Consider the following 68623-nt stretch of genomic DNA (forward strand, 5'->3'; position numbering starts at 1 on the left):
ATTAAAACCTACACCCCGGAGGCGGGACTGCGCGCAGAGCAGCAGGGCCCCCGGGGGAGGCGTGCACAGCCCTGCGGCCCCCGCCGTGGCTAAGGACCAGGCGGGTTGGGCGGAAGCTGGAGATAGCGAGAAGCAGGGAGGCCAGCTCGGCGGTGGTGACAGTGGGCTTGCAGCTCGCCCTCGCCGTGTCCAGGGACCCCTGCAGGCGGACGCCGGACACTGCCAACTCTTTGCAGTCCAGTGGTGGTCGTCTGTGTGGGGTTTTGCTTTCTTCTTCTTTTTTTTTTAATCTTTTGTCATTTTAGTAAAAAAAAAAAAAGAGCAAGCCCTAGTACCCTTGCCTTCCTGTGGGGGTCCCCTGCCCCACCCTCACTCTTGGGGTTGAGCGCCAGAATGGGGGAGCCATGTTGTGTAAATATAGACCTGTGTCTGTCGTAGAAACCGCCAGGGCGGGCACCCTGCCTGGCACCCCACCCCAGCCCCTTTCCAAAAACAACTGAGAAAAAAAAGTTTATAAAAATATCTTGCAGGAATTCTTTAAAGTGTACAGTGGCTCGCCCCCCTCCCGCCCCGCGAGCCCTCGCCCCCCTCGGCGGCTCTGTCCTCCCGGGGCACCTCGGCTCCGGACCCCCTGCCCGGGACACACACACGCACACACAGACCGACAGACGGCAGGCGGGCACCGCCGCCGCCCCTTCCCTGAACAGAGAAGTCGAGAAGCTCAATAAATTAAAATAGCAAATAAATAATACTGGTGTCCTCCGGCCCTGGGCACCGCGGGCGGCGCCGAGGAGAGGCTGCGGGCCGGACTGTTGCTTCCAAGGGTCGGGAGCCGGCGCGGGCGGGCGGGCGGCTGGGTCGTGACGCTGCCTTCGGTCCGCCAGCGTCCACGCACGGCACGGGGGTGGCCTCGCGGAGGTGACATGTTAACTTTTCGGGAGAATTCCTGGTATCAGAGCGGAAACAAGCGACGTCATGAGTGACGGGCAGGGGCGGGGGCGCGCGCGGGAGGAGTGGGCCAGGCCGCCCGGCCGCTCCTTCCTCCCCGGCTCCGGCCGGTCCTGGGGCGGCGTGGGGGGCTAGTGGCTAAGGCTGCTGGCGGCGGGCCGTGTCCTCGCCCGTCGGGTGCTCGGCGTGCCCTCCAGGGCCGGGGGCCGCGGAGTCCCCAAGGGGGCCGGGGGCACTCCGCTTGGCGGGCGTGCTGGGGGCCTGGGCCGCCTGCCCATTCTTCTCGTCTGAAAAAAGTTGTTTAATTACGTCAAAGAAGTTACTCAATGGGCTGCCTGGGTATACAGAACAGAAGACAAAAAGAGAAAAGAAACGAAAATGGGGGAGGGGGAAGGAGAGAGAGAACAAACAAACAGATGAACGAAGGGGCCTGGAGAGAGAAACCCGGGGCGGGGCGCAGCGGCAAGCGGGGCGGGGGTGCCCAGCCCCCCGCCCTCCCAGGGCAGGGTGCCCTGCTCAGGAGGCCTGAGCCCAGCCCCCAGCCAGCACACACAGCAGCAGACACACAGATGATGGATGGTGAGGTGCTGGAGGGCAGGCCCTGGCAGGGGCGCCCCTCTAAACCCGGCCTGGCCCCCTGAACCCACAGGCCCTGGCCCCCAGTCACGCCCGTGGCTCAGTACTCCCTAACTCCGAGGAGCGGGGGCCCGACCAAGGACTGCCAGGGTAGCTGAGTGAGGCTGCTCCTAGCGACTGGGCAGGGACAGCAGGCCAGGGGGTGGCTGTGCACACGCAGGGCCCAGGGCGCACGGGGGCAGGCAGCACTGGCCAGGCGGGCTCTGGGTGGGGGTGGGTGGCAGGCCACGGTGCCAGGTGGGTGAGGGGTTCTTACCACATTTGGAAAGCCGCCCCGTCATCATTTCCATACAGTTAGTGGTGTCTGCGGTGCGGAATGGAGAGAGGAGGGAGGGAGACAGTGAAAACGAGGCCGCTGTGCTGGGGCCTCCCCAGCCTCTGGGGAGAGCTGGCCCCAAAGAGGACAAGGCCTGTGCGGGTGTGTCCCAGGGCAGGGCCATGTGGGTGTGTCCCAGGGAGGGCCTGTGTGGGTGTGTGTCCTGAGGGAGGGGCTGTGCAGGTGTGTCCCAGGGCAGGGCTGTGTGTCCCAGGGCGGGGCTGTGTGGGTGTGTGTCCTGAGGGAGGGGCTGTGCGGGTGTGTCCTGAGGGAGGGGCTGTGCGGGTGTGTCCCAGGGTGGGGCTGTGTGGGTGTGTCCCAGGGCGGGGTTGTGTGTGTGTCCTGAGGGAGGGGCTGTGCGGGTATGTCCTGAGGGAGGGGCTGTGTGGGTGTCCCAGGGTGGGGCTGTGTGGGTGTGTCCTTAGGGCTGGCCTGTGTGTGGGTGTGTCCCGGGGCAGGGCTGTGTGTGTGTGTCCTGAGGGAGGGACTGTGTGGGTGTGTCCCAGGGCGGGGTTGTGTGTGTGTGTGTCCTGAGGGAGGGGCTGTGCGGGTGTGTCCCAGGGCAGGGCTGTGTGTGTGTCCTGAGGGGCTGTGTGCGCCTGAGGGAGGGGCTGTGCGGGTGTGTCCCAGGGCGGGGTTGTGTGTGTGTGTGTCCTGAGGGAGGGGCTGTGCGGGTGTGTCCCAGGGCAGGGCTGTGTGCGTGTCCTGAGGGGCTGTGTGCGTGTGTGTACTGAGGCAGGGGCTGTGCGGGTGCGTCCCAGGTTGGGGCTGTGTACCTGTATCCTCAGGGAGGGCTGTGTGCGTGTGTCCTGAGGGAGGAGACAGGAATGGGGCAGGGCTGAGGGGCAAAGGACAAAGCTGGCCATGCAGTGTTGGAGCAGGGTCAGGCATAGGGGTGGAGCCAGGAGTGAGGGAAGGCCTTAAACAGGTTGTGGAGAGAAAGAGGCCTGGAGGGCTGTGCCTCTGTGTACATGGGAAGGCTCAGAAGGGAGGGAAAGCAGGAGGTAGGGACCTCAATGTGCAGGAGAGTGGGGGAGCTCAGGAATGAAGGGTCTACGTGTATATTGGGGTCTCGGGAGGGGCCTACGTGTGTCTAAGGGTCTCAGAGGAAGGGGCCTATGTGTGTATGAGGTTTTCAGAGAAGGTTAGGGCTTAAGTGAAGACACAGCAGGGGCCGCGCCTGAGAGGCGGAGGGCCTTGGAGGGTCCTGGGGTCTCCCATTGGGCTGGTCTGCTCGGTCCCCTCCATATCTTCATCTATACCCTCAGCTTCTCTTTGCTCCTCCCACCCTCTGGGGGCCCTGCAGTGTGGGGGCCGGGCTGGGATGCTGCAGCAGGCCCGCAGAGTGCTACCCTCTCACGGTCTGTCCTGTGATGGCTCAGAGCTGGTTGCACAGGAGCACACAGCAAGCCCCACAGAGGAGCAAGGAGGGGACAGGTCGGGCCCACGGTAGGCATGTCCTGGGACAGGGCTCAAGTGAGGCTCAGGGCATGGGCAGGGGCAGGGATCATGGCATGGTGGCATCTCAGAGCAGGGCTTGGGCAGTAGCAGGTGGAGGGGCCACCTGGGTGGTGGCTCAGAGAACAGCAACCCCCACAGAGGCACAGGGGGCCCCACACAGCCCTGGCCTAGCCTAGCCTGGGTGCTGCTGGCATGCTCTAAGTCAGGACCATGTGGGCTCAGGATGCGGCCGGCGTGCCCCCAAGGTCACGCCCACAGGTGCCTCCCTGCCCCTGCCCTCCAGGCGGGCCTGGCTCCTGGGCCAGGAGACTGGGGGCCGTGCCTCACCCCCAGAGCTGGGGAGGGCTGGGACCCAAGCGGCTCGGAGCTCCTCCCACAGCTGAGGCTGTGGCCAGTGATGGGATGACGATGCAATGGCCCTGGACCCCACACAGGCACAGCTATAGGACGGCAGGCCCATAGAGGGCCCGGCCAGCTGCGGGGGACATGGGAGGCCAAGGTGGGCCTCGCCCCCCCATTCCCAGCCCCACCGCTCGGCCGCATGCCCGTGCATAGGCCCACACCCCTGGCACAGGCACGTGGGCCTTCTGCCGCCCCCAGCCCCTCCCACAGGGCCCGACACCCCACAAGGCTCCCGCCTCACTGGCCCCAGGCCTGGACAGTCTTCCTTGAGCACCACCCCCTGCCTGCTCTGCCAGGGGCCTCAGGGACCCGTGTCCTGCTTCAGGCGGACACTGGGTGCTATGGACTCAGGGCCTGCCCTGGCTGCTGCTGGCAGCCCCTGGGTGGCTGGGGGTTGGGTGCCCCAGCTGCAGGCCCTGCCCATGGCCCTCCCTCCCCGGCAGCAGGCTGGACACCTTACCTGCCAGCATCAGAGGCTACTCTCGTAGCTGGTGGCCACCTTCTGGCCTTTAAGCCCAGCGCCCCAGCTTAGTCCTGGCGCTGGCGGGGGGGGCTCTACAGTGGACAAGAGGCGCCCTCAGTGTGCTGCAGCAGGCCTGGTCCCTGGGGCGCGGGGCCCGCTCCCTGGGGGTGCAGCACAGGGGGCCAGGATGCCTCGCCGCCTGCTCACCTGGCAAGTGCGGGGCGCAGGGCTGCTCATGGGCACTCAGCAGCTGGGCCTGGATGGTCTCCACCACCCTCTTGAAGCGGCGGCTCGGGCCTGTGGGGTCCGGGACAGGCAGGTGAGGGTGGGGCTTGGGGCGGGGCCGACAGGTGAGGGTGGGGCTTGGGGCGGGGCCAGTGCAGGCACCTGAGAGCAGAGTGAAGGTGACAGAGTAGATGCCATTGTCCTTGTGGGCCTCACCGCCCTCCGTGTAGGTGATGTCCACCTGGAACTTGACTGGCTTCTGGAACACGGCCGGGCCACCAGCCGCCTTGTACTCGGCCCGGAAGCTTGTCTGGGAGATGACACTGTGGCCAAGGCTGGGGATCTGCGGGTGGCACAGGGGTAGGCTGAGAGGATGTGGCCCCAGGTTCCCCAACCCTCATGTTGTGGGAAATGGGGCCAGCCCAGCCTGGCTGTCCAGGGGGACCAGGGCGGTGTGGCCAGTACAGGAGGCCTTCCCTGAGCTGGGGCCCTGGAGGGCTGTGTGACCAGCTGGCTGGTGCAGAGCCCCGTGGGCTCAGGCCAGGTGGATGGTGGCGGAACCCGTTGAGGCAGGCCCCAGGGCAAGCAGGGCTCCTGGCAGGGCCCCTGAAACCCCTTCCCTTTCCTAATTTTGAGAGTCTCCTCACAGATCCCTCTCCATGCCACAGGGGGCAGGGCCAGGATCCCCTGGCCCCAAGGCTGGCCAGGCGGGTGTGGGCACGGGAGCAGCCTCACCGACAGGAAGGCGTGTACCACGTCGGCCTTAATGGAGCTCAGCGGCTTGTCTCTGATCACCACAAAGATCTGCTCCTCCTTCTCCAGGCTGATGAAGTTCCCGAACCAGGACTTCTTGGCCAGCCTGGGGAGGTGGGCGCTGTGAGCGGACGGCCCCAGTGAAGGATGGGGCCTTGGCCCTGGGTGCAGGCTGGCTCCGGGGGCACACATACCTACAGGTGCTGGGGGAGTGGGAGCCATGGGCGGGGATTATGAACACACAACACACACACACGCAGGATGCCACGGGGCACCCCTGCCTCACCGCTTCCGTTTGGCCCACTGTCCAGGGCAGACCCTCAGCAGCCCCCTCCCCACAGGCCTCCGGCCTGCTCCTGTGCGAAGGAAGCCAGGGCCACCTCCCTCCAAGCAGAGTCCTCACAACAACCCCCAGCAGCCACAAGCCCCAAGGGGTGGGTGAAGGCAGGTGTCGTCAGTGCATCCAGTGTGGGGGTGCGGGGAGTCAGGGGCCCCGGGGACCTGGGGTACACAGGCACACGAGGTGGCCCTGAGCCAGTCTGTGGCCACCACTGCCCTCTGTGCTTCTGTCATAGGGGTCAACCCATACCAGGCTCTTTGCGCACCCGTTGCCGAGAGCCCTGGCTGGGGGAAGGTGGGTTAACGTGTGGGTCAGCCCACGCAGGGGATCCCTTGTAACCCATGACTGTCGGTTGCCAAGCACCCCAGACCCCCCCGAGGCTTGCTGCAGCAGGAAATGGTGCCCCCAGACCCCAAGTGGTGCCCCCAGGCTCCCAAGGCTTCCCACAGCAGGAAATGGTGCCCCCAGACCCCAAGTGGTGCCTCCAGGCTCCCAAGGCTTCCCACAGCAGGAAATGGCACCCCCAGACCCTCAGGGAACTCTGGCCTGTCCTAGCCCCTCCAGCAGAGGGAGATCACCTGTCATGTGATCTTGAGGAGGCAGAGCAGACCTGGGACCCCTGGGTTGGGACTCCTGACCCTCAGGCCAGCTTGGGTGAACACGGGCCCCAGCTGGACACGAGACGTGTGCTCAGGCGGAGCCAGTCGGGGCAGTGATACCCACAGCGTGAGCAAGCAGGTGGGGCACAGCACAGCCCTTCCCGAGCCTGGGCCCTACCCAGCTCCGCATCCCACCCGGCCCATCTTCAGCTCTCCCCACGTCTCCCTGGACATCGCGCCCATCACCAACAAGCTGACCGGCTACAGAGGCCACCGAGGAGGGCCACCAGGGCCTGTGCTCAGGTCTGTGCGGGACTCAGAGCCCACAGCACAATGTGGCTTTGCCTCAATGCTGTCTGCAGCGCCTGGCCACCCGACCCCCACCAGGCTCCCCCAGTGTCCGGGCCACCCAGCCTGCCCTCCCTACACAGCTGGACTTGGCCACAGAGGACCTCAGCCAGGGGACACTCACTCTGGGGATGACTCCGGGGTCAGGTTAGACATCTCCTCTGGGGTGGGAACTGCAGACACAGGGGTGGGCAGGACAGGGACTTGGCAACTGCCCTGCCCAGGGCTGGGCTGCCCGTCTACCCACCAGGCTCCCGGTCCAAGGTGGCAGGAGCTGTCTGGTGCCCCACAGGCTCACCCTGCAGTTTCCGGCGGTGGAAGCGGGGTGAGCCGAGGAAGCTGTTCTTGATGGAGTTGAGCCGCGTCCTCCAGGGCACACCCCCAACGCTGGGGCTGGACGGCGGTGTGGGGTTAGGCGTGCCAGCCGGACTCTCCTTGGGCGTGTGCACGGGTGTGCCCTTAGGAGTGGGGAGGGGGCTGCCCCGCGGTGAAGGGTGGGGGGTGACCTGTATGGTGGGGACAGACGCGGCATTGGCTTCCGTCTTGGTGGTGGGGCGCGGGGTGGGGCCCGGCCGTAAGGGCAGCCTGGGGCCGCCGGCCTGGAGCGGGTCTGACTTGGCACCCTGCAGTGGCTTGCCGGTCAGCTTGGCCCCGCATGGCAAGGTTTGGGTCTTGGGGTCGGGCAGCGCAGCAGCTGGTGGAGGGAGCAGGTGTCCGGGCCGTGGGGTGCTGCGGCCGGCTTCGGGCTCCAGGAAGGTGACCAGGGTGCAGGCAGCACAGGGTGGGTCGGGGGGCAGGACCAGCTTCCGAACCGGCTACCAGGAGTGCAGGGAACAGGCGCACATGCGACCCCACATCCCCCATGCACACGACAAAGAAAGCGGGAGTGGGGGGGGGTAGGCAGGCAGGCAGGCAGGGGCAGGGCAGCCACCAAAGACAGACAAACACAAAACAACAACAAAAAATAAAACATGCAGTTAGCAAGAGCAGCAGCCACGCAACAGCCCAGGACCGGCGCGGGCGAGCCTCAGGGAGGACTGGCTCTCCCCTCCCCTCCACGCAGCAGCGGCACTCACCCGGGGGCTGCTGAGGGGGCTTGTGGAGAGTCCAGAGGAGGCGCCGCTGATGGACCGCGACCTGGAAGGAACAGAGACACAGACAGAACGGGGCTCAGTGGGCGAGGACAGCCCAGGCCAGTGGCCCCACCCTGGGCCAGAAGCCCCACAGCCCCAACACGTCCGGCAGCACCAGGCCTTCCTGCGCATTGCCTCCCGCCAGCGGCCCCAGGCAGACGCAGGACGTGAGGGGGAGCTCAGTCCTGTGGTTGGAGGTCCACAGCCCTCCCCAACTCACACCACCAGAGTCTGGGGTCAGGGCCAGGCTGCGGGCAACAGAACAGCTGGCCTTGCGGCAATGCCCCGCACCGTGCTGGGGACGGCCACCGTGGTGCGCCAGGCGTAGCTTTGGGAAGTGGCAGCCTGCAGGGCAGGCTAACGCTGCACACCCGGGGGCAGCAGCACCTGCCCACCTCGGGCCTTTGAGCGGGTAGGGGCTGGGACAGGAGAGGAGCCAGCAAAGACTGCCCACAGTGCCCTTAGCCAGCCAGCCAGCCCACACCACAACCCACAACCCAGCCCCTGGGCCTCTCATAGGCAATATCCTCCAACTCCCCAAACCTGACACAGCCGAGGGGTTCGCGAGGCAGGGGGCTGGGTGAGTGAGGGTGGGGTTGGGGGCTGAGGGTGGGGCTGGGTGAGTGAGGGTCGGGTTGGGGGGCAGAGGGCGGCACTGGGTGAGAGGGAAGGCTGGGGTGAGTGAGGGCAGGGCTGAGGTGAGTGAGGGTAGGGCTGGGTGAGTGAGGGCGGGGCTGAGGTGAGTGAGGGCGTGGCTGGGTGAGTGAGGGTGTGGCTGGGTGAGTGAGGGCGTGGCTGGGTGAGTGAGGGCGGGGCTGGGTGAGTAAGGGCAGGGCTGGGGTTAGTGAGGGCAGGGCTGGGGTGAGTGAGGGTAGGGCTGGGTGAGTGAGGGCGGGGCTGAGGTGAGTGAGGGCGTGGCTGGGTGAGTGAGGGCTGGGCTGGGGTGAGTGAGGGCTGGGCTGAGGTGAGTGAGGGTAGGGCTGGGTGAGTGAGGGCGGGGCTGAGGTGAGTGAGGGCGTGGCTGGGTGAGTGAGGGCGTGGCTGGGTGAGTGAGGGCGTGGCTGGGTGAGTGAGGGCGTGGCTGAGGTGAGTGAGGGCAGGGCTGAGGTGAGTGAGGGTGTGGCTGGGTGAGTGAGGGCTGGGCTGAGGTGAGTGAGGGCAGGGCTGGGTGAGTGAGGGCGGGGCTGAGGTGAGTGAGGGCGGGGCTGGGTGAGTGAGGGCGGGGCTGGGTGAGTGAGGGCTGGGCTGGGGTGAGTGAGGGCAGGGCTGGGGTGAGTGAGGGCTGGGCTGAGGTGAGTGAGGGCAGGGCTGGGGTGAGTGGGAGTGGGGTGAGTGAGGGCAGGGCTGGGGTGAGTGGGAGTGGGGTGAGTGAGGGCAGGGCTGAGATGAGGGAGGTCTTGGCTGAGATGAGTAAGGGCGGGGCTGAGGTGAGTTAGGGCGGGGCTGGGTGAGTGACGGCTTGGCTGGGGTTAGGGCTGGGCTGAGGTGAGTGAGGTTAGGGCTGGGTGAGTGAGGGTAGGCTCCAGGAGCAGGGGCAGCCAGCAGCTGGGTCATGTGTCCAGGACACTCACCACGCCAGGCAGGAGCTTACTACAGGTTACTAGCGCGTGAGGGCGGGCAGCTTTGTCCACCACCTCCTATCTGGTCTGCCAGCAGCATGGGCAGGGGAGGCCACAGATTGCAGGCCTGGCCAGCCAGGAGCCCAGAGAGACCCTCTGACCTCCTGCCAACTCCTCAGGTGCCCTTAGGTGGGCGCAGGAACCGCTATGTCGACTGGCCAGCCCTGTGGGCAGGCAGCCGCCCCAGCCCGCTGGACGGGCCACACAGGCCCCAGGACTAGGAGGGCAGTCCAGGGTCTCCCAGCCCTGGGGCTGCCCCCCAAGCTGGCCCACCCCGCCTCCTTGGCCCTCGTGTGGCTGACTGGCAGGGGGCGCTGGGGCTGGAGGCGGGGGTGGGCAGGGTGGGTACCTGTCGTCTTTGCTGAATTGGGGTTGGGCTTCAGCGATATCCAGGCTTTTACTGAACACTGCCTTACTACAGCAGGAACAAAGCAAGAGAAGACGGTTACTGCCGGGCCCTGCTGCGACTCCAGGCCGGGGCAGCAAGCCAGGGAGTCGGGCAGCAGCCTGGCTCACCTGCTAGCCCCACTGCCAGCCCCCAGCACCCTTCCAGCCGCAGCCAGGGGCAGCGCCCAGTGGCCAAGCCAAGAGTGGAAGTGGCTGGGTAAGCCAGGGCAAATGGCGTTCTAGGGACACCAGGGCAGTTCCTGTCCTCGGGGTAGCTAGGCCTGGCCGCTGTGGTGGGAGCCAAGGACTCCTGTGATGGGGTTCAGGCCAGGAGGGGCTCGCAGAGTGCCTGGCCTGCAGGGACAGGCGCCTGGGCCATGGGCAGGGCACTACAGAGCGGTAAGCATGAGACAGTGTGGCGGCCAGCAGGGGTGTCTCCGTGCCAGCTGGAGAAAGACCCCATGTTAGAGGCAGAAGCAGCCCTGAGCCCACCCAGGGTGGGAGGACTAGACGTGGCAGGTGGGTCAAGGCGTGGAGGTTCACCCTGCAGGGCTTACATGGCCAGTGACATGGAAACATTCCACTAGCCCGGCAAAGCCCAGGTGGACCCCAAGGATCCGTCAAGGACCTCATCCTGCCCCTCCCCCTCCTGTCCCCAGGCCCTGCTCTCAGCCTCGGAGCCCACAATGCCATGTCCACCCAGACACCAATCCACTCCAGGGTGGGAGTGGGGTAGAAGAAGCAGCTAGCTGACCAGAAGCTCAGAATACACTTTGAGCAATCAGAGCCTGGTGCGGCCCAGCCCAGCCCAGCTCAGCCCAGCCCAGCTCAGCTCAGTCCAGCTTAGCCCAACCTTGCCCAGCCCAGCCCAGCCCAGCCCAGCCCAGCCCTGCCCAGCCCAGCCCTGCCCAGCCCAGCCCAGCTCAGCCCAGCTCAGCTCAGCCCAGCCCAGTTTAGCCCAACCTTGCCCAGCCCAGCCCAGCCCAGCCCAGCCCAGCCCAGCCCAGTTTAGCCCAACCTTGCCCAGCCCAGCCCAGCTCAGCCCAGCCCAGCCCAGTTTAGCCCAACCTTGCCCAGCCCAGCCCAGCCCAGCTCAGCTCAGCCCAGTTTAGCCCAACCTTGCCCAGCCCAGCCCAGCTCAGCCCAGCCCAGCCCAGTTTAGCCCAACCTTGCCCAGCCCAGCCCAGCCCAGCTCAGCTCAGCCCAGTTTAGCCCAACCTTGCCCAGCCCAGCCCAGCCCAGCCCAGCTCAGCTCAGCCCAGCCCAGTTTAGCCCAACCTTGCCCAGCCCAGCCCAGCTCAGGCCAGTCCTGCCAGGCTCAGGCCAGTCTCCAGCCCAGCTCAGCTCACCTTAGCCAAGCTCAGTCCAACACAGCCCAGCCTAGCCCAGCGCAGCCCAGCCAGCCCAGTTCAGCTCAGCCCTGTTCCCCCAGCACCATTGAGCAGACAGGAGTCAGACAGCCCAGGCCAACCTGGGAGGCAACCCAGGGAGCTCGCCTGGGGCAGCGGGCGGGCAGGGGAGGGTCCCCAGGCCAGCACCCACCTCTGGCCATGTTGGGCCATCTCAATGGCTCGTCGCGCAGGCACTGGGGAGCCGCCGTCTGTCCCACTGAGCACCTCCATGGATTTGCGCTCAGGGCGCCGCTTCCCATGTCGGTTCAGCATTGGGGAGTCTACCCGCTTCCGGGGAGGGTCTGCGGACAGACGGATGGGCATCAGGGCCAGGAGGGACTGAGGAGGGCAGGGGCCCAGGACTGGGAGTTCCTACCTATCTCGTTCCTGGGGGGCAGGTCCTCATCCTCGTGGCTGGGGTACCGCTCCTTCCGGTCCAGAAGCAGAAAGTAGATCATCTTCTCCTGGTTCTCCCTGCGGAGAAGAGGGACCCCCGTGAGGGCACTGGCTGCTGGGGCTCGGGGGGAGAGGGACCCCCGTGAGGGCACCGGCGGCTGGGGCTCGGGGGGAGAGGGACCCTCGTGAGGGCACCGGCTGCTGGGGCTCGGGGGGAGAGGGACCCCCGTGAGGGCACTGGTGGCTGGGGTTCAGGCTGCCTGGGGGCCCGCCCGCCCACACCCGCACGCACTCCTCGGACAGCAGGTCCTGCAGCAGCTTGTTGCGGTCGCGGAAGCAGCCCAGCGAGTGCATGCTGTCCAGCACGTCGGGGTCGATGTCCTCCAGGCTGGGCAGGGAACGGATCTGCACCTTGCGGGGGATGGGCTGCTCCGGCTCCGGCTCATTCTTGCCCCCTCTGTGGGCCTCTGTGGGCGACAGGGGCGGCTGGTCACTCACCTCCCGCCAGCTAGGGCTCTCCAGCCCTCCCGTCCTCATGGCGGCAGGGGCTTGGGAGCTGCCAGGCCTGCCTCTCCCCTGCTCCTGTCCCCACGTCCAGCCGGGAGGCCTCCTGTGTCCTGCTCACGCCCAGAGGGCCCTCCCGGCTGGCCCTCCAGTCTGTGCCGGCGGCAAAGCTACTTACATGTACCACGTGTGCTTCTGAATGTGTTCGAGCTGTAAGGGAAGAGAAAGAAAGAGTCAGTGTGCCCCAGGAACGCCCACATTAGCAGGTGAGGTCTGGGGGGGGAGCGGAAGACAGGGGGAGGGGCGGGGGCATGCTGGGGGGGAGGGAGAGAACCTGGGGGAGGGGGCTCCAGCAGGGGGAGGCAAGCAAGTGAGTGGGAGTGCAAGGGGGGAGTAGGCACCCTGAAGCCCCCTGCTGGGCACCTGTGCTGCCCGGGCCAAGCCCTGTGTCACCCCCTTCGGAGGAGACAGGCAGTGGAGGGGACAGGAGGGCTGGGAAGGCCGGGGGACCCCCCGTGGTCGTCAGCTGTCCTGCACCTTCCCTTTCCTGGCCCTGAGGCTGGCAGCGGGGAGCTATGCGCTGCCCTGAGTGTCCAAGGCAGGACAGCAGCCAAGGGGCCGCCCTGGGGCACACACCCTCGCACCCACGCCCCTGGGCACGCCCCTGGGCACACGTGGCCACACCTCTCTCCCACCCGCACACCCGGCCTCCCAGGGCATCTCAGGCAGCAGGGCAGGGCAGGAAGCGCTGCTCAGGGCGGGTTCACGCAGCCTCGTGGGGAAGCGGGCACTGTCTGGCCAAGGGCAGCCCAGAGCACGGCGCCCCAGACGCACCGTGAGGCGCCGCGCCGCGTCCACCTCGATCATGCCGCGCAGCAGGCTCTGGCAGTCCGGCGGGATGAAGTGGGGCATGTGGAACACGCCACGCTTGACCTTCTCCAGCAGCTGCCGCAGGTTGTCGTCGTCAAAGGGCAGCGCCCCCTGCGGGCGGACAGCCGTCACGGCGGGCCGAGGGGCGGTGGGGGTGAGGGTGGGGGTGAGTGTGAGGGTGAGGGTGAGGTGAGGGTGAGGGTGAGTGTGAGGGTGAGGGTGAGGTGAGGGTGAGGTGAGGGTGAGTGTGAGGGTGAGGTGAGGGTGAGGTGAGGGTGAGGTGAGGGTGAGGGTGAGGTGAGGGTGAGGTGAGGGTGAGTGTGAGGGTGAGGTGAGGGTGATTGTGAGGGTGAGGGTGAGGTGAGGGTGAGGTGAGGGTGAGGTGAGGGTGGGGGTGAGGGTGAGTGTGAGGGTGAGGTGAGGGTGAGGGTGAGTGTGAGGGTGAGGTGAGGGTGAGGTGAGGGTGAGGTGAGGGTGAGGTGAGGGTGATTGTGAGGGTGAGTGTGAGGGTGAGAGTGAGGGTGAGGTGAGGGTGATTGTGAGGGTGAGGGTGAGGTGAGGGTGAGGTGAGGGTGAGGGTGAGGTGAGGGTGAGGTGAGGGTGAGGTGAGGGTGAGTGTGAGGGTGAGGTGAGGGTGAGGTGAGGGTGAGGGTGAGTGTGAGGGTGAGGTGAGGGTGAGTGTGAGGGTGAGGTGAGGGTGAGGTGAGGGTGAGGTGAGGGTGAGGGTGAGGTGAGGGTGAGGGTGAGGTGAGGGTGAGGTGAGGGTGATTGTGAGGGTGAGGGTGAGGGTGAGTGTGAGGGTGAGGTGAGGGTGAGTGTGAGGGTGAGGTGAGGGTGAGGTGAGGGTGAGGGTGAGGTGAGGGTGAGGTGAGGGTGAGGGTGAGGTGAGGGTGAGGTGAGGGTGATTGTGAGGGTGAGGGTGAGTGTGAGGGTGAGGGTGAGGGTGAGGTGAGGGTGAGGGTGAGTGTGAGGGTGAGGTGAGGGTGAGTGTGAGGGTGAGGTGAGGGTGAGGTGAGGGTGAGGGTGAGGTGAGGGTGAGGTGAGGGTGATTGTGAGGGTGAGGGTGAGGTGAGGGTGAGGTGAGGGTGATTGTGAGGGTGAGTGTGAGGGTGAGAGTGGGGGTGAGGTGAGGGTGATTGTGAGGGTGAGGGTGAGGTGAGGGTGAGGTGAGGGTGAGGTGAGGGTGAGGTGAGGGTGATTGTGAGGGTGAGTGTGAGGGTGAGAGTGGGGGTGAGGTGAGGGTGATTGTGAGGGTGAGGGTGAGGTGAGGGTGAGGTGAGGGTGAGGTGAGGGTGAGTGTGAGGGTGAGGTGAGGGTGAGGTGAGGGTGAGGGTGAGGGTGAGTGTGAGGGTGAGGTGAGGGTGAGGTGAGGGTGAGGTGAGGGTGAGTGTGAGGGTGAGGTGAGGGTGAGGTGAGGGTGAGGGTGAGGTGAGGGTGAGGTGAGGGTGAGGGTGAGTGTGAGGGTGAGTGTGAGGGTGAGGTGAGGGTGAGGTGAGGGTGAGGGTGAGGTGAGGGTGAGGTGAGGGTGAGGGTGAGGTGAGGGTGAGGTGAGGGTGAGGTGAGGGTGAGGTGAGGGTGAGTGTGAGGGTGAGGTGAGGGTGAGGTGAGGGTGAGTGTGAGGGTGAGGTGAGGGTGAGGGTGAGGTGAGGGTGAGGGTGAGGTGAGGGTGAGGTGAGGGTGAGGTGAGGGTGAGGTGAGGGTGAGTGTGAGGGTGAGGTGAGGGTGAGGGTGAGTGAGGTGAGTGTGGGGTGAGGTGAGGGTGAGTGTGAGGGTGAGGTGAGGGTGTGGGTGAGGTGAGGGTGGTGAGGGTGAGGTGAGGGTGAGGTGAGGGTGAGTGTGAGGGTTGAGTGTGAGGGTGGGTGAGGTGAGGGTGAGGGTGAGGTGAGGGTGAGGGTGAGGTGAGGGGGGTGAGGGTGGGTGGGTGAGGGTGAGGTGAGGGTGAGGTGTGGGTGAGGTGAGGGTGATTGTGAGGGTGAGGTGGGGTGAGGGTGAGGTGAGGGGTGAGTGTGTGGGTGAGGGTGAGGTGTGGGGGTGAGTGGTGAGGGTGAGGTGAGGGTGGGGTGAGGTGAGGGTGAGTGTGTGGGTGAGTGTGGGGGTGAGGTGAGGGTGGGTGGTGTGGGTGAGGGTGAGGTGAGGGTGAGGTGGGGGTGAGGTGAGGGTGAGGTGAGGGTGATTGTGAGGGTGAGAGTGGGGGTGAGGTGAGGGTGAGGTGAGGGTGAGGGTGAGTGTGAGGGTGAGAGTGGGGGGTGAGGTGAGGGTGAGGTGAGGGTGAGGTGAGGGTGAGGGTGAGGTGAGGGGTGAGGTGAGGGTGAGGTGAGTGTGAGGGTGAGGGTGAGTGTGAGGGTGAGGTGAGGGTGAGGGTGAGGGTGAGGGTGGGGGTCACGCCCCGGGGCAGGGTGGGGCCACTGTGGGAGCCAAGTGGACAGCACTGGGAGCTTGGCTGGCTGGCCGGGGCGGGGCTCACCACCAGCAGGGCGAAGAGGATGACGCCGCAGCTCCACACGTCGGCCTTGCGGCCATCATACTTCTCACCCTGCGGAAAGACCGCGGCTGGCTGAGACCGGGCAGCAGCATGGCTGGGAGGTCCCTTTCCCCCTCGGGGAGCAAACTTACCCGGATCACCTCCGGGCAGGCATAGTGTGGCGACCTAAGGTCAGAGAGAGCGGTCAGCGGGCAAGGGGCCCGGGTCTAGGGCAGTGGCCCAGCCCTCCCCGCCCCCCGCGGCGCGCTGGGCACCCACCCGCAGCTGGTCTCCAACAGGCTGTCCCCCACCTGCAGGGAAGCCATGCCGAAGTCGGCGATGCGAATGTTGTTCTTCTCGTCCAAGAGAAGGTTTTCTGGTTTCAAGTCCCTGTGGCTGGGGGGTGGGGGGAAGCACCAGGCTGACCTGGGGGTCCCTGGCCCTCTGCCCTGCCAATGGCAGCCCAGCCGATCGGAGGTCGCCTCTGGGGCGTGGGGGTCAGGCCCTGTCCTGCACCTGGCCCTATAGAGGTGCCCCCACCTGTCTGCCCTCTCCTCCCGGCACCCGACCTGTTATAGACCTCAGCCAGCCTGGGGCCCAGGTACCGGAGGTGCAAGCCAAGGGGGCCTCCCACCCACCCACCGGGGTGCCCCCGGGGACCAGCACACACCATATGGAGTGGCTGTGGCAGAAGTCCAGGGCCGAGATAATCTGCCGGAAGAATTTACGGGCCTCCTTGGGGGTCAGCCGCCCCTTCTTCACCAGGTAGTCGAAGAGCTCCCCTCCGGACACGTGTTCTAGCACCAGGTATCTGGGGGAGGACAAGTGGGCATCAGCGCCCCCCACCCAATGCAGCATGATGCCAGTGCCTCCCATGCCGCCTCCCCCAGTCCAACGTGCAGGCACAGGAACCCCCGGGACTGGGCTGGGCCAGGGTCAGCGGAGGTCCCTGGCTGAGAGGGCACACGGTGAGGGGGTCTCGGTCCTCTGGCTCCCTGCACCCCCTGCCAGCTGGGCTCCCGGGGAGGCCTGACAGCAGGCAGAGCTCACAGGGTGCACTGCTCCAGCTCACCCTGGGCTCTGAGAGGGCCGCCCGGGGCTGAGGGTCAGCTAAGCCCACGGCTCTGTGGGCTACAAGAGGGAGCAGAGGTGTGGGACTGGGTGCCATCCAGGATTGGGCCAAGGTGACTGCATTGGTGCTGCCTCCCACCAGGACTGTGCCCCTGGGCAGGGGACAGGCAGGAGCAGTGGGGGGTCAGCGTGGGGTCAGGGGCTAAAGTCCCTGGGGTCAGGGTGTGTGTGTGCACATGCCTGAGAGAAGGGGATGATGATGGGGCCCGGCAGGAAGGGTCAAGCAGTGCCTACTGGATGTGGCATCCCCTCTGGGTTCCAACATTGCATCAGAGACCACCCAGACTTTCCCACACCCCCACAACCCTGCTGGCAGCTGTGCCCCTCCCCAGAGCCACTGCCTGTCCACAGGGGCCAGTCCCCACACTATGTGAGCCAAGAACCACATCAGGTCAGCTCTGGGGACAGCTCTACCTGTCGCAGCCCTGGGCCAACAGGGATGCAGGGAGAGCGAGGCCCAGGTGTCCCTCAACCGTGTCACAGTGCCAGGGTCAGGACCCACCACCCCGGCCTGCTCAGCTGACCCCTGCCTCTTGCCTCCCTCCCCAAACACCTCTGTGCCCCTGCAGGACTCAGTGTGGGCAAGGGGGGGCTTCAGAGTGGGTATATCCAAGTCCCCTTGAGCAGCAGCCTTGCTGGGAACAGCACCGGACTGTGAGCCCCGGGGACATGCCCCTGGGCACAGGCAGAGTCCCCGAGGGGCCCGCAATGTCCAGCTGCCCTGCTGTCCGGTGGCACAGGGAGCCAGAATGCCAGGAAGCCCACTGGGCTGCCCAGGGTCAGCATGGGTCTGGGAGCAGAGCTGTGAGATCACCCGCGGAGGCCCCATCAGGCTTGGCAGTTGGAGCGAAGAGGGGACAGTTGGTTTCGCCATGAGCCCAGGTTCCTTCCCCAGGGACATCCTGTTCCCTAAGTCCAGCTGGTGGCCCTGCAGGCCTCCCGCCCGCAGCCCATGGGTCTGGTCAGGAGCAGCGGCGACCCTCCCAGGGGGAACGGGTGCGTCGCTGCCCCGGCGGCCCCGGCCAGCCCAGCCCTCCAGGCCCAGCAATACCTACAAATATTTTTTGTTCTCGTAGACGTCGTGGAGCTTCAGCACGTGCGGGTGCTCAATGAGCTTCAGGATGGCGATCTCTCGCTCCACCTGCACACACAGAGCAGCTCGCGCCCCGTCCCGCCCTGCAGCCCCCGGAGCCCCTCCACTCCGCACGACGCTCTGGGGCAGACACCCCAGCCCCGTCCCGCCCTGCAGCCCCCGGAGCCCCTCCACTCCGCACCACGCTCTGGGGGAGACACCCCAGCCCCGTCCTGCCCTGCAGCCCCCGGAGCCCCTCCACTCCGCACCACGCTCTGGGGCAGACACCCCAGCCCCGTCCCGCCCTGCAGCCCCCGGAGCCCCTCCACTCCGCACCACGCTCTGGGGCAGACACCCCAGCCCCGTCCCGCCCTGCAGCCCCCGGAGCCCCTCCACTCCGCACCACGCTCTGGGGCAGACACCCCAGCCCCGTCCTGCCCTGCAGCCCCCGGAGCCCCTCCACTCCGCACGACGCTCTGAGGGAGACACCCCAGCCCCGTCCTGCCCTGCAGCCCCCGGAGCCCCTCCACTCCGCACGACGCTCTGGGGGAGACACCCCAGCCCCGTCCTGCCCTGCAGCCCCCGGAGCCCCTCCACTCCGCACGATGCTCTGAGGGAGACACCCCAGCCCCATCCCGCCCTGCAGCCCCCGGAGCCCCTCCACTCCACACCATGCTCTGGGGCAGACACCCCAGCCCCGTCCTGCCCCAGTGGAGGAAGAAGGCAGGGTGGTTGGGGCTGCCTCAGAGAGTCTCAATGGGAGAGAATGAGCCCTGCCCACCCAGGCTCGGTGAGCCCTGCCAGGCGCCCGTCCCACCCAGGTTCGATTCCCCCAGGCCCTGACACCTCACCTTCATCAGCACGGACTCGCTGAGCTTCTCTCGGTTGACAATCTTGACAGCCACCTTGTGGCAGGTGACACAGTGGATGCCCAGCTTCACAAGGCCTGTGGGGAGGGAGAGGCCACGTTCACCTTGAGCGAGGTGAGCAGGCCCCCTGCCCTTGGCCTGCCGCCCAGGTGGGCATGGTGGCAGCAGGCCCACGCTCCTGGCACACTTGTGTGTGTTTCTGTCTCGGTTTGTGGGTGCCTGCAGGTCTGTGCAGAGACCTACCTGATGCCCAGTCTGTCATGAGCCTGACAACATGGTGCCCCCACTAACCTCCTCCACCAACCCGCCATATCCCACCGAGCGTGGCTGCACCTGCACCAGGCTCAGAGCCACCTGAGCCAGGTGTTCAGGCCCTGCGCAGTCCCCAGCTGAAAGCCCCTGCTGAACCCTGGAGTGGGGAAGCTGGGCTCCCGCAGGCTGGGCCTCAGTCCCACAGGCTGTGCTCCCTCAGGGCTCCCAGGGCCTCTCACTAGCTGCTGATGATCCTCACTGGGTGTGGTCAGAGCCCCCCTGGACGCTGCCCAGCCTGCACCTGCCGCCAGGGGCCTGGGACAACAGCTGACACTCAGGCAGCAGCACAGGTCGTGACAGGGGTCCCCAGGCGAGACAGGGCCACGGAGGGGCGGAGGGAGGGCCACCCACAGCCCCTCTGCCCCACTCCCTGAGCCGGGCAGCCAGGACACTGGAAGGCGGCAGGCCCAGGAGCCAGGCCAGGGCATCACGTGCAGCCTGCCTCCCTCAGGCAGGGGCCCAGCACTGTCAGCACTGCATCTTGGGAGAGAAACGGAGGAAGACTTGGCGCTCCACAGAGCAGGGAGCTGGGACATTCCAACTGCTGTCCCGGCACAGACCGGCTGACCACACAGGGAGGGGACAGGGACAGAAGCTCTAGGCAACACAGCACTGCCTCCAGACCTGGGAAGGAAGGAGGCGCCATGGCCAGCAAGAGACACCCCGCAGGCCAGCCCCATCCCACTGCAGCTGGAGCCCAGCTGCCTGCTCACAGCTGCCAGGGAGGTGTCCAGCACACGTGTCCTGCCACCCCTGGGGTGGCCAGACTGGAGTTCCTGGCTGCAGGCTTCTGCCCGGCCCGTCCTGGCCGCTGCGGCCATGTGAGGAATGATCAGAGCATGGAGACCTCTCTCCATCTCCGGTGTGAGCCTCATGGCCACCCCGGGCCCAGCTTCCTGAAATGAAACTGGAACAGTACCACCACCAGCACCACCGACAACCTGCCCTTCCCCCGAGCAGAGAGTACTCCTGGCAACGCACTCTCCCCACTCGTGCCCACAGGTTAGCAGCCCTGCACCCAGAAAGCCAGCTCCCCGGCAAGGGAGGCATGCCCCAGCCACATGCCGGCGCCCTCAGCAGCTCTCCCAGCTCCCTCGGGGGGCGGGAGACCCCATGTGCGTGTGCCCCTAATCGCCAGCCAGCCCTCAGAGGCACCGACGGGGCCTATTTTCTAATTGTGACTTCCTCTCTAATTACCGTCTCTGCATACACACAGCACACGCAGGGGAAGCAGACACTCACCCTTAATTGCAGGGGCCGTGCAGGAACTTGGGTGGGCTTTGCAGGGCGGCGGGGGGGATGGTGGGTGTCCAAGGGTGCTATGGGGGAATTAGAAATGAGCCTGTGGGGGAGCAGGGCTGGGGCACACAGCTGAGCCCGTGAGTGTGTGTGTGTGTGTGTGTGTGTGAGAGAGAGAGAGAGAGAGAGAGAGAGAGAGAGAGAGAGAGACAGAGACAGAGACAGAGACAGAGTGCGTGTGGGGCACACAGTACCTGGGAGAAGGCATGAAAAAGCTCGGGGTAAGATCTTGCCAAGTCTTGTCCACACTCCAATCTCCCTGTCTCCCCCAGTAAATGCTCCCGTGGGAATCCCCTCATGTCACTGGGGGACACAGCCTGAGGGGTGCGGTCACCTGCTATCTGGGGAAAGGGGAAGGACAGGATCCGTTCCCCTGGAGGCCTTGGTCTGAGTGCTGACTGCCGGCCCCGCCCCAACCCTGGGACCACCACACTCCAGGATCGCTCCCCCCGACCCCCGTGAGCTCCTCCTGCCCCGTGAGCTCCTCCTGCCCCCATGAGCTCCTCCCGCAGAGGCTAGGCGGGGACCTGGACAGCATAAGACACGGGGATGGTGCTGTCCTTGGTGCTGAATAGGGCCGCAGGGCTGGCCCAGGGAGAGCCCTGCCCACAGCACCACTGCCGCCTCCCTGGGGGTCGGGCACTAGACACCTGCAGTCAGCTGGCACAGCCACCCCCCACCGCACTGCTCTCGGGTCCCTGGCTACCAGGGCCACAGCCCATGGTGACCCTCTGGGCTGCAGGCACTGTGCTCGGCTTTGCTGTCCCTGCCGCCCAAGTACCTGTCTCCCTGACGACAGAAGGGAGTCACTTCCCAGGGAATCCAAGGAGAGAGAGCACACAGAACCCCTGGAAAAGGGGGCCAGCATGGCTAGATGCCACCTACTAGAGGGTAGTCAGAAATGACCAAAGTCGGGCTCCCCGAGAAGGACATGGGCTTCTATCTAGGGACAGTCAGGTCCCCACCTCTGCAGACTCTGCCCAGAGGCTGGTAAGCCAATGGCAGTGGGTGGAGGGTGGGGCAGTTCAGGGCAGGGGCCCCTGACCGGCATAGCCATGGGCTGGATCCACAAGTAGAGTGTCCTCTGGGGCCACCCTGGCCATGCCCTTTATGTCCTCAGGATTCAATCCATCCTGTCTGACCACCAGCAGGCACCTTGACACAGGCTGTGCCAGTGTGGGGAGGGGGTTCCCCCACTTGCCCCAGCTTGCAGGGCAGCCTCTGCAGCCAGGAGACTTCCCAGCTCGGGCCCCAAAACACAGCAAGGTGCCCGCAGGAGCCTGTTCTGGAGGTAGAGCCCAGGGGCAGGAGGGGGGACTGTGGTCAGGGGTTCAAAGCCCACCCACTCAGGATGCCCTGCTCTCCGCTTTGCCCAGGGCACACACACATTCACTTTCTGATAAGAGAGGGGCAGGCTCCAGGCTTCAGCAGACACAGCCTTGCCCAGTCCCGTGGGCGCCCCACCCCGTGTCCCCTCACTGCGGGTCAGGGACCTGTGCCCACCCCAGAGCAGGGGTGGGGTAGGGTGGGGGTGTCTCTGGGAGAGGAGGACCCAGCACCAAGCAAAGGGTCCCAGGAGTGGCTCCCCTGCTCCTGCCCCAGGGCTGCTGCACCCTCTGCAGGGGTCCGCAGGGTGCGGGGACACCAAAGTGGAAACCCCTGACCCAGCGTGGGCAACCTGAGTGCCGAGGTTTCCTTCCGACTGCCAGCTGTCCCCCCCTTACTTCCTGAGAACTGGGGCCTCCCCACACCCACAGCCCTGGCTTCAGCCGTACCAGGGATCCCCAAAGTGGGCCCAGGAGACTTCATTGCTACAGGGCCCCCAAAGCCCAGATCTGTTTGTACCCGGTTAGGTGCTGCTTGTCAGGCCTGGGGGTGGACAGACCCTCCCCACACCTCCAGTTCCCAGGCTCCTGGGAAGCCAGAGAAGGCAGCTACAGGTGTCACAGGCTGGCATGACTCAGCTCAGCTTAGGACGGGAGCCTGGATACTGGGCACCAAGCAGGTGAAGGTGGAGGGAAGGGTACTGGGCCAGAACCTCAAGGTCCAGGGGCCGGAGGATCGGCAGAGTGAGCAGGCTTCTGGAGACATCCTCCAGGGCCCTGGGGTGGGGGTGAGGGCTGGGGGCCTGGCACAGCGGCTGACGGCGACGCAATGCGCGGTTGACCCACAGTGACGGTAATGGGAAACTCTCAGAACATCCCAGAAACCTGAAGAAAGGGGACGGAGAGGGCAGGGCTGGTCCTGTGGTCTCTGGGGACCCAAGGGTGCAGGTAGGGACTCCCTGGGACAGCAAGGACAGCCAGGAGGCACACCTGAGCCAGGCCTGATGCCCAACATACATATCTATACTGCATGCACACAGCAGAAGCAAGCAGACTCCCACCTCCTTGGTCAGGGCACCCCAGCACGCAGGCAGAGGTCCACCGAGAGAGGAGCCCAGCAGCCTGGGACAGCAGGAACCTGCCCTCGCCAAGCAGACGGACAGCAATCCCTCCCAGCACAGCCACCAGCCCCTTGGGGAGCAGTGAGCTGCTGTGCCTGTCCAACAGGAAGTGAGAATTCAGGAAAGCGCGCCAGGGTATTCAAGAAACGATGACGGCCGGGATGAGAAACTGCTGAAATAGTGGAAAAAGGCTAGAAGACAGGTCAGGAAGAAGAGATGTGATGAGGCAGCGAGCCCCGGGAGCCCAACCTCGGCATAACGAGAGCGTGGAATGGGCAGGACTGGGCACACTGCCCTGGCAGCGCCGGGCTCCTCGGGGGCAAAGCCCCACCCCCACGCGAGGGCCCTGTCCAGGGGACGCTTGCAGCTACACGCCAGGCGCAGGCCACGGCAAGTGAGCCCACTCACTCATTCATCCAACAGAGGTAAGAGGCAGGCGGGGGGCAGAAGACGCGCACTGGCTGCATCGGGGCAGCTGTCGAGCTGCCTGGGCCCTGGGTGAGGGTCCCTCTCCAGGAACTTGCCCTGAGCCAGCTTTCCAGCCCCAGGGCTCAGGTCTGATGGCGGTAGGTCCAGCAGAGGTCTTAAGGGAATACCCTACCTGCAGGTTAGCAACTGGGAGGAAACCAAGGGGCCAGGGACCCACCACAACGTGCAGGACTCAGAATGGAGAGGCGCTGGTCGGAGCCACAGTGAGCACACACGGTCAATGGGAACCCACGGCACCTGCAGGCAAGCCGGGAGACTGTACCACACGCAGCCCCCTGCAACCTGTGCGTGTGTGGAGGCAGGCAGCCGGGTGACAGCTTATGCCACACACCGCTGGGGCTAACAGCCTGCCCTCACAGACCCATCCATTTAGAAAGGCAGAGTGAGAGAGAGGAGAGCCATCTGCTGGCTCACTCCCTAAATGACCACAACAGCCAGAGCTGGTCTGAAGCAGGGAGCCAGGAGCTCCTTCTGAGTCCCCACGCAGGTGCAAGGGCCCGCTGCACCTCCCCTGCTGCCTTCCCAGGTGTGCTACAGGGAGCTGGATCAGAAATGGAGCAATCAGGACTCAAACCGGCACCCACACGGGGTGCCAGCTAACCTATTCTACCATGGCGCCAGCCCCTTGCAGCTGGGAAAGCCCCGCAGGGTTGACGCTGAATCCATGCTGTTTAACAACTAGCCTTGGCCTTGACCTAGGCACGAACTCAGGAGAGACGGGGTCTGCGTCCACTGGTTCACCTGCTGCCTAGAGGCCCACAGCAGCCAGGGATGGGCTCGGGGTCAAAGCCAGGTCCAGAACTCAGCCCCAGGGCTCCCAAGTGGGCAGAAGGGACCCAATTCCCTCCACCATAACCGCCATGAGCACTGCATCCTCAGCCTGCACAGGCGAGGGACGTGCCCACACCCGCCCCAGAGCCCCCGGAGCTTGTTCCCCCCCCAATGTTTCACACAAACAGCATCCAGGCTTTCCCACAGCCCCCCAGCCCCTGCCACACACACAGCAGGTGCACCACCAGCTCCCCACATGGAGCTGTCCAGGAAGGCAGGGAGAGGGGCCTCTCCCAGCCAGGACACCCCTGGTGGTGGCCACTACGCTCTCCCACCCCAGGGGCTAATTCAGAACCCAGTCCCCCTGCCCGATCCAGGCCCCAGCTCTGCCATGGAGCAGTGTGGACAAGAGCACCAGCTGCCCAACCGGCCCACCACCATTCCAAGCGAGTAAGACTACAGGACTGGGGGAGGCAGACCCGGGATGCATACAGCCAGGGCCATGAGGCCAAGGATGGCACCTGCCATGGGCATGGACATGGCTCCGTGGTGCTCACAGATGGCAGAGAATGTGTTGCTGCTGCTGTTGCCACGGGGGCAGGGGTAAGGGTGGGGGAGCAGATCGGGGTCTCCAGGGGCTGAGAGGGGGCTGTGGGATTGTGACGGCTGAGTCACACGGCAACCTTACTTAGCACTGTTTTGTTTAAAAGATTTATTTTTATTGGAAAGGCAGACAGGGGAGACACAGAAAGATCTTCCATCTACTGGTTCACTCCCTAAGTGGCCGCAACAGCTGGAGCTGAGCCGATCCAAAGCCAGGAGCTTCTTTCAGGTCTCCCGTGTGGGTGCAGGGTCCTGGTACTTGCAAAGCGAGGATTGAGCCACTGAGCCAACACACTGGGCCCCCTATTGAATAGCCTGAACCTGAACCATCGGTGCCGGCGTCGTGGTGCAGTGGGTGAAGCTGGCACCTGGTACCAGGGTGCCCAGCGGAGCCCTAGCTTCCACTCCAGCTCCCAGGTGATGGCTCCAGTGCGGGGGCCTCTGCCATCCAGGTGGGAGACCCGGACGAAGCTCCTGGTCTCAGCCATAAGGGGAGTGAGCCAGTGACAGGTCTGTGTCTCTGCGAACACTGCTTCTCCGAGTTCCGCAAGCAGAGGAAGCTGTTCTGTCTGTTCAGCCTCATGGGCAGGGAGCACCCTCCGCCAACCGCGTCCGGGCAAGGCTGCTCGTGGCCCCAGCTGGCCAAGTGGCAGACCAGACCCAGGGTCCTCTAAGGAACACTGCTCAGCCCAGCTCGGCTCGCCTGGGCTCGACCCCAGGGGTGGAGCGGGCTACAGGCTTCGTCCGCCTTCCCCAGCCAGCACCTGTGCACATGTCCTGAGTCACCGGGACGGCTCCCCAGCCCCAGGACACGGGGAGGTGTGGCAGCAGAGGCTGGTCCAGCACACTTCTGGCTTTGGTGCTTCACTGAGCCGGGGAGGGACTGCAGCGAAGGCAGCCCAGGAGGGTGTGCCCGCAGCAGCTTGCCATGGAGCTCTGGGCTGATTGTCCTGCCCCACCTAGGCAAGGGCCCCTAGTGGGAGCCATTACGTGCCAGGCTGGACCTGAGCTCAGGGCATCCACTTTGACAGGCGGGCAGGGGGCTCCTGCTCCCTTCTCAGGGCATTCAGACCCCCATCCCTATCCAGACCTTGCCAACCTCACTGTTGGGGTGGGCGGCACGGGGGGCAGCACGAACAGGGGTCCTGGACACCAGCTGGGTCGTGAGTGGTCTGTGACCACAGCAGGAGGTGTTGTACCCCCACCTGGAGGAGGGATGGGACTGCTGCCCAGGCCTCCCACAAGGCCACATCCTCCTCACCTGGGAACTCACCACACAGCGAGGGGCAAGTGTGCATGAGGAGCCGGGGGCCAGCTGGGAGTATGACCAGGTGAGCACCCAGCACTCGCACACCTGGTCCTGCCCCAGGCACAGCTGCGGCTCAGCCTGGGCTCCTTCCAGGAGGAAGGAAGGGGCTGGAGCCAGGGCCTGGCAGCAGCATCGTGGCAATGGTTGGACAGGGGAGGGCCGGTGCCCCGTGGGGCCTGTTCCCCAGCTGGAGGCAGGAGTGGGGCCACACTACTGCCCAGGGTCTCTTGCATCGTGGCTGACCCAGCTCAGGGGCTGTCACAGGGCCTGGCCAGGGACTGGCTGTAACGGTCCACAGCTGTGGCCTCCTGGAAGGTCAGCCAAAGTCCCAGGCCACAGAGCCCACCCCCTCCCCAAAGGCCCCCCAGTGGCTATCCAAGCCCAGCAGCCTCACACAAAGCCTTCTTCCCTCCTCTTGCCTGCCAAACCGCCCTCTGTTGCCATGGTGATGGCAGCAGACAGGCAGGCAGCATCCCACCGGCCCCACCCCCACCCCAGCCATTGGCCCCGAGGTCTGAGACAGGCAGACATCTCCCTCCGCCCACTGGGGCAGCAGGCGCCTCCACTCCCCTGCAGCCACGTGGGCCTGGCTGCTCCTGCAGCATCCCTCTCCCACCAGCCCAAGGAGGGCCTTGCCAGGAGGGGCAGCAGGCCCAGGGCAGTGACCCCTGCAGGGGGCAGCCAGCCCTTGGGAGGAGATGTGCCTAGCTACCCCCAGCACCGGCCGCCCTCAGTGAGTTCTGCTGTCCCTGTGTGTCCGAGGCCCAGGGGCTCCAAGCCAGACCAGCACCCCAACACCAGGGGCCTTGGGGCCCTAAGGAAGCCAGTGCCGGCGGCTTCCCCTTCTTTCTGGCTGTTGAGAAACCTGGGGTGTGCCCTCTCATGCAGTGGTCCATGGCGCTGTCCCCACGGACAGAATACCCGGAATGCTCCCCTCCGCCCTGCAGGCTGGCGGGGGCGGGGCCGGGAAGTGGAGCCTGCCCTAAGACACCAGACCTGAGTTAGCTTCCATATGCAAACAGCCCTGATCACTCAATGAAAAACACCCCCTAGCTTCTCAACGGGTCATCCCTTAATAAAAGAGCTGTACAAAGCCCCCCTCCACCCACCAACAGCCTCCAGAGTGCCCTCCCCAGCTGCCAGTGTCAGCTGCTAAGGCCTCCAAATGGGAGACCAGTGGGAAACTGAGGGAGACAGAACTGGGAGGCCTCAGCCCTTGCACCAAGCTGTAACCTGGTAATACGGCACCCTGGACCTCCCCAGGGAGTGGCACGGACATGCAGCAGGGCTCTGGAGGAGAGGTGGGCCGGCCCCCAGCTGCGGGAGAGGCAGGGAGGTCGTGAGGGGATGGTAAGGGGCCAAGCCATGGTGGACCTGAACCTGCTCCCACTGTGGGGGCTCCCACTGGGGAGGGGGCGCCCCTGGGGAAGGGCCCTCTTCCCTCCTTCGTAGGCAGTGGCTGGCACGGAGACCAGAGGTGGTACAACAGCCACGGGGGTCGGGGGGCAGTGCTGGCCTGAAGGATCCCCCCTCAGGCAGCTCCATGCCCACCGGCTGTCCCTGGGCTTCACGCGTGCTGTGAACTCGTAGCATCAGGGTCACTCTGGGCAGACTGGGGACAGCGGCCTCCCTGTCCCTCCCCAGCTGGCCCACCTGGGAACCACTCTCCTGGAGGGAAGGGTTCAGCTCCAGCCATCACTTGTATTGGCTGGTTCTGGCAATCAGGGCTTTGGACCTGGCCCTGCCGCAGGCTTCTGGCCAGTGCAGTGTCCAGCAGGCATGCTGGCTCAGCTGCAGAAGCCAACTGCAGGGAACCTGGAAGCAAGGGGGCTTCACAGGGCAGGCAGGAGTGCAAGGGGAGAGAAGGGCGACCCTCTCGGGACTCCACAGGGAGTCAGGCCCACACTGTCTGTGGACCCCATAGTAACAGAGGAGACAGCCATTAGCTGCCTGGGTCCTGGGGGTGGACAGAGTGGCAGCCACCCTAGTGAGGGTCCAGTTGGTACCTGCACAGCTGGCCTGCAGCCACACCCCCTGCCTCTCCGTGGCCCCAGGGAGGGACCGTCCTAGGGAAGTCCCAGGGAGCTCCCACCTGTCCCCCCAACACTGACCGCCACAGCCGGAGCACACACACACAGACACACACACTCCTCTCTGAGCCACCTCCTCCTCCTCGGGCACCCCAGGCCCAGTCACACCACCCGGCTCTTCCCAGCTGGTCACCATGCCCAGACCCAGGCAGCACTCAAGGTCCTGCCTGGCAGGGGACAGTCCTGCACTGAGAGGACTATGGTGGGGCTGCCTGCCACAGGAGGCCTCGGGGCTCCTGACAGCCAGCGCAGCCAGCACCCTCTGCTGACCCAGAGGGCCAGGTCCACGGCTGCTCCCATATGCCATGCATCTGACGCCCCTCAGGTCAGCTCAGGACAGAGCCTGTGAGGAGGGCCGGCAGGAAGTGCAGAGCAGGTGGGCAGGGCAGGAGGTCCAGAGGCCACTGTACTCCCATAGGCTCAGCACCCCAATCACCTGCCCCCGGGGCGGCCAGGCCAGCACTGCCTTCCCAGGGGGCAGGAGCAGGAGACCCCTGGCCATTCGCTCCTGGCAAATCCCTCCTGCAGACACAGCTGTGCACGCTCTGTGGCCAGCACGGGGCATCTCCCTAGAGGAAGGGTCAGGGCCCAGCGCAGCTGGAATCCCTGGGTGCCCTCCCTCCCCACCGTCAGGAGTTGTGATGGTAGCCAGGGTGGGGGTGGCACCCACATCCCGAGTCAAGAGCAGTGCTAACACCATGGCCTTCAGATTCCCGGGGGGCTGGCCACGGCTACTCTATCCTGGCCCCCCAAGTCCCTGCAGGAATAGTGACCTCCTCAGGGACCCAGGCCCCTCTGGGAGAGGCACACAGACACCCCGCCTGCAAGGGCATGGAGGCTGTGGCTAGGGGGACACCAGGAGGGCCTGCTGTGGACAGGAGCCAGATAATCCATGTCCTTGCGGGTAATAATAGCACCTGCTTAGCGGGCAGAAGGCAGGTCAGGGAGAGGCAGAGACCCCTGGCCCTGGTCTCACGGCCAGGGGCTAGGGCCACCTCACCCCAACACCCCCCACTGCTGCGGCTGGATGGCGAGATTGCTAGCAACAAGCCCACACATCCATCTCAGAGCCACACCTGAGCCCTTCCTGTCCCTGCTCCCCAAGGAAAAGCGGGCCCCCAGAGACGGGAGGGGTCCTGAGCTGGAAGCCTGTGGGTGGGAGCCAGCTTGCAGTACCCTGGGCCCCACACGTCCTGCAGGCCTGGGGGTGCGGTCTGATGCAGGATGGGGCGGGGCCCAAGGCCGGCTGCCCACTGGACTCACCCCCAGGGCCTGGCTGGAGATGCTGGGACCCCGGGGCACTCCTGTGCGGCAGGGAAGGGGCCTGCCCACACTGTCCTTTGGCCTGGGCTTGAAGCTGTGGGAAGAATGAGGGGACCTCCATCTAGATAGATACTCTAGGGTTGTGTACCAGGCCCATCCCTCCCCCTTGGTCCATGGCCAAGGGCTCTGGGAGCCACGTGGGCCCCGGGTTCTCTCTGGCAGGACTGATACCCAGCATCCGCGCAGGTGAAGGGGGCTGAGCCCTCCTCATCCACCCCTGGGGTCCCACAGACCCTCACCCGCTGTACCCAGCCCAGCTCCAGCTCCAGAAGGGGGTTGCCTAGGTCAGACAGGTTGCCAAGGGCAGGGGTGACCACTTCCACAGCTGCCACACCCTGCATCCCTGGGTCTGGGGACCACAGTGCTCCAAGAGCCCCTCCCATCACCAAGCCAGCCAGACCCCAGGGTTGGGGGGCAGTGCACTGGGAAGGGGCCCTGGCCCCACAGAGCAGGCCCCCTGCAAGACCCTGGGGTCACCATCCACACACTATGCACCTGCTGCCAGCCTGGGGAACCTTCCATCTGTGCGCCGGTGGTGAGCTGCAAATCCCCAGGATTTGGGGTTTAGTGTCCGCCAACCTTGCATCTGACAGAAGCCCTCCCCCTGCAGGGATGACCCGGCAGCTGGGCCTGGCCTGCTGCCCATCAGCAGCCTCCTGGGGCCGCCTTTGGAGCAGCCAAGCCTCTGCGGCCTCCAGCTGCCCTGTCCCAGGCGGCCACCTGCTCCATCCTCTGGTGGGAGATTAACCTGGTGGGGGAGGGCCCTGGAGGAGGCTCTGTCAGGAAGCACTGACCGGCTCCAGGCTCTCTGCTCTCAACACAAGCTCCATCTGTCCACGGCCACCTCTCGACCACCCCAGGGCTGCAGCCCGAATTCCTGCAGTCCTCTGGCAGCAACAGCCCTGGGGTGGGCAAGGGACTCCTCCACCACGTGTGTCTGCCCCCGCCTCAGGGGGCCCTGGACCCACAGGTGGGCAGCAGCACCTCTCCTTGGGGAGGTGAAAGAGGGCTGTGAGGACCAGGCATGTCAGCCCCACATGGGGTCCGCTGACTGCCACAGGCCCAGAGTATGCCAGCCCCAGAGCTCCACTCCCCAGCAGCAGGCCACAGCAGGCTCGCTCCGGGCAGTGGGGCAGGGGGAGGGGGGACAAACTCAGCGAGGCGGGGGCGTGAGGCCAACTGACCCTTCCCTCAGCCACCCCTCCCTGGGGCTGAGCTGGACAGCTCCCAGGCCAGCAGCCTCCTGGCTCGGGGAGGACCCGTGGCGGTGGGCGGCTTTCTCTGCAGATGGTGCAAGGCTCTCCAGGGAATGCAGGAGCCCTGAGCTCACCCCCCACCCCAGCTCACTCAGTCACTCGGCCCCTGCCGTATAAACCCACCACCAGGTGCCCGACATGTTAGTGGCTAACACAGGTGAACAAACACAAATGCAATGCAAACACGTATGAAGTGAACCCCAGAGTACCAAACACACCTGCACACACGAGTCAGGGGAACAGGCTCACTCCCTGCGCCCAACGTGCCTTAACACCACATGGGGGCCCGGCGCCCGGGGCCAGCTGGGCTGCACCGTGCTAGGGCCTGGCCCATGAGTCCCACCTGGCTGAGTCAGGGTGGCCCGGCCAGTTCTCTCCTGGCAAGAAGCACGACGGGCCACAGGAGGGATGGCTGCCAGGCCTGCAGCCCCGACAAAGCCAAAAGCTGGAGGCCACCTGGGCAGGTGCCGTCCTCCATGGCACAGGTGGCCAAGGAGGGCTGGAGGGTGCAGGCCCTGCTCACGGCCATGGCCTGTCCCAGACAGAGGAGGGGAATCTGCCTAGCAGTCCGGAAGGCAGAGCTGACCACCACCACACCCTGACCTGGCAGGGGGCCTGTGTCTCCATGACCAAGTAAGGGGCCAGCGCTGGGGTAAGGTGGGGCAAAGGCATCCCAGATGGGCGGTAGTTCGAGTCCTGGCTGCTCCACTTCCCACCTAGCTCCCTGCTTATGGTCTGGGAAGGCAGTAGAGGACGGGCCAAGTACTTCGGGTGGGTGACCTGGAAGAAGCTTCTGCCTTCGGCCTGGGCCAGCCCCGGACACTGTGGCCATTCAGAGAGCGAAAACCAGCAGACAGAAGATCTTTCTCTCTGTCTCTCCTTCTCTCTGTATATCTGCCTTTCCAATAAAAATAAGTAAATCTAAAAGTAATAATAATAAAAAGGGATCCAGTTCTGGGCTGTCCAGCTAGCACAATGCCCAGGGCGCAGTACCACATCCCCTCCTGCGTGGCCAGGACAAGGGAGACAGTGAGCCAAGGGCCCAGGGAGCCCCCCCAGCCCCCAGCCACCTGGCTTCACTCTCAGCTCATCTCAGACCTGGCCAGCCTGAGCCAGGGTGGTGGCTGACGCCCTCAGCCCCTCCAGCTCCCAGCAGCCAAGGACGCCCTGCCCCCACACAGTCCCACCTCTAAAGGCCCAGGATCGTCACCTGCCACTGACTGGGCCCACAGGAGCCCAGCACAGACAGGGCGAGCCTTAGCCCAAGCACACCACACCTAGTTCCACTAGCCACTGACACACACAGGCCCAGCCTGCAGCCCAGGACTGCTGGCATGAGGCAGGCTCGGGCTCTGCCTGGGCCTCCCTGGGCCCTGGATGAGATGGGGAGCCTCCTGCCGATGGCCAGGCCTTGAGCAACACTGTGCCGTGGGCAGGGCCAGCCCAGAACACTGGCCCTCAGCGGTGGCAGAACAAGCCCTCCATCAGGCAGGCTGAACACAATATCAGCTTTGTCCCTGCAGCCCAGCCCAGCCCAGCCTCCGTCTGGCCCTGAGGTCAGGGCCGACCAGCCGGGCTGGCATCCCTGGGGCACCGCCACAGGGCACAGCAGGGTTTGTCTGGAGCCTGGCACACTCAGCTTCCCATGGAACCCTTGGAGAGCCAACAGGTGCCCATGCTGCCCCAAGCCCATGAAAGCTCCCCTGATTCCACAACAGGGTCCAGGGGTTCACAGTTTTCTGCTGGGCTGAAGGTGCAGGATTGCCCGGTTAAGTCCAAGTGGCCCAGGAGCAGCAGGTCCACGCCTGGCTGGGTGCTGGCGTCCTGCAGGACTAGTGGCCAAGTCAGACGTCTTTCTCACCGCTCACTGCAGTCCCCAAGGGGGCTTCCTGGGGACCCGGCCGGCCTCAGTGTCTGGCACCTGCCCTGCCTGTTGGCCTGCCCATTACACAAACACTGGGGCAGGACTCAGGCCCTATGGCCACACCAAGACCACAGGGCACAGGCTCGCTGAGGCCCAGGCCTGGGGAAAGGCCAGGGCCAGCACTGGTCACTGCTGCTATGGGCAGCAGGCACCAGCCCCAGCATCCCTGAAGGCAGCTGCTCAGGGCCAGAGGCGCACACCACAACTGCCAGGTGCCCAGGGCAATGACCGTGATCCCTGGCTACCAGGAGGGCAAGGGAGGAGTCTCAGAGCCCGGGGTCTGGGTAGATGGCACAGCCCACAGCACCACAGCAGTGCAGATCACTTGCAGAGCAGGCAGCACGTGGGACACTGAACTCGCGACAATTCCCAACACGACACGCACCAGACACCGCGAGCAGCCTGCACAGCCTCATCTGCTAAGGGCCTCGAGGAGACACATGAGCCTCAGCCCATGTAAGCCGGCATCGGGATGGCACAATGACCGGCCGGCCAGCGTGTGTGTGCCCTCGGCCCAGCAGACGCTCCCGGCATGGACAGCCTCCAGCCTCGGCACAGCCTTCACCAGGGCCATCAATGAGGCAGCAAGACCTCTGTCCACGGGACAGCCCCCTGCCCCAAGGCCAGCTCTTAGCCCAGGAGGGGGGGCCTGGGTACACCCTGAAGCCCCTCTCCAAGCTCAGCCACCGGTGGGCACAGGCAGTTCCCCGTCCCAGGTCCTGCACACCCAGGGTTGTCTGTGGGCTTTGCAAACCAGCCTGAGGAAACCCGACAGGGAGCGGACTGCCCGCCCACCTGGGGGACTCCCAGCACACGCAAGCACCTGCACTGAGCGACTCCCGCCTCTGCCCTGCCCCTCCTGCCACACACCTGCACTGAGCGACTCCCGCCTCTGCCCTGCCCCTCCTGCCACACACCTGCACTGAGCGACTCCCGCCTCTGCCCTGCCCCTCCTGCCACACACCTGCACCCCCGTCTGCCCCTTCCCTCATTCCCTCCACATCCCACGCCTCACGTCTCCGCTCACCTGTCCCACCCTCCCTGCCCCGGCTTTCACCTTCCCTGGCTCGTCACCCCAGCCTGCTCAGTAGCCTGCTGGCCACAAGCTCCCTTGAGGCCAGTGGAGGGCAGCCCTGACCCCTCCCACACTGACCTGCTACCTGAGGCCCAGCCCGGCTAGCTGGCGGGCAGCCCTCAGCCCCAGGCCCACCCTGCCCACCTCCTCTCTTCCCCAGGAACCAGGGCCTCCCGTAATGGCCCAGACCTCCACCGGCCCAGGCTGCGGGGTCCACTGAACCCCTTGGTGCGAATCAAGCCCTGGTCTGGGTCCCAGGCCATATTCCTCGCTCCCTCCAGCTCTGAGCGTGTCTCTGCCATGGGGGACATTTGTGAGGGGCCAGGTGCATCTCCACTCCACAGCGGCACCTGCCCCTAACAGAATCAACTGGGCCAGAGGCCAGTACGGCCAGCGAGGACGCACCCTGGGGCTGCTGACCATTTTGGCTCTGCTTGGCACTGGGTTTGGTGCCTCCAGTCCTCAGACGGCCACACCTGCCCCAGTACCACCGCAAGTGACAGGAGCCTCACCCAGCCCAGAAGCTTAAGGCAGGCCAGACTGGACAGAGGGTGGGCTGGGGGCTAAGCCGTAGTGGGACAGAGGACAGGCAACTGCACCGGACTCCCGAGTCAATCGGCAGGGCCTCTGCTGGGAGGACAGGCCCAGGGCCCACAGGCACACACGCTGCAGCTCCTGTCCAGCCCCAGGCGCCCTGGCCAGCAGGGAGTGCACGCGCACAGGCCCTTTGTACCCGGCCACCGCCACGGCCACGGAACCTCCTGCAGTTAGCGCAGAGCTGCGGCAGCTCCGGCCAGGCGCCCGGAGCCCCTGCCCACGGCCGCCGCGCGCCCTGCCTAACTCACTGCTGTCATCACTTACACGCCGGCGCTTCCTTCTAATAACATTTTATGGGAACCGTAATTAGGTTACCCACTGCCTCCTGCGTGCTGCTGCCCGCGGCCCTGCCTTCGCCCAGCACGGCTGCATCTCCCCGGGACACGGGACGCAGCTGTCCCGCGCTCCCACCCCCACAGCAGCTGGAGAGCCCAGCCTCGGCTCCACCACAGCCCCTGCCCGCCCCAGGCCCTGGGGTCTGGCTCCCAGCTCTGCCTCCAGGCGCCCCCATGGGCAAGGAGCTGACCAGGCCTCGGGTCCCCCACCCAGCAGCACCCCCTCCCCCTCTGCTCGGCTTGCCTGCCTGCCTTGGGTCTACACAAGTTCCCCGAGAGGGAGAAGCCGGTCAGCGGCCGGCGGACCTCCGCGCGGCCCTGGGAGAAGAAAGAAAATGGCTGAGTGCACAGCCTCCGACAAAGGCGACTCTGAGCGAGCCCGGCTGACCAGATGACGGGGCTGGCCGGGCCCCAGCAGGCTGGGCAAGGCGGCCCCAGCGCAAGGGTGGCGGGGCTCACGGACCCCTCGCCTGTGCCCCCCGGAAGACGGCCAGATCCCGCCGCACATCCCCTCCTCCCCAGCAGGCTCGGGTCTGTCCCAGCGCCAGCACCCTCGCCGTCCCCGGGGACGCGGCGTCGCAAGCACCCTGGCCAGAGGCTGCAAGGCGCGCCGGGCGCTGTCCAGCCTCTGCGGCCCCGCGCGCTCGCACCCAGCGCGGGAGCTCGGCCGGGGCCCCGCGCGCGCGGGGGCGGGGGTCGCCGAGGCCGGGGCACAGCTGCGCGGGCGGCCGCGACAGACGGCAGATGGGCGGCCGGCAGGCCCCCTCCTCCGCGGCACAATGGGCACGACGCGGCCGGCGCGCACCTGCAGCGGGGCCCGGCCCGGCCCGTGCGCCCCCGCACACCGCGTCCTTGGGGCCGCGCCCGGCGACCGCAGCCGCGGCGGCCGGGGGCCCCGGGAGCGCACGGGCCGCCCATTGTTCGCGCGGCCGGGCCGGGCGGGCCGGGCCCGCACAGCTCTCCACGCTGGCCGCCCCCCGACGCCCGCCCGCCCACCCGCGCGCGCGCACGCACCTGTCTGCCCCTTGCCCAGCGTCTTCTCCAGCCGGTAGGGCCCCACATACTGCGCGTGCTGCGCCCCGCCGCCGTCCTTCCCCGTCGATGACATCGCTCCCGGGCCGGCGCCGGCCAGTGGGCGCCCGGCCGCGCGGGCAGGGAGGGGCCGGCCGGCCGCGCGTCCGCTCCGCCGTCCGCGCCCAGCGGCCCGCGGCGCCCCCCCGGCGGCCCGCACCCCCGCGCTCCACCCGCGCCGCGCCCGACGCGGCCCCGTGCGAGGCCCGGCCCGCGGCGTCGCCTCCGCCTGGTCGAGAGGACAGGGCGGGCGGGGGCACTAGGCTTCCGCCGCCGCCGCCGCCGCCGAGGCCCGCGCCCCGCGCCCCCCGCGCACGCCCGTCCGCGGCCGCGCAACCGAGCCGAGCCGAGGCGAGCCGAGCCGCTCCACCGAGCGGCCGAGCCGAGCGGAGCCGAGCGGACGGAGCCGAGCCGAGAGGCCGAGCCGAGCGGAGCCGAGCGGAGCCGAGCGATCGAGACGAGCGGAGCCGAGCGGAGCCGAGAGGACAGAGCCAAGCCGAGCGGTCGAGCCGAGTGCAGCCGAGCGGACAAAGGCGAGCCGAGCGGAGCCGAGCGGAGCCGAGCGGGCAGAGCCGAGCCCGAGCTGACGGAGCCGAGCGGACAGAGCCGAGCCGAGCGGATCCGAGCCCGAGCTGAGCCGAGCCAAGCCGAGCCCGAGCGACCCGCAGCTGGCTGGCTGCAGTGGCGGGCGCCGGGAATGCCGCGTACCGGTCTGTCAGAGACGCTCGCCCGTCGGCGCCGCCCTCCCTGGCCGCCCCTCGCGGCCTCCCCCGGGTCCGCCCGGCCGCGCGGGTGCTGAGGAGAGCTCAGCTGTGAGAGGAGGGCCGGCCGAGGCCTTTGAAGCGCACCGCCGGGGCGCAGAGCGCGTGGGCGGCGGCCTCAGGTTTTGAGGGTTGGAAGGAGGTCGCCCCGTGAGGAGGGTGACTGGGGCACGCGGGGGCGGCGTGGGGACCAGCCCTCTGCGGACGTGCCCCGGTGCCAGCCCGACCCGGGCCTTGGCCGAGAGGCCCTGCTCTGGGGCCTGAGCCTTGGCTTGGCGCTGTTTGTGGGGCCAGGCCTGGAGGGGCCGCGCTCTGTCCAAGGTGCTGGGAGAGGCCGTGAGGGCCGGGCTGGGACCTGCACCGCTTCGACCCCGGGGGTCTGTAGGCAGATTGCACCTGCAGACCCCTGCTGCTCCCATTTGTGTGCCGGCCTGAATAGGGCCACTGAAGGCTTTGCCACTGAATTTATTTCTTTGCAAGGCAGAGTTACAGAGATCTGACACCGGTTCATTCCCCAGATGGCCACAGCAGCCAGGGCTGGGCGCAGCCAAAGCCAGGGGCGCTCTTCTGGTCTCCCACGTGGGCTTAGGGCTCCAAGCACTTGGGGGGCTATCCCGGAAGCAACACGCTGCCGCCTACCCCACCCCCACTTCCTCTGAGTTTACAGGGTCTGGGGCGCCGGACTCGGGGAATTATGAAGCAAGGAGGGAAGATCTGGCCCAGGTGTACACAGGAGAGGGTTATGTGCAGACCAGGACCAGTGTGGCCAGCTACCGGGGGAGGGAGGTTGGGCACCTGTGTCTGCTGGACAGGCCCAGGACTGTTCCCAGCTGCAGACACCACCACACTCGTCCTTCTGGGGCCTGCCGGCAGGAAATGCACAGAGCCAGGCCGGGGAAGGGGGCATGGAGCTTCTGCGTGGTGGGCAGCGCCTCCTCTGCTCCCCACCACCGCCCACCACTGCTTCTCACTACCCCCTGGGGGCTCTCCTTGGCTCTCCTCCACTCCTGCTGTCCCCACAGCCTGTGCAGATTGCTGGGCCTGGGCCCTGCCTCTTGCCCTCTGGCATGGCCGGGTCCCTGTGGAACCCACCTCCGTCCAGGCCAGGGGCCAGCCCCCAATGGCACCTGTCTGTGGAATATGGCACAGCTCCCAAACCTGGCATCACTGCACAGCACGCTCCTCTGCTTGAGGGGCGTCAAGAGTAGGACCCTCATAGCCAGCGTGCAGGTGGCCGCATCTGGGAGGCTTGGTGCTGGGGTGCCAGGAGTGGGGTGCCCCTTCGGCAGTCAGCTGCTGGAGTTTGTCACATCAGCAGCAGACAAGTCCCAGGAACACACCAGTCAAAAAGATTTCCTTTTTTTTTAAAAAAAAAGAGATTTATTTTGGGGGGGGAAGTTAGATATACAGAGAGGAGGAGAGACAGGAAGATCTTCCATCTGATGATTCACTCCCCAAGCTGCTGCAATGGCTGAAGCTGAGCTGATCCGAAGTCAGGAGCCCGAAGCCTCTTCCGGGTCTCCCACACAGGTACAGGATCCAAGATTTGGGGCTGTCCTTGACTGCTTTCCCAGACCACAAGCAGGGAGCTGGATGGGAAATGGAGCAGCTGGGACACAAATCAGCACCCATATGGGATGTTGATGCTACAGTAGGAGGATTAGCTACTAAGCTACCACACCAGCCCCAACACTAAAATGTTCCTTTATGAAGCATCTGGGTGCTCGGTGTAACAGCATAGCCTAGCGGCTAAAGTCCTTGCTTTGAATGTGCCGGAATCCAGTATAGGAACAGGTTCCTGACCTGGGTGGCCTGCTCCCCACCCAGCTCCCAGCTTGTGGCCTGGGAAAGCAGTCAAGGACAGCCCAAAGCCTTGGGACCCTGCACCCACGTGGGAGACCTGGAAAAAGTTCCTGGCTCCTGGCTTCGAATCAGCTCAGCTCCAACAGTTGTGGCCACGTGGGGAGGGAATTAGTGGATGGGAGATCTTCTTCTCTGTCTCTCTTGCTCTCTATATATCTGACCTTCTGTTATGGGTGCAGCCAGTGACAGCCAGCACCCATTGACAGTGGGCTAAGGAGTTGATTAGTGCTCCTTGGATAGACAGGAACAGGAACTGGGCTTGTGGCTAAAAACACCTAGACTAATCGGACTCATCTGTACCCAATACCCTGCTAAATGAGGACGTGGGGGAAGAGTATATAAGGAGAGGAGAAGGAGCAATAGAGAGACTTCGCAGAGACTTCCATCATCACTGGTCTCCTGTCGGTGCTTCATCCCAGACCCTCTCCCTGTCCACGTTACTGGCTCTGCTGGCCGGAGCATTTATGGTCCCCGTGTGCTGCTTAGATGGGACAGTGGATATAGTAGTGTTGTTTCTGGTTTGTGTGCTATCAGGAGTTCCAGGAGAGGTGAGGCCTGGCAGTGATGGAATGTGGGCGGAGAAGCCAGGGAAAGGTGTCTGCAGCTTTGGAAGTGTGTCCAGGTTATCTGTTTCACGTCTCTTAGGACAACTTACATTGTTGGGGAAGCGGACATAGGTCTTCAGCTTAACGGATGGACTTAAGGATAATGACCATTTATTCCTCTTGGGGTTATGTTTGGTTGGATTGCCATATGGACTTATGATTTGCTATTTCTGGTGTGTTCTATTATCACCAAGCTTGGTTAATAAAGACTCCTTAATAAACCTTAGACATGGCTGGTGTGATCTCGCTCACCCCGAAACACTTCAATTAAAAAGAGAGAGAGAGCGAGCATGTGTCCTGGCTGCTTCACTTCCCAAATCCAGCCCCTGATCATGGCCTGGGAGGGCAGCAGAAGATGGCCCAAGTGTTCGGACTCCAGAGGCAGTGAGGGGGGCATCTTGTGGTGGGCAAGGACCCCAGGACACCCTCCTGGGCAAGCCTGTGCTGCCCAAGCTGGTCGCTTCTCCAGGAGCAGCAGTCTGCACTTCAGCCCTGGGGGACATCAGTCCAGTGCAGCGCCTCTCCGCCCGCCCCCCGTCGCCCCGTCCCATCACCGTGGGCTCGGCTTCGGGTTGGGCTTTGCTCAGTGTGGTTCTGTCACCATGGGCTGCTCTCCCTTTGTTGTTGTTGGTTTTTAATGTATTTATTTGAAAAGCAAATAAGAGAGAGAACTCGCATCCACAAGTTCACTCCCCAAATGGCTGCAGCAGCCAGAGCAGGGCCAGCCCAAAGACAGGAGCCAGGAGCTTCTGTCACGTCCCCTGTGTGAGTGGTAGGGGCCCCAAGCATTTGGTCTATCCTCCACTGCCTCAGCAGAGAGCTGGATTGGAAGTGGGGCAGCTGGGACTAGAGACATTGCTTGTATGGGATGCTGCAGCCACAGGCAGAGGCTTAGAGGGCTACACCACCACACTGGCCCCATGGCTCTTTTCAAATCCACTTCTTCTCCTTGGTAATCTGGACCTGGCTTGACAGTGTAGTAGGACTTTATTTACTTAATTATTTATTATTTTATGATGCAGTTCCGTAGGCTCTAAGATTTCCCTTCCCCTTCCTCAAGATCCCTCCCCCCCAACCTGTTCCCCCTTATTTTCACAGTAGTATGATCCTTCATAAACTATCCTAAGTCCATCATTCTTTTTTTAGTTTTTTTTTTAGTTTTTAATTTTATTATTTTTCCCATTAATTACAATGTATTACGTGACACAATTTCATAGGTACTGGGATTCTCCCCCCTTCACCCCAAACCCTCCCCCCCGGTGGATTCCTCCATCCTGATACATAACCACAGCTCAAGTTCCGCTGGGATTCCCTCATTGCAAGCATACACCATACATAGAGTCCAGCATCCCACTGTCCAAATTCAACGGCCTCTTAGGGAGGCCCTCTCAGGTTTGAAGGCAGAGCCAGCAGAGCGTCACCTCGATCAATTAGAAGCTCCAACATATCATCAGCAACAGTCCAGTATGATGAGGCTGGTGCAGAGTCCACTGATTGACATAGTCCAGCATAGCGTCTCCCCTTGTCCAGTATTTCGCTGCCAACATATAGCTGAGGTGGTTGATGGATCTATTCCATCTTCCGTCTTTTCTTGGTTAATGTTCTGTTTCCTCCATGATGATTAAGGGAGTTCCCAAAGAAACTTTGAGGTGTTCCCAGACCAGGTTCCTACATGTACTAGTGAGCACAGTGCCCGCCACAATCCGTCACCCCATCAGCTGGTGGTTGCAACTGCTGGGTTGGTTCTATTCTCAGCCCCGACCTCCACTGGAACCAATGAGTACTGCAGCCCATCCTGGTTCTGGCCATCACACACTCATCCTTCACTTAAACCAGAGGGAGGTGTGCTGGTTGGGTGCTGCATTCCTGACCGGCACAGGCAGCCTTGCCCTGGCATTTTGTATTGCATACTTTTTTTTTATTATTATTATCGCAACCGAACCTGGCCAGACCCCCGCACAGCTCCAGCGCACAGACTTGCCAGTGGATAACGCGAGCTAACTCAGCCTGGTCTGCCCCCAACCTGAGCCAATGTATGCAAGTGGGTTACTTTCCAACGCCTCTTCTGGGTTGTTTACCTCCTTGCTTCCTGCGTTTATTTGTAGGGTCAGTGTCCTGTCAGAGGAACTGTTTAGGTTCCTCCATCAGACCCCTTCTTGGTGTCAGGCTTCACGCATACCAGCAGTTCCTTGGGCCAGCACCGCTCTTCAACCCATTCTGGTTCCTGCTGTTGGAAGTTTCAGCCCAGCCACGGCTCGTTCATACTCACATATAGCTCTTATATGGCTCAGTTGGGGTCGAAACCTAGCCGAGTCCGTCGCACGTCTACCCTGGTCCTCCAGAACACCAAACTGTGCTGCAGTCTAAGCTGGCATGGTGTGTCAAGTCCCAATCCATATTTATGCCAAGGGACTACAACTGTGACCTGACCAGAACTCAGCCCCCTTCCAGTTCCTGTGTTCCTTAGTGGTAGACTCCACCCAGCCAAGGCCTCCCCCAAGCTCCCCAACCAGGCCTGTTCCCAGCCAGTATTAAGTATGCCAGAGGTTGCTCTGGGTCAACCCAGCACGCCCCATAGACTGTCGTACCTCCTGCATTGTCTCCACCGGCCCTTCTAAACCATCCAGTGGGGTCAGAATTTCCACGGGGATTGGCCCACACAGCCCGACACATTCTAACCCAGGGTATGGTTCTCGAATGCCAGCCAATGTCATGGTCTTGCCTACTGTGACCCCTCTGCTAATTCATCATCCTATTAGGCAATGGGGACATCCTGCTGGACAAGCCCGCAATTTTGCCTTTTGGCAATCTGCACTATAAAGTGAGTACAGGATCGTCAGAGGAAGATTTACTGCCATTGAGAATCTATAGGATTGATACACGTCCCCAGAGCACTGTGGGTTCAGCCTGGAGTCATTCATGCAGTATATCAAAGAACCCAAATTCCAGAACTCCCTGGCCAGGCGGTCAGCAGGCATAGCCTGGCGCCAAAAGGCGCACTGGCCGCCCGGGAGTCGCTCAGCCCATGTACTTGGGTGTGCCATGCTGGAGATGGGGCGAACCTGAGCCCCCGAGCAGCATGGCTGCCCGGGGGTTGAGGCGCTCGGATCTCAGCCCCACCCCCCGGCTCCTCCTCCAGCTGCCTCCGCGTGGCTCGCTGGGGACATCCAGATCATCATTCTTTAAGTGTATCCTGACACTGTAGGTATGGACAGTGGCAGAGAGTCCAGCATCCTATTGTGTGAAAACATAATATTTGTCTTTCTGGGCTTGACTTACTTCACTGACCGTAATGATCTCTAGTTGGGACCATTTGGTTGCAAATGGTAGAATTTCATTCCTTTTAATGGCTGAGTAGCATTCCATAGAGTAGACGTACCACTGTTTCTTTAACCACTCCTCTGGATGGATGTCTGGGTTGTTTCCATGTCTTTGCTATTTTAGATTGTGTTGCTGTGAATATAGGATTACAGGTCCCTTTCTCATATACAAATATCATATATCCTTTTGCTATATTCTCAGAGTTGAGTTAGCTGGGTCCTAAGGCAGGTCAATTCTCAATTCCTTTAGTGCCCTGCCTACTTATTTCCATAATGGTTGTACTAGCCGACACTCCCTCCGGCAGTGAAGGAGGGTACCTTTCTCTCCACATCCACGCCAGCAGCTGTTGTTAGTAGACTTCTGATGGTAGGTAGTCTCACTGGAGTGAGGGGGAACCTCAATGTGGTTTTCATTTGTATCTGCCTGACTGCTAGGGAGGGCGAACATCTTTTCATTTGTCTTTTTGTTATTTGAATTTGTTCTTTTGAGAAATGTCTATTCAATTTTTTTTTTGCCCATTCCTTCACAGGTTGTTTGTTTTGCTCTCATTGAGTTTCTGATGCTCTTTGTAAATCCTACAGTATTAGTTCCTTTTTGGTTGTGCAGTGTGCCAAGACTCTGTCACTCTGTTGGTTGCTTCTTCACTTTAATGATCATTTCCTTTGCTGTACAGAAGCTTCTTGGGTTGATGTAGTCCCGTTTTGTCTTTGCCTGCCTGTACTTTTGGTGACTTTTCTAAGAAGTCTTTCCCCATTCCTATATATTGTAGTGCTTCCTATGTTTTCCTTTAATAGTTTGGTGGTTTCTGGGTGTAGATTTAGGTCCTTGATCCATTTTGAGCTGATTTTTGTATAAAGGTGCGGGTCTTGCTTCTGAATTCCGCAAGCTGCTGTCTAGTTGTCCCAACAGCATTTGTTGAGTAGACCAGCCTTTTTGCCTGGATTGTTTTCAGTTTTTTGTTTTGTTTTGTTTTTTGTCAAAGATGAGTTGGCTGTCCATGTGTGGGTTCCCTTCTGGGATTCCTCTTCTCTCCCATTGGTCTTCCCTGCGTCTGTACCAGCGCCAAGGCTTGTTTGATGACCACTGCCCTGCACAATGTCTTCAAGTCTGTAACTGAGACTCCTCCAGCTCGATCTTTGTTCTTCAGGATAGCTTTGGCTAGTCATTGTCTCTTGTGTTTCCAGATGAATTTTTGTATCATCTTTTCCATTTCTGAGAAGAACGTTGCGATTTTGATTGGGATCGCATTTAATCTGTGTATTACTTTTGGTAATAAGGACTTTTTTTTATGATGTCGATCCTGCCAATCCAGGAACATGGTAAGTTTCTCCATTTTTAAACATCTTTTTCTATTTCTTTTTTTTTATGTCTTCTAATTGCCATCTTTTGTTGGGTTAATTCCAAGGTATTTAAGATTCCTCTCCGCTATTTTAAAGGGAACTGTGCTTACAATTTCTTTCTCTGACATGGAGCTATTTGTGTATACGAGTGGCATCGGTTTATTTTCACTAATTTTGTATCCTGGTACCTGGCCAAATTGTCTTATGAGTTCCAATAGTCTCTTGATTGAGCCTTTTGGTTCTCCTTTGTAGAGAGTCAGGTCATCTGTACACAAGGATAATTTTAATTCCTCAGTTACAATTTAAATTCCTTTAATTTGTTTTTCTTGCCTAAAACTCTGGCAAGGCCTTCCAATACTCTATTGAACTGTAATGGTGGTGAGAGTAGACATCCTTGCCTAGTTCCAGATTACTGGAAAAGCTTCCAGTCGTTCCCTATCTAGTATGATGCTGGCATTGAGTTTTTTTGTGTGTCATGTTGTGTTATAAGATGTTCCTTGGGCTCGGCGGTGTGGCCTAGTGGCTAGGGTCCTCGCCTTGATCCCATGTGGCCGCTGGTTCTAATCCCGGCAGTTCCACTTCCTCTCTGTCTCTCCTCCTCTCAGTGTATCTGACTTAAAAATAAAATAAATCTTAAAAAAAAAAAAAAAAAGATGTTCCTTCTATGCCTAGCTTGTTTAAGGTTTTTAGCATGAAGTGATACTGGATTTTATCAAATGCCTTCTCTGCATCTATTGAGATGATCATGCAGTTTTTATTTTTTTAATTTGTTGACATGGTGAGTCGCACTTACTGAGCTGCGAGTATTAAACCATCCCTGCTTGCCAGGGATAAATCCGACCTCGTCCAGGCGAATGATCTGCCTGATGTACTATTGGATCCTGTTGGCTAGTATTTTGTTGATTTGTTGGCATATAGTTGCTTGTAACAGTTCCTAATAACTCTATGGATGTCTAAGATGTCTGCTGCTATATTTCTTTTTTAAAGATTAATTTATTTTTATTGGAAAGGCAGATATACAGAGAGAAGGAAAGACAGAGAAGATCTTCCATCCGATGGTTCACTCCCAAAGCAGCTGCAACGGTTGGAGCTGAACAATTCCAAAGCAAGGAGCCAGGAGCCTCTTCTGGGTCTCTCACACAGGTACAGGGTCCCAAGGTTTTGGGCCGTCCTTGACTGTTTTCCCAGGCCACAAGCAAGGAGCTGGAAGGGAAGTGGGGGCGCCAGGATTAGAACTGGTGCCCATATGGGATTCCGGTGCATTCAAGGCAAGGACTTTAGCCACTAGGCTACCATACTGGGCCCTGTCTACTGTCATATTCCCTTTTCCTTCTCTGATCCTATTGATTCGTATCTCCTACCTCCTGTTTTTTTCATTGTTAGTTGGGCTAGCAAGAAGTCTATTTTGCTGGTTTTCTCAAAGAACTAGTTCCTTGATTCACGGATCTTTAGATTGTTCTTTTGATCCCAACTGGTTTAATTTCTTCCTTATTTTGTTTACATCTTTTTCCTGCTGATCTTGGGGTTGCTTTGCTGTTGTTTTTCCAGCTCCTTCAAATACATGGTTAGCTCATTTACTTGGTACTTTTCTAATTCCTTAACATAAGCATTGATTGAGATGAACTTTCCTGTTAACACTGCCTTGGCCATGTCCCATAAGTTTTGTATATTGTGTTTATAAGTTTTGTATATTATGTTTATACCTTCGTTGTTTCAAGAAATTTTTAATTTCTCCTATGATTTCTTCTATAACCCATTGTTCATTAAGTAGCATTTTATCCAGTCTCCAGGTATTTGCATGTCTTCTGGAGTATTTTGACTTCCTGGTCTCCAGTTTCACTCCATCATGGTCTGAGAAGGTGCATGGTATGATTCCAGTTTTTTTAAAAATTTGTGAGGCTTGTTTTGTGGCCTAAACGTGGTCAGTCCTGGAGATGCGCTGATGAAAAATGTCTCTGTAGATGAAAGGTTCTATAGAAATCAATTCAGGCCACTTGCTCTAGTGTCTGAGTGAGCTCTGTTGCTTCCTGGCTGAGGTTCTGTCCCATACATCTGTCCGTCGATGTTAATGGGGTATTAAGGTCCCTTGCTATTATTGTACTGGAGTCTATTTCTCCCTTTAAATCCATTAGTATTTCTTTCACATAGCTAAGTGCCCCGGCAGTTGGTGCATATATATTTATTACGGTGATCTCTTCTTGCTGGATGGATTCTTTGATCATTATGTGGTGTCCTTCTTCAGCTCTTCTAATATTTCTCACATCAAAGTCTGTATTATCTGATGTTAGAATGGCTATGCCAGCTCCTTTTTGTTTCCATGAGCCTGGAATATCTTCTTCCATCCTTTCACTTTCAGTCTCTGCCTATGTTTGTAGGCACTCTGGGTCTCCTACAGGCAAAAGATAGATGGGTCTTGTTTTTTTTTTTTAAAGATTTATTTATTTTTATTACAAAGTCACATATACAGAGAGGAGGAGAGACAGAGAGGAAGATCTTCCGTCCGATGATCCACTCCCCAAGTGAGCGCAACAGCTGGTGCTGCGCCGATCCAAAGCCGGGAACCTGGAACCTCTTCCAGGTCTCCCACACGGGTGCAGGAACCCAATGCATTGGGCCGTCCTCAACTGCTTTCCCAGGCCACAAGCAGGGAGCTGGATGGGAAGAGGAGCTGGCGGGATTAGAACCGGTGCCCATATGGGATCCCGGGGCATTCAAGGCGAGGACTTTAGCCGCTAGGCGACGCCACCGGGCCCGGGTCTTGTTTTTTGATCTAGTCTGCTAGTCCATGGCATTCAGTTGGTGAATTTAATCCATTTACATTCATGATCAATATGGAAAGACAGTGATTTGGTCCTGTCATTTTGGCAATGGGTTGTTCATTGTTTGATTTAGTCTTCTGTTGTCATTTTACTGGGATGTTCTCCACACTTGCTTTTGATTTTGGTAGGTGCTATTCCTTTTCTATCAATAGAACGTCTTATGATTTGTAGGGCAGGTGTGGAAGAGGCAAATTCTTTGAGCTTTTCTTTACTGTGGAAGAATTTCTTCCATTTTCAAAGACAAAGGAAAGCTTTGCTGGATAAGTTATTCTGGGTTGACCATTTTTCCCCTTTAAAATCTGGAATTCTCAACATCTTGCAGCAGGACAAGTTTGGGAGTGGTTCAGGCCTTGGGGTTGGGGCAACTGCAGCTCCTTGCAGGGTGCCGGCTGTGGGGGATGCCCCAGCCAGGCTGGACCCAACGCTGGAGACTCAGGCTAAAGCTTCTGTCGAAAGGCAGTGACTGAATCCTGGCGGCAAACTCTGGGATTTTAGGATATGTAATTGCTGCCTAGGGATACCCATGAATAAGGCCAGTGTTAGTGTAGGTAAGAGATGAAGTCTAGGTGACTCCCAGTAATGGAGTCAAGAAACTTTCAGGCATGCGTGGGGACTGAGACCTGATGGTTTGGAGGGGAGTGTCCATAAGATCTATTTGAGTAAGACTGCTTCACCAGCCCAATTGGCAATCGTGAGATGGGCTGTTAGCATAGAGTATCACTGACTGCCACACACCAGTCCACACAAAAGCTATGGCTAGGGGCCTGTCTGGCAGGGCTAGGTACCATTACTTGACTGGATGGTGGAATAGTGGACTGGTAACATTTGGCAGGGTCAAGACACCAACCAGCACGCGAGAAAACTAGGTCTGGGGGTAGACTCTGTGGGGGGATATGTGGGCCAAACTCTGTGGAAATACAAGTCCCTCAGGCTAGCTCATGAGCTGGGGTGGCAATGGGCTGAGCTAGGAGTGACCATGGTACCTGCAATCACGAGTAAAGGAGCCTATAGCAGTCCTGGCAGGTCAAGGCAGCAGCACCCAAAGGTGGATCCTAAAATAGGATGTGGGGTGGGCCGAGTTGCCACTGGAAAGGGGTGAACTGGGCAGGGCCGAGCAAGCTTCAACTCACGAGAAAGAACAGAAATCAGGATGGAGCACATGTCATGCCAAATTAGGCTCTTACACCGACTGGTCTGCATGAGCCAGGGATACTAGGACACAGCATCGAAGGGAAAGGCTGAGACAGGTGAGGGGCTAAGCCAACTGGGTCAGAGTAACCACTGGGCTGTGCGCAATCTAGGGCTGGGAATAGACTCGGTTTGGGAGCTGTGAGAGTACACCCTTGCTGGGTTGGGGTTCCCACGGGAGGGTGCGAGGGCTGGCGTAGGGGCTGCATTCTGGTCTGGATATGGCTGTAATCACCCTTGGCACAAGTGTGGACTGGGGCTGGGCGTACCAAGCTGGGCTAGACGCCAGCATCATCTGGTCTCTGGAGAACCTGGGTGGATGTAGGATGGACTAGGCTAGGTCTCTGCCCCTACTGGGCCATGTGTGAGCCGTTTCTGGGTATGGACAAGCCTTGACTGGGTTGAAACATCCAACAGTAAGAACTGGAATGGATTGAAGTCTAGCAAAGAGGGATGGCCCATGGAACCACCAGTATATGAAAGATCTGGCATAGGGAGAGGTTCTGATGGAGGAGACTGGGAAACTTCTCTGTTGGGACACGGTCCCTACAGGTGAGTGCAAGAACCATGATAGGGAGCAGCCCAGACCAGGCCAGAGAAAGATACCCACTCGCATAAATATGACATAGGTCGGGGGGCAGACCAGACTGAACCTGTTCATATCACCCACTGGCGAATCTGAGCACCAGAACAGAGTGTGGGTCGAGCCAGGTTCGGTTGCAACACATTCCAGTGCACATTAAGGAATGCCAAGGTGAGGTGAGCCTCACCAGATGTGATCGCAGCGCCCAAACAGACACGTGAGAACCAGGGAGGGAGGACACAAAGCTGGCAGATGGAATGTGTGCTCCCCTGCTGGACAACCACTCCCACTGAAGAGCGTGAGTCGGGATGGGGGAGACCGTACAAGACAGGCCTACAACACTTGTGCGCCTCATGTGAACTAGATCAGGGAAAAGCCAGGCTGGGCTGACTGTTCCGACTGGTGTAAGCAAAAATTAGAGTGGGTGAGGGTTGTTTGGGCTTTGCTGCAGCATCAGTTGGCAGAGGCTGGCCCTGGCGGCTTAATCTGTCAAGTTAAACTCCAGAACCACCTGGTGAGTGCATAATCCAGGAATGGGAGTGGCCTAGTAGGGAGATAGTGGGCACCTCCCTCTTGGGTTACCACTCCCACTGGAGAACACGAAAACCAGGACAGGGGCAGGGGTGGCTAGACAGAAAAGCACCCACCAGTATGTGTGTGGACTGGATAGTACGTTGAACTAGGCTTCAATGCCCATTGACATGTATAAGAACTAAATGGAATGTGGGACAGACTGAACAAGCCTGCGGTACATACTGGCATGCATGGGAACCAGGGTAGGGGGCAGGCCTGGTGGGGGTTATGAGGAGTTGCCCCGTCTAGGCTGCAGCTCCCACTGGTTTGCGTGAGGGCCGAGTATGAAGCGGGCAGGATCGGGCTGAACTACAACACCCATCAATTCATGTGGAAGACGGGGCTGGAAACAGAAATGACCCAGCAATTGCAATGACCAGCATAGGCATAAGCTGATTGGGGTGAAGGACTGTGCCAGACCCTGTACTGGCAAACTCACACAAGAATCAGGTCTGAGATCACCTCAGGCGAAGCTTCCTTGGCGATCCCTGCAACTGAACCGCTGATCTCAGAACCCCAACCATGAAGAGACTATGTCAGCCAGTGGACTCTGAATAGGTTTCATCGTGCTTGGAACGGCGAGATTGGCAGCAATTCAGAACTGTTAAACTATCAAAACTGCTTGTGCAGGGCCCTCGGAGCACGCCTCACATCGGGGACCTGGGATGGGTGGGAGGCTGGGTGGGGCTTCTCCCTTTGTTTCTCCCCTGACCACAGATACGGGGGCAAAATGATCTTAGTGTGGAAGCAAAGGTCTTACCCACTTTCCTGTAGCCCTTGACCCTTTGTGCCCTAATCAACTAAGTAAGATTATTAAAAAAAAAATCAGGAATTCTCCATTCTCTTCTGTGAGAGGTCAGCAGTGAGTCTGATTGGGGTTCCTCTCTATATTAATTGATTTTTTTCATGTGCATATTTAAGAATCTTTTCCTAATGTTTCATTGATGAGAGCTTGATTATCATGTGTTATGGCAACGATTATTTTTTGTCAACCCGATTGGCAGGTTTTTGGCCTTCTTGCATTTTTGTTTCCCAATTACTTCTCCATATTAAAGAAGTTTTTGTTTACTATTTCATTGAATGCATCTTTATTTATTTTTTAAAAGATTTTATTATTATTGGAAAGCCGGATATACAGAGAGGAGGAGAGACAGAGAGGAAGATCTTCCATCCGATGATCCACTCCCCAAGTGAGCCGCAACGGGCCGGTACGCGCCGATCCGATGCCGGGAACCTGGAACCTCTTCCGGGTCTCCCACGCGGGTGCAGGGTCCCAAAGCTTTGGGCCGTCCTCAACTGCTTTCCCAGGCCACAAGCAGGGAGCTGGATGGGAAGTGGAGCTGGCGGGATTAGAACCGGCGCCCATATGGGATCCCGGGGCATTCAAGGCGAGGACTTTAGCCACTAGGCCACGCCGCCGGGCCCTCCCATAATTCTTATATTTGACCTTTTAATAATGTTTCCTAATTCATGAATATATTTTTACGCTTGACTCAGTTCCAGCTTTTTGATTATTTCTCCATTGTGACAGAAAACATCTTCCAATTCTGAGGTGCTTTTTTCTGCCTTATTCACTCTGTTATTGAGGAGTTCCACTGAATTTTTAATTTGCTCCATTGAGTCATTCATTTCTAAGAATTCAGCTTGGTTTTGTTTCAGTGTTGCCATTTCCTGTGTGACACATTCCTTGAACTCCTGCACGTGTTTTTCCTCGTTGATAAGAAGCGTTACAGCAAGTTTTCAAAGGTCTTCATCCCCCATTTTCTCAAGGTCCTCCTGAGTTAACTCTGAGGTTGGTAGAGGGGTTTGCTCCTCAGTGGTAAGCGCTGTGCCTATCTCTTCCCCGCTCTTGGTCATTGCTGTTTTTGCTGGTATATTCCTCTCCTTAGCGCCAGTTTCTGAGCTGTGTGGCCCGCTTGTCTGTTGATGCTGTCTGGTACCTGTTGCTCTGTCCCTTGTGCCATCCGCTCCAGTGAATTTCAGCCCCAGGCGTCCACCAGGGTCCCCACAGCCTCAGCTCCTAGCTCACCATTCTCCACCGCCTAGGAGGCCGTGCTGCGGCCACACTGTTGCCTGTACAGCCTTTTTCCCACTCCTGGTTTGAGCAGTGCCCGGGGTTAAGGAGACAAAATTTGTCCTCAGTCACCGGGTTTTGGTGGTGCTGGTGATGCCAGAACCTGCAAGTCTTTAGGTGTGAGGGCCATCCGGATCTGTTCTGGGTAGAACCTGTAGGATGCCAAGTCAGTACTATTTCTGCTACGGGACCAGTGCAATGTGCTGAGTCATAACTGATTTCATTCCAAGCTCAGCACATGTACAGCTCGTTGTTGTCCCTTCAGCCTTTGGCATCTGATGTGGCGTGGCGGGGGTCTGGGCTGTGGAATCCACCCTGATCCTGCACCACCTGCCTGTCTCTCTGTGATCAGATCAAACATACCAGCAGGACGGACAGTTCTCTGCCGGGTTGGCTCCCTGGGCACCTGGTGATCTCCCTTTCCCACTGGGCTGCTGGTGGAGCTCTGGCTGCCAGTGCAGCTATGACTGCTGCTTGCTGCCGGCCGCTGGGCTGTCTGGTCACTGCGACAACACTCCCTGGTCTTTGCTGCTTCCCTGTGTCCATGTGTCTCCAGGGGCCCCTCTGCCGTCAGCCTGTCGTCTCCCATCTCCTGGAATCTGCTCTCTCTGCTCCATTCTGGATAATAATTTTCTGCCAGTTGAAACCTGTCCTCATCCTCCACTGCCATCTTGCTCTCTTGGCAGTATGACTTAACTTCAGTTCAAGAACTTTCTGAGATTTAGGAACTGTTCTTGCGTAAGTCGCCTCTCCTTGACTCTCGGTTGGCCCCAGCGGCGTGTGAGGCCTCCAGCTCCCACACCCTGCCTGTGTCTGTCAGCGTCTGGTGTCGTCACGGTCACCTGTGAGGCCTCTCTCACTCTGGGTTTTCCTGATGGCTGACATTGTCGGCCACTGGCCAGTTCACTGTGTTCCCCTTTTCGCCTGGACTCCAACCGCTCAGAGCAGCGACTGGCCACGATCACGCCTTGTCTGGGGAGCTGGACGTTCACTTTCTGGCTAGTGTGTGGCACTTCTCACGCTGGGGTGTCCATTTTGTCTACTTTTTTGTACCTCTGTGTGGGGGGACTGTACCCCCAAAACCCATATCTGGCCCCAGATCATTGTCTGTTTATTTAAAAAATATAAATATATATATATATATAAAGGTTTATTTTCTCCGAAAGGCACAGTGACAGGGTGGGAGGAGCACAGAGAGAGACAGAGTGGGGGGTGGGGGTCTTGCATCTACTGGTTCAGTCCCCAAATGGTCACAACGGCCTGGGTTGAACCAGAGTGGAGTCAGGAGCCCAACCTCGTCTCAGCCTCCCACATAGGTTGCAGGGACCCATGTTCTTGGATTGTGTTTTGCCTCCTTAGCACCCAGCAGCAAGTTGGGTGGCCCCTTCCCCATCACCTGCAGAGAGGTGCAGATGGGAGAGTATTTGTCTGGAGAGGGAGTGGGGTGGAGAGCTGGCAGGCAGAGGGGTCAGGGCAGCCCGGAGCTGTTCCCACACCCCACCCCTCGGCCAGCACACCAGCAATTGCAGCCACAGCGCCTGGGCCCCATCCTCCTCCCCCAGTCATAGAGTTTCAAGGCAGACAGAAGCGGGGTGCACAGCCGCCACCCGCTTCCCGGCTCCCAGGAGCCCTCAGTTGGCTGGTGCTGCCAGACCGAGTGAGACCATGAATTGATGGCTTCAATTTGGCTTTTATTAGTATTGTTCTAATTGCTTTCCAGAAATAGGGGAGAGGGAGCCTTCTCTCCCCTCTCCCCACTGGCTGTCTGTGAGCGGAAGACGAATGGTCACCACACAGGGAGTGAATAATGAGACCAAAGGGACTCCCAGAGCCCACAGGGAACCCCATGCGCGGATTCCCTGCTCCTGAGGGGTTTCCGCAATGTTCTCCTCTTACAGGGGGTCTCAGGTCCTCGCCAGGTGCTGCTTGCGGGAGGGCACCAGCCTCAGGCTGTGGAGATGTTGCTGGGCTCCCGCATAAACTGTCCTGTTCCACCTCGAAGCCCCCAGGCCCACCTGCTGTGCCAGATCCACGCCCCCAGCACCTGCTGTGCCCAAGCCACCCTCCAGCCTGCTCCCCCAGCACAGCAGGCCTCTATGCGGGAAGGCCCCACCCCACTGCCACCCCTCCTTGCAGAGAGATGTCGTGGCCAGTGACAGTGGGCGTAATGGTTTGCAGCAAGAGGGGGCAGCTGCGCGTACTTAAGCCGGAAGACCCTCCCTGGTCCTCCCCTCCCTCCTGCTCTGAGCTAGCTCCAATGGTTGGCTCCCTGGGGCCGTGCTGGGCCCCCTGACCCCACTGCCTGTCCTCCCCTGGGGAGGTCCCCAAGCTGACGCCCAGCCCCCGCACCTCTCTCCCCTCCACGCTTCCTCCGCCTTTTATTTTTCTTGCTGCCCCTTCCTGCCCCGTCCTTTCTCCCCTCTCCTGTCCTCCTTGGGCCATTCCAGCTGCCTTCTTCCCAGGCACATGAGCAGGAAGTGGGGTGGGAAGTGGGGCAGCCGGGGCTCTCGTGGGATTTGCCAGCACTGCAGGATAGACAAGCTTCGGCTGAATCGCGGCTGGGCTTTATGGGGCAGCCTTTACCAAGTCGCGAATGCAGGAGATGCCTGTGAGTAAAGGGCTGGAAGACACCCCGACTCTCCACGAAGCAGGAACCTGGTTTGTCCAGCAGCCCGAGTGAGCCAGCTCTCCCTTGCTGCTGCTGGAGCCCCGGCTCAGAACACAAGACAGGAGCCCGAGGCAGGAATGAAGTGGCCATTGCAGAGACGGTCTTGCAACCACGGAACGCGAGAGCAGCAAGATCTAATGAAAACATCAACATGCAGGGGCCGTGGCTGCAGTGCCACGTGCAATGCTGGCGTCCCATGTGGGCACCCGCCCTCTCCCGGCTGCTCCCCTTCCCATCCAGCTCCCTGCTTGTGGCCTGGGAAAGCAGTCGAGGACGGCCCAAAGCCTTGGGACCCTACACCCTTGTGGGAGACTTGGAGGAAGAGGTTCCTGGTTCCCGGCATCGGATTGGCGTGCACTGGCCGTTGGGCTCACTTGGGGAGTGAATCATAGGACGGAAGATCTTCCTCTCTGTATATGTGACTTTGTAATAAAAATAAATAAATCTTTAAAGATTTATTTATTTTATTGGAAAGGCAGATATACAAACAGGAGGAGAGAGAGAGAGGAAAATCTTCCATCCATTGATTCAACTTCCCAAGTGGCCGCAACGGCCAGAGCTGCGCCAATCTGAAGCCAGGAGCTTCTTCCGTGTCTCCCACGCGGGTGCAGGGTCCCAAGGCTTTGGGCCGTCCTCGACTGCTTTCCCAGGCCACAAGCAGGGAGCTGGATGGGAAGAGGAGCTGGCGGGATTAGAACCGGTGGCCATATGGGATCCCGGCGCGTTCAAGGCGAGGACTTTAGCTGCTAGACTACGCCGCCGGGCCCAAAATAAATAAATCTTTAAAAAAAAAAAAGCCAACGCCTAAAGCCAGGCGCCGTGAGTCGGTGCTCTCGACTCTTCCGGACACACGTGCAGCTGCAAACCCAGCAGGGCTGTCTGAGAGTGGGAAGCAGCCAGTCAAGGACACTGCAGAGAGCTGCCAAGCGCAGGTGGGGGCCTGTGTCACAGCACGTGTGCCTCCTCAGAGACCTTCCCCACTTGCCCTCTTGTCAGGAGGCTTCCGATGGCACAGGTGGCAGAGAAGGGACTGGGTCCCGGGCTGAGAGAGAAGTGAGTGAGCTCTGGGGCTCACCGGGGGAAACCAGCTCATTGACATGAGGTGACGGCGAGAATCAGGACAATGAAGACTCGGATGTGGAGTCCACGCCCAGCAGGGGCAGGCGAGGGCCCAGGTGTGGACATGACACAGACAAGGGCCCAGGTGTGGGCCCAGGTGTGGGTATGACACAGACAAGGGCCCAGGTGTGGGCCCAGGTGAGGGCATGACACAGACAAGGGCCCAGGTGTGGGCCCAGGTGAGGGCATGACACAGACAAGGGCACAGGTGTGGGCCCAGGTGAGGGCATGACACAGACAAGGGCCCAGACAAGGGCCCAGGTGAGGGTGTGACACAGACAAGGGCCCAGGTGAGGGTGTGACACAGACAAGGGCCCAGGTGTGGGCCCAGGTGAGGGCATGACACAGACAAGGGCACAGGTGAGGGCATGACACAGACAAGGCCCAGGTGTGGGCCCAGGTGAGGGACCAGGTGAGGGCCCAGGGGCAGGTGTGCAGAATCAGCACAGGGAATGGTCCCTGCAGGACCGAGGCTGAGTGAGGGGCCGGTTTTGGCCACCGGGCAGTGAGATTGTTTTCAACTCTGGATGGGGAGGCGCTTGTGCAAGAAATGAGCTTGGTGGGCCTGGCGGCGTGCCCAGCAGCTAAAGTCCTCGCCTTGAACGCCCCAGGATCCCATATGAGCGCGGTTCTAATCCCGCCAGCTCCACTTCCCATCCAGCTCCCTGCTTGTGGCCTGGGAAAGCAGTCGAGGACGGCCCAAAGCTTTGGGACCCTGCACCCTTGTGGGAGACCGGGTGGAGGTTCCAGGTTCCCGGCATCGGATTGGCGTGCACCGGCCATTGCGCTCACTTGGGGAGTGAATCATTGGATGGAAGATCTTCCTCTCTGTCTCTCCTCCTCTCTGTATATCTGACTTTGTAATAAAGTGAATAAATCTTTAAAAAAAATGAGCTTGTTTGAATATTCTCCATACTGATTTCCATAGAGGCTGTACCAGCCTGCAGCCCCACCAGCAGTGGAGTAGGGTTCCCTTTTTCCCCGCAACCTCGCCAAAACAACTCAAATTCAACATACCGTATGATCCAGCAATAGCACTCCTAGGAATATATCCAGAACACTTGTTTTATGAGAAACCAACATGCACTCCTATGCTCATAGCAGCACAATCAGTAATTGCAAAAACATGGAAGCAACCAAAATGCCCATCAACAGAGGATTGGATAAGAAAGCTATGGTTCATCTACTCCATGGAATACTACTCAGCTATTAAAAAAAACAAAATGCAGTTCTTTGTGGCCAAATGGGCCAAACTGGAAACCATAATGCTAAGGGAAATGAGCCAATCACAAAAGGTTAAATACCACATGTTTGCCTTAATTTAAGATGATATGATGTTATGTATAACATGTTATGTTTTGAATGTTATATGTTGTGTATAAACTAAAATTGAAGTGTAGGTGAGGTGGTCACAGAAGGTGGCTGGGAACTCGCATTTATCTTTAACATATTGGTTACTCATTACTATGTCAATTAATTCCGTAATGATGTAAATTTTTGCTGATGGTATGTTGGAGCTTTCAACTGACTGGGATGATACTCTGCTAGCTCTGTCTTCAGACCAGAGAGGGTATACCTAAGAAGCTGTTGAACTTGACTGGACAATAAGATGCTGGACCCTATGTTTGGTATACGCTTGCAATGGGGGAATCTCAACTGAACTTGAGCTGTGGTTATGCAACAAGGTGGAGGAATCCACCATGGTGGGAGGGTTTGGGGAGGGGTGGGGAGAATCCCAGTACCTATGTAACTGTGTCACATAATACAATGTAATTAATGAAGTTAAATAATAAATAATTAAAAAAAAATGAGCTTGGTGGCAAAGGAAGAGTGTGGACTTTAAACAGCAGTAGACGCCCCTGTGGGCGGGTGTGGGGAAGGGACGGGCATGCCTACAGCAGCAAGCAGACTCAAAGGGACAAACTGTGCAGTGGGGGGCTTTGGGGCCCAGGGGGCCGGAGCTGACCCTGTCCCATGGTAACTTCAAGCTCAGGGGTGACTAAGTCTGTGTGGGTCCAGGGAGAAGGCTTGGCATTGGCAGGGGTAAGCCTGTAGTGTCTGCCTGGAGCCGTGTCTGTGCTGGCCCCTACTCCCTGCTCTTGCAGGGACACCTCTGAGTGTCCTAGCCAGGTGGTTTTGTGGTTGGACACAGACACTGTGGTGCCTCTGGGTGTGACCCAGGTACACCCGGTTCTCAATCCATGGCCTGGGCTGTGCCGGGGCAGTGCAGGTTAAACTCCCATCTGTGACCGAGTCAGTGTGGCTGCTCCGCAGCTCCGGCGCCCTGCTAACATGCCTGGGAAGGCAGCAGAGGCTGCCCTAGTGCGTGGGCCCCTGCGCCCAGCCTCGGCTCCTGTCTGGCTCACCCCTGGCCTGGCAACCATCTGGTGAGTAGAGCAGTTGAAAGATTCCTCTTTTTCTTTCTGTCACTCTGCCTTTCAAGTAAATAAAAATAAACTCCGAGGGACCCCTCACCCCATCGGAAACCACTTTGCTATACCCCGACTCCACCCCGTAACCCTGTGAAATCCGGTGTCCCTGCCAGCTGAAAAACTGAATTGCCTTCTGCAAACTTCCTTGTGCGTCCTCTGCCTTGCCCCTTGTCCCAGGAGCCCGGCTCTGCCCAACCCACTCCCCGCTCCTCTCTCCACAATCCCAGAGGGCAGGTGGGTTTCCACACTGCCCCTGCCGTAAGAGCATTTTGCCATAGCTGAAAGGACACAGGACCCTGGCAGACTTTGGGGGGACCCTATGCAGTCACTGCAGCTCTGTCTTGCAGGGCTGGGGACCAAACCTTGCTGCCCCAGTGGACCAGCTGGGACCCCAGTGAGAGCAGAACTTTCTGGGGTCATCCGTGTTCCATCAGCTCAGCCTTCCCCAGAGCACAGCCCTGGGGCTCATGGTGGGAGTGGCCTGGGGGACCACAGCTATCTCTGTCCTCCTGGTTAGGGACGCAAGGACACGCCTAGCAGCCCTGGGCTTGTCCCGTTGGAGGAGCGCGGAGGTGGTTTGCCTGGAGAGAGTGGGCCCAAGGTGGTGCCTGTGGGTGCAGGTACAGGCCCCATCCACCCTCCTGCCCAGCCAATCCTCAGCCTGGGGTGAGGGAGCCTGCCAGGAGGCCTCCTGAGAAGGTGGGGCCCAGCTGTACTCCACTCATGCATCAGAGGAGATGTTTGCTGTTGGGTCCAGGAGAGGCAGGGCTTTGGAGCTGTGGCGGCCAGGGACTTGAGTCAGGGCCCATCCTGGGCAGGCCACAGAGACAGGACTCTAGCAGCTGATTCTTCCAGCTCGCTGGCTCTGCTGAGAGACAAAGCAAACGGCTGGGCAGACGGGCCAGGCAGCAGCTGGACTCTGAGCTGTCCCCGCAGCAGGAGGGCAGGCTGGCGGCAGGCAGACCAGGCGGAGCAGGTGGGGCTCCGGGAAAGCCCAGGGGCTGTCACAAAGTGTCCATCACATGCAGGATGTCCCCTCCCCACCCAGCTCCCCTTCCCCTGCACTGAAACTCTAGCAGGAAGGGACCGCCCCCTATGCCCTCCCCCTCCCCACCACCAGCCCAACCCACTGCCACTAAGGGGCCAAGGCTGTTGTACCACTGGGCGTGGCAAAGAAGCCCCAACCCATGAGCCTTGGGGGCCTTGTTGGGGTTCACGCGGATGATGCCAGCTGCCCCCATGCCTGGGTGGGACTGGGTCGCCAGCCGGCTCCTCCACCAGGCAGAAGTCCTGGACCCTCAGCAGTGATGGCAGGGGAGGTGTTGGGATGGCTCATGTTTCCTGTGTGGCACCGCACCCTATGGTCCCCAGTAGCCATGCACGTGTTTTGTTTTTTAAAGATTGATTTAATTGCAAAAATTATTCAGAGAGATCTCCATCTGCGGGTTCACTCCCCAGTGACCACAATGACCAGAACTGGGCCAAGCTGAAGGCGCAGGCCAGGAGCTGCCTCTGGGACCCCAGCATTCGGGCCGTCCTCCACTGCTTTTCCACACGTATCAGCAGGGAGCTGGATGGGAAGGGGAGCAGCTGGGACTGGAACCGGTGCTCACAGGGCATGCTGGCACTACGGGCAGCAGCTTTACTCACTATGCCACGAGTCAGCCCAAAATAAGCGTGTCCTGAAAACAATATAAAACAGCCCCGACCTGGTGAAGCCGACGGCCACTTGGGAGAATGTGGAGCTTCCTGCCGGAAACGGGGTCACAGCATGAGCAGGCACAGGGCTGTGGCGGGGCAGGTCTCCCCTAAACCTGCACCTGCAGCTCTTCCCGGAACGCTCAGCGCACGGCCTGTGCCACACGTGCCAGAGCTGTGCCCACACACACACACACCAGCACAGCAACACAGCACGTGGGTCCACACACACTTAATTCACCCGCATGCCACACACACACACCCCAACACAGCACACGGGTCCACACACTGCATGTACCCACACACACACACATCACACCAACACACCAACACAGCACATGGCCCCACACACACTGCATGTACCCCCACACACACCAACACAGCACATGGGTCCACACACACTGTATGTACCCACACGCACACATATACATATGCCACAGCCACACTACCACACATCACACATGGCACATGTGCCCAGGCACACCCCACATGCCACATGCACCCCACACACACACCCCACACACGCTGTGGCTCCTGCTGTCACCCCATGGGGAGCTGGCCACTGTGTACTGCAGGCTCGCAGCGCCCGAGCCCACGCAGCCATGAGCTGACTTCCGGCTGGCACAGTTGCTATTTCAGTCTCAGGCTAGGTCCTGGCGCCGAGGGTTTTATTTAGCAAGCCCGGCAGCCTGTGCTGCCTGCCCGCCCGACACAGCCCTGCACCTCCGGAGGGGAGCGGAGGCCTGCGAGGGGGATGGTCGGAGAGGGGCCCAGCCACTGTGTAGCCCACAGGACACCTGGAGGAGGCGTCCCCTGGCCTGACTGCTGGTGCCCTGGTGTGCTGGCCTAGAGCTCTGCCCTTGGGCGTGTGTGTGTATGTGTGTATGTCTGTGTGTGTGTGTGAATGTGTCTGCCCCCCCACAGACACACAGACACATCAGCAGATGTGTGTCCGAGTGTTTGTGTGTGGTTGTGTGTTTGTGTGTGACTATGTCTGTGTCTGTGGCAGGTGGGGGCGGCTCAGGCAGTCCTGTGTGTCACTGTGTGTCTGTGTGTGACTGTGTGGTTGTGTGTGACTGTGTGTGACTGTGTGTCTGTGTGACTGTGTGACTGCATGTCACTGTGTCTGTGTGTGACTGTGTGTCTGTGTGTGGCTGTGTGGTTGTGTGTGACTGTGTGTGACTGTGTGCGTGTCACTGTGTCTGTGTGTGACTGTGTGTCTGTGTGACTGTGTGACTGCATGTCACTGTGTCTGTGTGTGACTATGTGTCTGTGTGTGACTGTGTGTGTCTGTGTGTGACTGTGTGACTGCGTGTCACTGTGTGTCTGTGTGTGACTGTGTGTCTGTGTGTCTGTGTCTGTGTGACTGTGTGACTGTGTGTCTGTGTGACTGTGTGTCTGTGTGTGACTGTGTGTGACTGTGTCTATGTGTGACTGTGTGACTGTGTGAGTGCGTGTCACTGTGTGTGTGACTGTGTCTATGTGTGACTGTGTGTCTGTGTGTGACTGTGTCTGTGTCTGTGGCGGCTGCGGGTGGCTCAGGCAGTCCTGCATGTCTGACCGTGGGCTCCCTTGGCTGCACGTGTGCGTGTCCCTGCGGAGGGCGAGCCTGTGTCAGGAGTCGGTGCTGCAGCGGGGCTCTCGGCGTCTCAGAGCTGCTGCTTCTCACATCCCGCCCTTCAATGTCCTTCACCCATCGAGTGATCTGACAGGCAGAGTGACAGAGCAGGGTCTTCCGTCTGAAAGGCCACGGTCAGGACCAGGCCAGGCTGAAGCTGGGGGTTTCCTCTGGGTCTCGCACGTGGGTGCAGCGGCCCGAGGGCTTTGGCCGTCCTCTGCTGCTTTCTCAGGCCACGAGCAGAGCTCTGGGTGGGAAGTGAGGCAGCCAGGACACGCGTGTCCTCCTCATCCTGGGGGGACCCATTCAGTTCCCGGTGTTATTAACTGCTGTTGTGCCTTTGGCGATTTCCTCCCTCTGCCTGGGTGTATTTTGCCTGTGGTCCCCACTGCCTTCCTCCCCACCCAGGAAGCGGTGTGCAGAGGTCGCTGGAGGATCAGCGTGTAGACTTCAGCAAGGCCTCAAGGCGCGGGCGGGCCTGTGAACGGGCAGTGGCCAGGCTCGGCCCCGCGGTCCAGGGTCCTGAAGAGGTGGGCCCTGAAGGAGCGGACCCCTTCCCGTTTCTCACCTGCCCAGCCCTGACTTCACCGCTGGGCACTGCTGTCCCTAAGAGGCATCTTTGTGGTTTTTCCGTCCACCTTGTGCTTCTTGGATCAATTCCGGCATGTGCATGAGGCAAAGAGAGGAGAGACAGAAGCAGAAGAAGCCAGAAGTGGGGGTTGTCACAGCTGGACTTGAGGATGGATGGTGGAGAGCCTGCGGGCAGGCGCCCAGTACCCACGCCCAGTCTCTGACCAGGTCATTCCCGCCACACTGTGGTTCCGAGGACCAGCTCGCGCCACCTCACAGGCCACCAGGGGGCGGTAGAGACACATGCCTCCCTTCTGGCCTTGGCCTGTCCCCTTGCAGAATCCAGGTGCCCTAAACCCTGCTATCACACTCAACCAGCTTGGTGAGCGCGACCTGGAGGGATGCAGACCCAGACACCCTTGCGACGAGGAGGCCAGGGTCAGGCGACAGCTGTGGCCGAGGAGCAGGGCACACTAAGGAGGCATCCCAGAGGCTCAGAGGCGAGTCCCGGCGATGGCTCCTTGGGGATTTGGGGGCCCTGGGGGCCTGCTTCCTGACTGTGGCCAAGATGACGTGGGCTTGCTGAGGGTCCTGGGATATGCCTCCTGGGCTCACTTGTAGATGGGTGAAGTGAGGTGGGACTCCCTACCGGGGAAGGGTCTTGGCAAGGACACATGAGAGCCCTCTGGGTCATATGGAAGGAGTCGCTGATCATACAGGCACGGGACACTCACTGCCCACGGGTGCTGGGCCAGGCCGGTCCCCAGCTCTGGTGAGGATGAGGGAAGCTTTGGGAAACATGGCACCGTGGCAGTGGCCATGGCCAGCAGTGCCACACTACTGGCCATGAGTGCTCTCGCCAGCGCTGGGCAGTGCCCCAGCCTGCGACTAGCTAGCAGGCAACATGCCATGTCCATGGGGGTATCACTTAGCTGTGACAAGGACTGATGGGCCAGTGGAAGGAAGGTCTGTAACAGATGCCTGCCACCGTGTCACGGGGGTCACAGGTCAGGAAGGGCAGTGCACGGGTCCCCTGCAGGATGACGGTCAACGTGGGATGGGCAGCAGTGACTCAGCCTGAAAGAGGAGAGGACGTCTGATGGCTGCTGCTCAGGGCAAGGAGCCAGACTAAAGCGACGTGAGGGCATTGCCAGACCACATGCAGGAGGGGGAGACCCATGCAGATAGGAAATAGCCTGCAGGTGGCCTGGGCTGGGGTGGCAGAGGCTGGGTGATCTCTGAGGGTGCAGGGCTCTTAGAAGGATAAGAGGTTTCTAGAACTGGCTGTGGTGGTAGATGCACAGCTCTGAGTCTAATTCAGGTGGTAGACTGGGTATGAGCCACATGGACCCATGTGGACCCCACGCCTTGGGTGGCAGACCAAGTGTGAACCATGTAACCCCATACCTCGAGGACTAGACTGGCTGTGAGCCACGTAGACTCCATGCCTCAGGGTGGACTGGCTGTGAGCCATGTTGACCCCATGCCTCAGGGTGGACTGGCTGTGAGCCATGTTGACCCCATGCCTCAGGGTGGACTGGGTGTGAGCCACGCAGACCACATGCCTCAGGGTGGACTGGGTGTGAGCCATGTAGACCCCATGCCTTAGGTAGTAGACTGGGTATGAGCCACAGGACCCCACACCTCAGGTGGTAGTCTGGGTGTGAGTCACGTGGACCCCACACCTCAGGTGGTGGAGCGGGTGTGAGCCACGTGGACCCCACACCTCAGGTGGTGGAGCGGGTGTGAGCCACGTGGACCCCACACCTCAGGTGGTGGAGTGGGTGTGAGTCACGTGGACCCCACACCTCAGGTGGTGGTCTGGGTGTGAGTCACGTGGACCTCACACCTCAGATGGTGGTCTGGATGTGAGCCACAGGATCTCACACTTCAGGTGGTAGTCTGGGTGTGAGCCACAGGATCTCACACCTCAGGTGGTAGTCTGGGTGTGAGTCACGTGGACCCCACACCTCAGGTGGTAGTCTGGGTGTGAGTCATGTGGACCCCACACCTCAGGTGGTAGTCTGGGTGTGAGTCATGTGGACCCCACACCTCAGGTGGTGGAGCGGGTGTGAGCCACGTGGACCCCATGCCTTAGGTAGCAGACTGGGAATGAGCACAGGACATCCTGGGGCAGGGTGGGGAAGGGGAAGAGAAGGAACAGGGAAAGTTCAATCCACTGGAGTACCTTGTCAACCATGGAGCTCCGTGCTTCCGGGCGGGGAACCATGGAAGGTTAGGAGGTACCCGGGCTTCAGGCAGTGAGAGAAGAATGGCTACTGTGCCATTGGCGGCAGCAGTACAGGACATAGTGGGCCAGGCGCCTCCCCAGCCCCCAGGCCACTGCTTCCTGCGTTCCCTGGGGCCAGGGGATCTCCACATGCCCCCTGGGCTTCTGGCTGTGGTCTCTGATGGGCTCCCACTGGAGCTGGCCTGGAGAGCGGGTTATGGAGTCCAGAACCCAGGCGAGTTTCCCGAGCGCTCCAAGTCGGCCTCCCGCCATCCTGGAGGACATGGGCCTGTGTCCACCTGAGTCCTGCCTCTCCCAGGGACTCCTTCCTGGAGGCTGTGGTCAGTGGTCCGAAGATCCATAGCCCAGCCGTGCTGGGGGATGGGTGGGACGGACCGTGTGAGGGCTTTTTTTTTTTAATTGCATGAGTTTTGTTTTTGATAATTTTTACATATTTGATTAGGGTGCGAAGAGTCAAGGGCTACAGAAAGTGGGTGTGACCATTGTTTTGACAGTCTCTTTTTTCCTTCCTGGGGGAGGGGAGAGATAAGGGGAGAAGCCCCATCCAGCCTCCCACCCACCCCAGGGTCCCCGATGTGGGCCATGCCCCGAGGGTCCTGCTCGAGTGGTTTCCATAGGTCAACTGTTCTGGATTGCTGCCAATCTCACCACTCCAATGACAATGAAATCTCTCCAGAATCCACAGGCTGACATAGTCCACCTTAGCATCTCCGTTTGCCAAGGTATTCACTGCCAACTCTTGGCTGGGGAAGTTGATCGATTTGTTCTGGTCTCTGTTTTCTTTCTTTTTTAAATAACAATTTATTTGTTGGGCCCAGCATGATAGCCTAGTGCCTAAAGTCCTTGCCTTGTACACCCAGCATCCCGTATGGGCACCAGGTAATACCCCGTCTGCTCCACTTCCCATCCAGCTCCCTGCTTGTGGCCTGAGAAAGCAGCAGAATACGGCCCAAAGCCTTGGGACCCTGCACCCGCGTGGGAGACCTGGAGGAGGCTCCTGGCTCCTGGCTTTGGATTTGTTCTGCTCCAGGCTGCAGTGGCCACTTGGGGAGTGAATCATCAGACAGAAGACCTTCCTCTCTGTATCTCTTCCTCTCTGTATATCTGCTTTTCCAAATAAAATAAATAAATCTTTAAAATTGTATATATATATATACTTATGGAATGGCAAATCAGGTTTACAGAAGGGATTGAGAGATCTTCCATCCCCTGAATCACTCCCCAAGTGACCGCAGGGGCCAGGGCTGAGCCCTTGTGAAGTCAGGAGCCAGGAGCTTCTTCAGGGTCTCCGGCAGTGCAGCGGAATAAGAGTCTACCACACCACAGCCCCCGCCCTACCCCTGGGGGGTTTCAACTCCGAACTCATCTCAATTTTCTCCACCCAGAAGCACCTGACAGTCAAGTCTGGCTCACGGGGCGACGTCCGTGCAGGTCCACATGCCTGCGACATGAAGGTGTTGTGTAGACACGTATCTCCCTCCCAACAGCTTTATTTGGGCATGATGCTGGTTCGACCGGCTGGACCGCTCTTGTGTTGCAAGCTGAGCGATTTTTCAACTTTTGTAAGTGATGCTGATGGCACCACGCAGGACAGGGAACGGCCCAGGCCGGACAGCCCCGCGCGGGACAGGGAACGGCCCAGGCCGGACAGCCCCGTCTGCTCTCTGAGCACACCAGCTTTCAGCACTGGCTTGCGGTTAATTTGTTTGATTCTGAAGATACGTTTATTTATTTCAAAGGCAGGGTCGCAGGGAGACATCTTTCTTCTACTAGCTCATGCTGCAACGGCCAGAGTTGAAGCCAGGAGCTTCTTTACAAGTGTCCGACATGAGACCAGGGGTCCCAAGCCCTTGGGCCGTCCTCTGCTGCTGTCCCAGGGGCATTAGCAGGGAGCTCGATCTGAAACGGAGCAGCTGGGATACGAACTGTGGCCATATGGAATGCCAACGCTGCAGACAGAGGCTTGGCTGGCTACAGGGCCGTGACAGCTCCACCCTTCGTGATTTCTGATTCTCATTTCCATGTTGCACACAAGAGCCGTGTGCTGAGGACGGCTGGGGTCCCAGTGCTGCTTGGTGGAAGAACTTTCGCCTTCCTAGCTGTTTCACCAGGCCCTTGGGCCAAAGATGCAGTCAGTGAAGATGGCCAAGCTGTGGAAATAAGCCTGTGCAGATCCCATGTCCGGGTTGCTGCCGAGAGCAGGGTGGGCCAGGCGCTGCGGGAGGCTCGCTGAGCTCGGAGCTTCGGTTGCTTTGGCGAGATGAGAACGTTCCAGACATGGGCGCACAGCAGTGTGAGCATGCTCGACACCCTGGGTTGTCAGCCTGGCGAGCTGAAGACAGAGAACTTCCTGTAATTCCCCCAGGGGCTGCGCTAGGGCTCAGCTGGTCTGAAGCTGGGAGCCAAGAGCTCCATCTGGGACTCCCGTGTGGGTGCAGCGTCCCAAGCCCTTGGGCCGTCCTCTGCTGCTGTCCCAGGGGCATTAGCAGGGAGTTGGGTCAGAAGTGGAGCAGCTGGGACACCAGCTGATGCCCAAATGGGATGCTGGTGCTTGGAGGGGCAAGATTTGCCACTACACAACCACTCTTGCCTCTCAACTTCTCTCCTGATGCATGAATTACGAGGTTGTTTCCAACTACGGTGGCCATTTCCTAGACATTGTTTTTTTTGCAGTTGTTCTAATGATTGGTTTGGATTTGATTCTGACCTGGCCGGAGAACATGCTTCGCACCACCCCCTCGGCAGCCCCCAGGGCAGGGCGCTGGCCTGTGTTTTCCTGCCTCCTGTCAGCCATGCCTGTCTCGCCCAGACTCCAACTGGGAACTCCAACTGGATGCCTGTGATACAATCCCCGCTGCTCTCGGAAGCTGGGTGGTCAGGCTGTGTGGACACGGGCCACGTGGACATCTGTGTGAGGACTGGCCCTGCATGCACTCCCCTGAGGAGCCCGTGGAGGCGGGCCAAGGGCGTGACCTCCCATGGGGGTCTACAGAACCCAACAACCCCCTTATCAGACTGTACTGTCGGGGTGCACCCCACACCATCCCATAATTCTCTTTCATTTTTTAAAAATGTTTATTGTGCCAGTACCACGCTGTTTTGATGACCACTGCCCTGTAGTATGTCCAGAGGTCCGGAACTGTGATTGCCCCTGCTAACTTCCTGTTCTTCAGGATGGTTCTAGCTATCCGTGGTTTTTTGTGCTTCCAGATGAACCTTTGGATCATTGTTTCCACTTCCATGAAGAATGTTTTGGGCAATTTAATTGGGATTGCGTTGAATGTATATATTGCTTTTGGCAGTATAGACATTTTAATGATATTGATTTTACCTATCCAGGAGCATGGGATGTTACTCCATCTTTTGAGGTCTTGTTCAATTTCTTTTTTAAGCAGTTTGTAGTTTTCTTCAAATAAGTCTCCTACATTTTTGGTTAGATTTATTCCCAGATATTTCATACTTTTCTCTGTTATTTTGAATGGTATCTTGCTGGTTAAGTCTTTTTCCATCTTGGGGCTGTTCGCATACACTATGGCTTCAAACTTTTGGAAGAAAATGTTGGAAACACACTGGAACACTTAGGGGTAGGCCCTCACTTCCTAAAAAAGACTCCAAATGCAGTAGAAATCGAGACCAAAATAAACAATTGGGACCTCATCAAACTAAGAAGCTTCTGTACAGCTAGAGAAACAATCAACAAAGTAAAAAGGCAACCCACAGAATGGGAGAAGATCTTCGCACACGACTTAGGTGATAGAGGGCTGATCTCCAGAATATACAAAGAGCTACAAAACAACCAAAATGTCAAAACAAACAAGCCACTCAAGAAATGGGCACGGGAAATGGGCAAACACTTCACAAAGGAACAAACCCAAGTGGCAAATAAACATATGAAAAAATGCTCAAGTTCCCTGGCAATAAGGGAAATCCAAATTAAAACATCAATGAGGTACCACCTAACGCCAGTAAGACTGGCCCACATGAATAAAAGCACCAACAACACTTGTTGGCGAGGTTGCGGGGAAAAGGGATCCCTACTCCACTGCTGGTGGGGCTGCAGGCTGGTACAGCCTCTATGGAAATCAGTATGGAGAATATTCAAACAACTCAAATTCAACATACCATATGATCCAGCAATAGCACTCCTAGGAATATATCCAGAACACTTGTTTTACGAGAAACCAACATGCACTCCTATGTTCACAGCAGCACAATCAGTAATTGCAAAAACATGGAAACAACCAAAATGCCCATCAACAGAGGATTGGATAAGAAAGCTATGGTTCATCTACTCCATGGAATACTACTCAGCTATTAAAAAAACCAAAATGCAGTTCTTTGTGGCCAAATGGGCCAAACTGGAAACCATAATGCTAAGGGAAATGAGCCAATCACAAAAGGTTAAATACCACATGTTTGCCTTAATTTAAGATGATATGATGTTATGTATAACATGTTATGTTTTGAATGTTATATGTTGTGTATAAACTAAAATTGAAGTGTAGGTGAGGTGGTCACAGAAGGTGGCTGGGAACTCGCATTTATCTTTAACATATTGGTTACTCATTACTATGTCAATTAATTCCGTAATGATGTAAATTTTTGCTGATGGTATGTTGGAGCTTTCAATTGACTGGGATGATACTCTGCTGGCTCTGTCTTCAGACCAGAGAGGGTATACCTAAGAAGCCGTTGAACTTGACTGGACAATAAGATGCTGGACTCTATGTTTGGTATACGCTTGCAATGGGGGAATCTCAACTGAACTTGAGCTGTGGTTATGCAACAAGGTGGAGGAATCCACCATGGTGGGAGGGTTTGGGGAGGGGTGGGAGAACCCAAGTATCTATGTAACTGTGTCACATAATACAATGTAATTAATGAAGTTAAATAATAAATAATTAAAAAAAAATGTTTATTTTATTTTTAAATGTTATTTACATAGTTGACAGGGATACATGCCCATGTGGGTCTCTGAGTAGGGTGGAGAGGAAAGGTGGGTTGCACACACATGTTTTTTTCCCCCCCGCTCTGTCCACAGTGGGGGAGAGAGGGGGCTTCTCCTTGCTGTCAGACTGCATCAGCACCCGGGGATGGGGGACAGTCATTCAGTGACGTCTTAGAGACCCCCGAGGTGGGGAGGAGTGTCCCAGGGTGTTGAGTGGTTTGCATAGTTCTGAGATGTCGTCGGCTTTGTTGCACCAGGGTTGAGAAAATCTTCCCAAAGTCTATTGGCTGACAAAGCGGTGAAGAACACGCTGCAAAGCTTGGCCAGGAGAGTAGTCCAACCTGTTCTGCTCCCCATCCTCTGACGAGGCAACTGACACCCTTCCTGGCCTAGATGAGTTGGCCGTTATGTCCCCATGTGCATCTGGGCATGCTGTCCAAGGCACAGGCGTCAGCAACTGAGGAGGCCCGGTCCTGACACATGCTCTCCTAGGCCGGACCACACATCCTGTGATTGTCCCTATGGCTGGGCTTTGAGTTCAGTGGTCCAGCTGGGGAATCCCTCAAGAAACCTCACCTGTGGTGACCTCAGGCTTGCCTCTTCTCAGTGCAGGGTCAGTCAGTTTGTTACCTGAACGAGCCAATGTACATACTGGTGAACGCATCTTGCCTGGCCAGCTCTGCCCCAGCCCAATCTCCTGTGAACTGATGTGCAGGGGCCCAGCCAGCCGGCCCACCACAGGTCTGCTCTTCACATACAGCAGCAGGTGCCGCAGATGGCCTGCTCGGGCATCCTCTGAGTCTTCTTCATCGTAGGTGTGCCCAACCAGAGTGGTCCTGGGTTTGAGATGATGGACATGAAGATCTTATGGGATTCACAGTACGCTGCATGGATACCGAGATCCCCAGAGGTGGACAGTCCAGGGGGAGTTTATGTCCCAGGACGATGTGTCCCCGGGATAACCTCAC

The 68623-nt window shown here is 59.8% G+C and overlaps 1 protein-coding gene across 15 annotated transcripts; it reads right to left on the bottom strand.

Annotated features, from left to right (window-relative positions):
* Positions 1 to 729: 729 nt before the first annotated feature.
* BRSK2 (BR serine/threonine kinase 2) lies at positions 730 to 35587 on the bottom strand. 15 transcript variants are annotated; one of them, XR_009245216.1, is made up of 22 exons: positions 35168 to 35516; positions 18307 to 18401; positions 17439 to 17524; positions 15923 to 16063; positions 15532 to 15648; positions 15405 to 15438; positions 15256 to 15324; positions 12756 to 12902; positions 12100 to 12131; positions 11710 to 11874; positions 11398 to 11495; positions 11173 to 11323; positions 9593 to 9658; positions 7568 to 7628; positions 6790 to 7306; positions 6616 to 6664; positions 5187 to 5310; positions 4614 to 4794; positions 4434 to 4523; positions 4224 to 4318; positions 1841 to 1888; positions 730 to 946 (listed from the first exon to the last, which is right to left on the bottom strand). XR_009245216.1 is itself a non-coding variant. In XM_058662361.1 (21 exons), exons 1-21 carry the CDS (start codon positions 35259 to 35261, stop codon positions 1087 to 1089), a joined length of 2253 nt encoding a protein of 750 aa, XP_058518344.1. In that variant the 5' UTR covers positions 35262 to 35518; the 3' UTR covers positions 730 to 1086. The 15 variants fall into 15 exon arrangements, 11 of the variants coding, with proteins under 11 accessions (XP_058518344.1, XP_058518339.1, XP_058518338.1 ...); XR_009245218.1 differs by having other exon boundaries at positions 6790 to 6997; positions 35168 to 35515; XR_009245217.1 differs by lacking the exon at positions 730 to 946 and adding an exon at positions 1155 to 1235.
* Between the last annotated feature and the right edge of the window lie 33036 nt (positions 35588 to 68623).

This window comes from Ochotona princeps, chromosome 4 (genome assembly GCF_030435755.1).
Source record: "Ochotona princeps isolate mOchPri1 chromosome 4, mOchPri1.hap1, whole genome shotgun sequence".
NCBI lineage: Eukaryota > Metazoa > Chordata > Mammalia > Lagomorpha > Ochotonidae > Ochotona > Ochotona princeps.

Bases quoted from the DNA above. Each gene is read 5' to 3' on its own strand.
- BRSK2 (XM_058662355.1), bottom strand. From the start codon at position 35,261: ATGTCATCGACGGGGAAGGACGGCGGCGGGGCGCAGCACGCGCAGTAT. The intron at 12,903-15,255 runs GTGAGCCCCGCC...GTCCGCCCGCAG, and splicing joins TCCTCTTCGCCCTGCTGGTG to GGGGCGCTGCCCTTTGACGA. The intron at 9,659-11,172 runs GTGGGTGCTGGC...TTCCTGCTGTAG, and splicing joins ATGGCCCAACATGGCCAGAG to TAAGGCAGTGTTCAGTAAAA.